Source organism: Rhineura floridana, chromosome 1, assembly GCF_030035675.1.
Source record: "Rhineura floridana isolate rRhiFlo1 chromosome 1, rRhiFlo1.hap2, whole genome shotgun sequence".
In the NCBI taxonomy this organism is placed as follows: domain Eukaryota; kingdom Metazoa; phylum Chordata; class Lepidosauria; order Squamata; family Rhineuridae; genus Rhineura; species Rhineura floridana.
Window position 1 is genome coordinate 160,420,199 of NC_084480.1, and position 70,990 is coordinate 160,491,188.

Here is a 70,990-nt window from a genome sequence, read left to right on the forward strand (position 1 = left end):
ACCCAAGTTCAGCAAGAGAGAAATCTGTGCAGGCAAGAAGGTATCTGTGGTGGTTGTGGCTGCACACCGCGTATGCATGCGCCTCAGAGCCCTATTGAACAAGCTGGATGCATCTTTTGATAGTGTCATGACCCTAGAGTCCAACAGTGATAAAGACAGAGTCAGAGGCCACAGAGTCTCCAGCTATGGAGATGGACTAGCCTTGAGCCTGCTGCTGGAGAATGTGACACCACTGAATCTGAGGCTGACAGAGAGGAGCTCACAAAACAACTTTCCATAGCACCAGGGCCTGTAGACCCAGAGCCAGGACCCTCACAGTCACAGTTCCCCCAAGGCTGAGGAACAAAATGCCTCTCACAGTACCTTGATGGTCCAGCAGTGCATGGAGTGGACCAGACAGAAGGCCATGGAACATCAGACAAGGGCTCATCTTCATACCAGCAGGCTGGCCCTTTAAGGATCTAAATTCTCCACAAGGGGGTAGACCTGGGAGAGGTGGTCTCAGAGCAGCTGCTTTAAAAAGCTCAGTTTGCTTTTGATCTTGGCTGGAGCAGTTGCTTCCTTGGAACTCTCAGACGTTCTACAACTCCTGACCTACCTTGCCTGGTAGACTCTGGCAACAGAAGAGAAGTGAATGGGGATATGCATCTGCATTCTAGATGACCAGGTGAGACAAATTATGAGCCCTGAAATGTGGTATCCCCTCAAAACCTGTGCCAAAGTTTTGTGCCCTGAATTTTGTGCTGCCACTGATGTCACCAATCAGAATTCCTGGTTAACACCCAAAAAGTGAACATTTCTGTATTCCCTCCAAAATTATGCCAAAATGTTGAGCCAGTTGTGTGCTGTTTTGCATCACAAACCCTGAGTTTAGTGCTTCCACCCTAAATGTGTATCTGACATATTGAGGGCAGTGTCATAGTGAACTCCCCAAAATCAAAGTATCAGTTAATTGGCCAAAAATAATTATCTCATAACTTGGTCAAATGATGCTCCTGTCACTAACTAGTCCATTGGGAGGAGCAGGGAAGCAAGAGGGAGCAGTTTCCCCCTCTGGATGATCCATAATCCCATCTTCTTTTTATAAAAGGTAGGGTCCAGTCTTTGTAGAATCTGAAATAAGAGGTCAACCTGTGTTCTGTTCCCCCCTCTGCCATTTATTTATTTAGGAAAGTAACCAGCTGGCTTTCACCTTTCATAGGTTTAGCCAATAAATAGTCAAAAGTCTGTGCTTCTTTGGTAAAAAAAAGAAAGAAGAGGTGCCGGTGCTCACATATTGATAAAAGAGCCAGCACAAAATGGCTACCTTGGGCAGCAAAAGAAGGTGCTAGTACTCTGTACCAGTAAGTGAAATTGAAATGGACTGCCTTCAGGTTGATATTCATGGTAAGCGGTATTCAGAGGGGTTTACCATTGCCTCCCTCTGAGACTAGTCCTCCCCAGCTGGCCAGGGCCTGCTCAGCTTGCCACAGCTGCACAAGCCAGCCCCTTCCTTGTCCGCAACTGCTAGCTGGGGGGCAACTGGGCTCCTTGGAACTATGCAACTATGCACAGGTGGCAGGGAACGTAACCCCAGAGCCACTCACTGTGGGGGTGATCTTTAGCTGGTCCTTGACACCCAGGAGACACAAGCAGGAATTCGAACTCGCAGACTCTGGACTCCCAGCCAGGCTCTCCTCCCCACTGCGCTATACCAGTAAGTACCATTACAAAAAAAAAATGTCACAGCAATGATTGACATTTAGGAAAGAACGCTAAAGCAGGAAATTCAGAAATCCAGGAATTTAAGTGCAGTTGTGACTGGGCAGTAGTGTTCTACCCAAAAAGAAAAGGTAGCTGCAGAAGCTCATGAACTTTTAAACTGTTTTTTACTTCATGCAAAAAGTTATTTTTTCTGGGTTTGTAAACATTAATAAAATTATCCTGCCAATGCCAGTGCAGATAAAGTTCATCGTTATTATAATATATATTAATATATATTATACCCATAATACAGCGTGGGGCTATGTCCAAGAAAGTGAGGGTTACACCAGCCCTGCAAAGTAGCCCAGTGTTATTATACCAATTTTGCTAAGAGGAGGGGAGAGACAGAGTAATGAATGATAACAACCATACAGTGTAGTCCAGTGTTGTTATCCAGTGTGGAACTGAATATTGATGGTATAATAACAATAATAGTAATCCAGTTGTAATACAGTTAATGAAGTTGTGGCCCAAAGGTCAATTATGGATTGTGAGTCTTTATTCCAGGAGTGTGGGCACAATTAGATTGTGTCAGTAACTAGATTGTCATCTTGATATAAAGAAATTTGTCAGTAGTAACAAATATTTTTGAACGCCTTTGGTAATGATCCCAATACGCCTGCTCAAACGTACTTATCAGGGGTTATTGATTTGCTAACATGACACTGATCAGCCTGTCTTTGCTTTGTTAACATGAAACTGATGAATGTTTGCTTTGCTAATGAAACTGACTTACCAAAACCAGTAAAAAAAGAACATAGCAGAAAACGAACACAGAACAGAAGCGCCTGCCAGTTCAATGGAATGCGCTTGAACCATCCCATCCCTAGTTCCAAGTTCAGTTTTAGGCATACCTATGTAAGATTCGTAATCAACTTGAAGGCACATAACAACTACAAAAATGTAGGACAGGCAAAGACCCCTAAGAGCCACTGCTAACCAGCATACAGGCAGTACTGAGTTAGGTGAACCAATGGCCTAACTTGGTATAAGGCAGCTTCCTGTGCTCCTCGGTCAATGATGCCCAGAACAAGCTTCTTCCCAAGCAGTGTGTTTTAATTTCATCTGCACTGTCTGTAATTCAGCCCCAAAGAACCCAAAGATGATTCCAGTCTTTCCAGGATCTTGAGCTGAATCTTGCTCTATACCTAAAAGACAGAGGAGGTGCAATTAGTTTGTCTGGCACCCGAGTCTTAGGTGGAGTGGGAGCAGGGCTGATTGCTTGCACATCTTGGATGCAATTCCTGTCGAGAAGTAGACAATACCCCAATTTAGTTAAGCCCCTGGGGAGGGAGGGAGATGGGGGAACAACCTGAGGCTCACCACTGCATTCTATGAGCTGTGCTCTGAGCCACTGTGGGTCTGATACAGGGCTGAGTCAGAGAAAAAGGCATCAGGCGAATTTGGCTTCCGGCGTTGTCGGTTCATCCAACCTGTAAAAAGACCCAAGAGAGATTTCTCCAAAGGACTGAGGCACACACTGCCAAGTATCTCACTCCTTCCTCTACTCACCCTGGCACCCTCAACTCAAACCTGCCTCCTCCAGCTGTTTTTCCTTCCCTCACCTTCCATTAATTGTTCCGCCTGTGGCAAGGTTGATAATACACCAGCCACCACTCACCCTTCATTCTCTGAGACCCCCTCTTGTCACTCCAGATGTTGCAATTGGTGATGGAGTTACGCAGGGTGTTGACAGCCGACCTACATGGGACAGAAATATAAAGATCACTTGCTGCTGAGATTAAAGGGCAGAAACATGACCCACCCATCCCACGTCTTCGTTCCCCTTTGGTAAATAGTACAGAAAACTAACTACACAGGCTGAACCTGTGCCCTTGACTTCTGAGATTACCACCTGAAATCTAGTTGAACCCTCAGACCTAGGTGACATCTCACCTTATATTTTCATACAAAAAGATGAAAGATGCCTATCTTGTAATGTGAAAACAGTCACATACTTTTTTTTAAAACTGATGGATGTGCCTAGAAGACAACTAATCCTTTCATTTCCAGACATCTATACCCACTGATCTAGAATACTGACATATCTTTATGCTAGAATTTGGATCTGCATGTACGAAAATGTAAAATGAGCAGCACCCTGGGGAGGTGGACATTTATGGTGTGGGAAATTCAAGCCCCATGGACTACATATTCCATCATCCTACAAAATGGAGCAACGTGTACAAAACCGAAGTTTACAGAAGTGGACGGGGGAGGGCTCAAGAGACTCTTTCCACTGCCTAGTTATCTTAGCTTTCCTACTTCAAGGCAGCTCACAGTGGTACAAAACAGCAGGGCAGGTTGGGCTTTCCTAGTAGGAGCTCCCAGGCAGATGTACTTACCAGATGTCATTCAGCTCTTCAGACATTAGCTTATTATCCACAGCTTCTGAATCATTATCTGGTATTCTGCCCTTCAGCTGGGCCAGGAACTAGGAAGAAGGGGAAGACACAAGTAAATAAACTGGGAAGGAGACAGCCAGCAGCCATTTGTGGCTGCCCAGTAGGGGTGCTATAGGGAGCAGGGTGAACACTGGCACAGATCCATGACTAGATGGCCACAGGTTGGTTGTACAAGACACAAGTGACTTCTTCTTTGCCTGTTATGTGCAGCACAGCTACAGGAGCCAGCCCCTGAAAGTGTTTCCCTGTTTGGTTCCCATTCATGGGTGTCAGATATCTCCTCCTTCAGGCAGGGCTGGGAGAAAACCCTGCCAGAGACCCTTAGAATGCTCAGAACCCCAGGTGGCCTCTTACCCTCAGAGACTGCCTAGTAGGACCCTTGCCACTAGGGTTTGGGGAACCTTCTTTATCACAAGACCCCTTTTCTATTTTTATTTCCAAGGTGTAGGGCTTGTATCTAATTTCCTATAGTGTAGTGGTTCCATTCATCTGCCCACGCTGTTCTGCAATGTTTCCTTACTAACTTGCCCCAGGGGTGCTCCCCAGAATTAAAGGGAATGGTTGTAGTTCAGTGGCAGAGCATCTGCTTTACATGCAGAAGGTCCCAGGTGCAACCCCCAGCATCTTAAGGTAGGGCTGGGAGAGAACCCTGCCAGAGATCCTGGAGAGGTGCTGCCAGTCAGTGTAGACAATACTGAACTAGCTGGACCAGTGGTCTGACTCGGTATAAAGCAGCTTCCTACGTTCCTCCTAAATTCTCTTTCCTCTCTGGCTCTAATTGCAGTCAGTCCCATTTTTCCTCCAATGTCTTGTCCTTTTTCCTCTTCCAGCGTCTGTTCCCATACATTTCCTGGGATCTCTTCCCCACTCCTGCATCTTGTCTTTCATTAAGCCACTCTGCCATCCAGCAGCCACATCCCTGGCTCACCTGTGTTTTCATTTGAGTGAGCTGGGAGAGGAATATTGTGGGAGGTAGCTGGAGCCAAAGCTCCTGTGACCCTCCCCTGATAATGTGTTTGCCCCAAACTTGGTTATGAAAGCTCCCTTTGTCCTTATTCACCCTCTGTAGGGGGAAGGGCCTACAGCTGTTTGGCTTTCCTGAAACACCTGCATGTTTAGACTGATGGACAGGATGAGTGATGCAGAGGAGAGTGGAAGGCTAAAGACTCAAGTAAGATTTCCACTGAATTCCAGACAAGCTTGCCCATAGCAGCGAGAAAACACAACATGCTCACAACAACATAAATCCATTACTCTCCTAGTTATCTTAATCTTAATTTGCTTTTGCCTTCTGAGACAGCTGAAATCATGCCTCTGGCACACTCCTGTAGCAGAATTATGTGCAGTGACTGCAGGATAATGATTTCAGGGTTCTTGGTATTCCTGCGTTTCCAAGACAAACACAGATGTATAGCTTTACCCATCTAAGAATATAAGAAAAGTCCAAAGTCCATCTACTTCAGCACCCTGTTTCTCTACAGCTATTTCCGCCCCGCCCCACGTAACTGGTATTCAGATATCTGACTGAGTTAGTCAGTTTAGCCATCATGGCTAAAACACGTGGACAGATCTCTGTTACTCCATGGATTTGCCTAATCCCAAGGGCACATGGCAGGGTAACATCAATTACCCATCATATTTTTTCCTCACCCTACTTCCCCTGTATATTCGTCCCACCTCTCTATGCAGTGCCCCTCCTTGCCACAATAGTGCCCTGGAGGGCCACCTTGGGTTGGAGCTCTGCTTGCATCTGATGAAAGAGAAGAACCTCCAGGCTACCTCTATTCCCCTAGCCAACTTCTCTTTCTTTGTGGTCTATTGTTTCCAAGGGTTACGGTGGATATACAGCTGCTTTTGGGGGTCTGGGGAGTCAACAGGCAGAGTGGTAATTTTATCCCGTTCAGCCCGACAACCACTCTGGGGGTTAGTGGTGGCAACAGACACATTTATTCCCATTTATAGTTGAAGGAGCTGGGGTGTTGTTTCTATAAATAAATCAGAACTTGCACAATGAACAACAATGGCTCCTTGAAAAAGCCCCACAAATGTATGTCTTTCGACACTGGAATTCTGACTCAAAGAACTAAGCCAAGAAGAGACACTCACCTTGGTGCACTTCATTTGATTCACCTGCATTTTTTTAATGCTGACCAGGTTCCTCGTGATATCAACCTCCTGGTCCTCTAGGATAAGAGTCCAAACACATCTGAGTCAGGATTCCTCCCTTTGCTACATTTAAACCTCTCCATTTCTCACCTTCAGGCCAGGTATAATGCAACAGGCATCAGGCTGGCACATATGCCCTTCTTGTGCCAACCAGGCCTCACAAACAGCCCCAACCTTCACAGCAGAGACCCTAAGCCTAGAGTGGAGGCCTTAAGATTTCTGGGGCCTGAGGCAGAAAGGGTCCCCTGTCTGCTCTCTACTAGATGTAATGTGATAGTGTGCTTAGCCTAGGGGTCACCTATGTAGCACCCATGGGCAGCAATGTGACTGCCAGTGCCTCCTATTGCTGTCTAAACACCTAAAATCTAAACATAATATTTGTCTCATTCGGTCCTTCCTGACTGCCTTTTTTTAAAAAAAAACTTGTACACGAATAGATCTTAAGGATGTCCCCCTTTTAAATTTTAAGAAATAGCTGTCATAAAATGTGAAGCACACAAGTGGTTAAGATAATGTTTCAAAAAGGGAATGCTTTGGCTGATGGAGCTGCAACGGCAGCAGCGCAGTTCAAACCAGTCTCTTCAACACCTTGTTTTTAATGCCTGATTTTGCTCTGTGGCCAGCGGCTGACATACATGATTTGGCTAAAATTATAGCATTTGGCCCCATACACAGAAAGAAAGAAAAATGTTTTGAATAGAGCAAGGTGTACAAAGGGAGAAGATGGCTCTGGGCTGATCTCACCTGCCGGCTGGCTGCTCCAGAATCACTTCTCTCCTACTTTGCAAGAATAAGCAATGGACTGTCCCATGTAGGGAAAGATGGTATGGCAAAAGAAATAGCTAGATAATGGTTGTTTGCACCTAAATTCACTTCTGTGGCTAAACAATGTTGTAGGGCTTGTGGAATTTGTCAAGGGAAAGCCACCAAAACTAAGCAGTCATCATAACCCCGTAGTAAATGTCACCTCACGGTCACCATGACTGTTGAACAGAATACAAATTTATGTGGTCATGTGACTTAACTGAGCTCATGGATTTAATTTGGATTTTGAATTGAAGTCACAAAATTTTAAATTTGAGTAGTAATCTGCAGAAGATGAGATAATGGTAAGGGAATCTAGTAGGACTCCTTATGTCTAACATCTGTCATATTTTATGCCTCTATGTTAAAATGTATTGTTATTGCCAAACCTAATTATGGAATATTAATTGTGTGTTTGTAGGTTTCTCCTCAGGAAAACTACCACCTTGTTGTGGTGTTGCCTTGGAGGGAAACTGAAGAATGCATTAAGATTATGTAAACAGTCTTTCAATTATATTTTTTTTGAGCTCAAGTGAATTTTTATTTATTTATTTATTATTTAATTTATATCCCGCCCTTCCTCCCAGCAGGAGCCCAGGACGGCAATATGAGGGTATCAGTTGGGTTTGTTTATATACCCTGAAAGGGGGTTTTGTGATGGCAGTCAAAGTAAAAACAAGCTGTGTTCTGTTTGCCATTGCAAATTTTCTCCTTTGATTTTATTATTTTCTGCTGTGGTTATTGCTTTTGGATGCTTGGAACGTTTAAGTGGATGGGCTGGATGAAGTTAAAGGGGAATTTATGCTCATTTCTTGCTTATAAGGGAAAATTTTTGCAAAGGATTTGGAACTTTGAATTTTTATTTGGACTATCCCATAAATGTGAATGCAAATGTGACTATGGGTGAATGTATAAGATCTCAATAAATGTTGCTTTATCTCTCCTGTGAAATCACCATCAGAACCAGGGGAGGGATTGTTGCAAGAATGTGAACTGTTTCATCAGAATCTGTGTTGCAGTATTTTGTAACCCAGCTTCACGGCAAAGTGTTTTTTTCTGCCTTTGCTTTGTATGTTTATACCATTGTTGCACCTTATCGAGACACAAGCCACTCACATCCTGGGAAAGAAGATAAGAGCCAATGGTCGCCCATCACACCTTGCAACTGCCAATCTTTCATTCAAATTAAGGGAGTCTGTTCAGCAGGCTACCAACACCTATCTGCTGAGTGATTATAACTCGCTTTGTTTGAACTGGAGATGGCTGCGGCAAAGACTGTACCAAATCCAAAAATTTCTAAGAAGATCACTCTGGTCTTATCCTCACCAATAAAGCAAAAGGGCCATAATAATGCCCATGAAAGTCCAGTGGTAAGCTAAGCGCTCACTGGCATCCAGAATTTCCCTGGGGGCACTCACAAAGCTTCCTAGGACCTGAGATTAATGATAAGGTCCCACGAGTTTAACAATCTGAGACCTCACCAGAAGCAGTGAAGGGTTGTGGGGTTGTGTTTTTTTTGAGGCCTAACAATTCCTTATGGTCTTCATTGTGTGAAGCAAAAGGTAGCCTGATGAAAAGAAGTGCCGTACTTGCAGGAAATTAGACTTTGAAAATTTATCTTGAAACTGCACTATATGTGGTCATTCTCTGAACGTCTAAGAGTAAGGTCTATATTGTTTGGTCTGGGTGAGGGTTAGTGACCTGATGATCTGCTTGGGTGAGAGTGTGTCACCCGAGAATCCAACTAAGCATCTGGGTATTGCTTTTGGGAACATGGGTGTGTCCACTGATAGATTTCATATTATAATTGCATATCATTGGTTCATTAGGCTGTAAAATAATATATGGGTTGTTGTTATTTGTAATTACAATGCCAATCACTTGCTGTAATGAAGCTGTTTCTATAAGTCTTACATACAATTAGAAAAGCCACTTTTACACTATGTCATTCATGTTTAATAATTACAATGTACAAGGTCCAAAGGCAGACTCAGAGGAAGGCAATGGTAAACCACCTCTAAATACCTCTTACCATGAAAACCCTATAAACAGAGTATCCAAAATGCAACACGAGATAGTGCTGGAAGATGAGACCCCCAGGTCAGAAGGCACTCACCGAGCTACTGGGGAAGAACAAAGGACAAGTACGAGTAGCGCTGTGACTAATGACTCAACTGGGTGAAAGCCGAAAGGAAGCCCAGAGGCTGATGCTCAGAGATGTGAAAGGAGAGTCCGGGGTTGTACGACATACACAATAGGAACATGGAATGTGAGAAGCATGAACCAGGGAAAGTTAGAAATTGTCAAGCAAGAAATGGAATGTATCAACATTACAATACCTGGCGTGAGTGAATTAAAATGGACGGGAATGGGACATTTTCAATCAGGCAACTACAAAATATTTTATGCAGGAAATGAGAAATCAAGAAGAAACGGGGTTGCTTTAATAGTGAGAAGTGATGTAGCAAAAGCAATTAGGAGCTATTACGCAAGGTCTGAGCGAGTGATATCAATGAGATTAAACGGGAAATCTATTAACATAACCATCATCCAAGTCTACGCTCCAACGTCAAACGCAGAGGAAGAAGAATAAAGGAAGCCACAGACGTGAACTTACAAGATCTGAACAGGGTGGTTTATAACAGATGCTATTGGAGGTCGCTGATTCATAGGGTCACCATTAGTCGTAATCGACTGAAGGCATATAACAACAACAACAACAAGGTCCAAAGAAGGGATATGTCTATCATCAAATTAAATTGTGTGGGATTTAGCTATATAACAAGATCCAGGAATATGGGAAATATATGGGTTTGCAAGTTAGGATCTTGGTGATCCCTGAGGGAAGGCCTCAAAGGAGGGAAGTGAGGTAGGAAAAATTCGGCCTTCCCTCAGGGATCATTTGAAATTGCTTTGTTATGTATAATCAATATGCTTATGAAGCCAAATGTCTTTCTTTGCATATATTAAGCTGCAGCAGCAAAACACTAGAAGATATGGGGAAATAGTCACTGTGCTAGCTAGCTCCTGAAAAGGAGAAGTTGCACTTAGAGACAGAAGGTACTCATCGCATACACTGGAGACCCCATCTCAGCTCATGTATATGCTAATCTTGCTGATGCTTTGCCATGCCTATATAACTGTGTATAACTATGCCTCAGGCAGAGAGACTTTAGACTCTCTCTCCTGATGTACATCAGTGTTTCTTATAATAAACTTGTCAAATTGATTGCTTCTCCTAAATTTTATGGTGAAGAGAGTTTCCTTCCACACAAGTAAGAACAGAACCACTGCAATGCGGTGCCCCCAATACCCAACAGACAGTTGCCCCACAAGGATAACATAGTCAATGGTATCAAAAGCCGCTGAAAGATCAAGGAGGATCAACAGAGTCCCACTCCCTCATGTCTCTCCCGAAAGGTCACCGTGTAGGGCGACCGAGGCAGTTTTCATACCACACCTAGGCCTGAATCCGGACTGAAATGGATCTGGAAACTTTGTCTCCTCCAGAAGTACCTGGATCTGCTTGGCAAACACCCTCTCAAGAATCTTGCCCAGAAAGGAGACATTTGCCACTGTTCTAAAATTATTAGGACCTTCTGGGCCCAGGAAAGCTTCTTCAGGAGTTGTCCTACTATCGTCTCCTTCAGGCAGCCCAGGACCACTCTTTGTTGAAGAGAAACATTATTTTTCTGGCCCGTCCAGCTACCTCCTTCCTGCCAGATTTTATCAGCCGCGAAGGGCAAGCGTCCAAGACACAAGTGGTTACATGAACCCGAGCAAGTACCTTGTCCATGTCCTCAGCCTGCATCAACTGAAACTCATCCAATGACATTGGACAAGAAAGCACTGCAGATCATCAGCATCAACAATGGAGTCAAAATTCCAGCAGATGGAAGTCATTTTGTCCTCAAAATGCTTAGCAAATTTGTCACAGAGGGCTTGAGATGGCTCTTTGGCCTCCCCAGGATCAGTATGTAAAAAGCCCTTAACCACTCTGAACAGCTCTGCTGGACGGCAAGCTAAGGACACAATGGAGATGGAGAAGTTTTCTTTGCCGCCTTACCTGCCACTGAGTAACTCCATTACATTCACTTGGAGATTTTCTCCACCTGCCCTCAAGACATCTCTCTTCTTGCTTCATTGATCTTTGCTCCAGAGCAGCCTTTCTCAACCAGTGTGCCTCCAGATGTTGTTGGACCACAACTCCCATCAGCCTCAGCCAGCATTGCCAATGGTCAGGAAAGATGGGAATTGTAGTCCAACAACATCTGGAGCCACACCGATTGAGAAACACTGCTCCAGAGTATATCATGGAGCTTTCTGAGCTCCGCAGGTTGGGACAGCACACTCAGGTGCAATTGTGTCAATTGCCCGGGTCATCTCGGTATTCCACAGATCAATCAGGGCTTCAATAGAAAAGCTGTCCATGGATCCATCAGTCTCTGGGGTGGACCATCTTAATAGGTCCTCCACCCCTGGAGAGAGAAAAGGCCACTAAGACTAAAGCTCACCAGCAGGTGATCTGACCATGGCCCAGGGGCTGTTTTTATGTCCCCCACCTTCAGATCACCCTCTCCCTGCCTGAGTGAGAAAACCAAATCATCAGGTTAGTTACAAAATCAAACTGAAGGAGAGTGAATAATATAGATCACCACTGAGAATGAGATAAGATTAAGCAATAGTGTTAAATTAAAGGACATCTTTCTAATTAACAAGAGCAGCTCAGCTACAGAACAAGCTGCTTTGGGAGGCTATACAATCTCCTTCCTCCAAGATTTTAAATAAAAGGTTGCAAAAGGTCCAGAAAAGCATTTTAAGTATATAAAATATTTAGTTGTAGGAGGCAGAGTTTGGCTGGGTGACAGCAATTGTACGAATGCATGTAGACCATGAATTTGCGTTTTTTAATTCTGTTACCCTAGTCAAGTGGAGTGGTGAACACCTTTTCCCGCTTCTTCCCTAAGTGTATAAAAAAGGTGATCAAAAAGTTATGCACAGGCCCAAAGGAGTTAACATTTTCCACCTACCAGTTTGTGGGAAGATATGGGAGGGCCTACTACAAAGGAGGATCCAGGATGGCTGGAGAGCTACAGTCACACGGGATTTACAGGAGGTAAGGTAGGTGACCCCCTCTAGGATGAACACCTTAACGTGGTGAGGGGGTTTGAGAGTATCAAAGAAGCTGACAGCAATGCCATCAGGAGTCTAGACCAAGAGGCTAGACTTCTAGCAGGGGCACCCAAGGCGGAATGGTCAAAGCTGAGACACCAGACTAAGATGCATCCAGACTCAGAGGAAAGCAATGGTAAGCCACCTCTGAATATCTCTTACCGTGAAAACCCTATGAACAGAGTATCCAAAATGCAACACAAGATAGTGATGGAAGATGAGACCCCCAGGTCAGATGGCACTCATTGAGTTACTGGAGAACAACAACGAACAAATACAAGTAGTGCTGTGACTAATGACGCAACTGGGTCAAAGCCTCAAAGTCAATATCTGAACAGGGTGGTTTATAACAGACGCTATTGGAGGTCGCCGATTAATAGGGTCGCCATAAGTCATAATCGACTTGAAGGCACATAACACACACACAGAAGGTAGGTGAAGGAATAATATGGCCAGAAAGGGATCCAATGCATGTTGGAGAGGGGTATGATCCAGGTACTGCAAAGGACACAAGGAGAAGTAAATGGAGCAGTTACATACTCAATTTCTGGTGGATCCGTCGCAGCTCGCCCTGCACTGCTTCCAGCTCCTCCCAAAGAAATTTCTTGCTGTAAGGTGGGGGGAGGGAGGAGAGAGAAAAGCAAGCAAGGAACAACTTCAAAATACAGAACTGTATTTCAAGTAGCACCAGCTTCTAGGTAGGACAGGAATTCTTTTCGCAGTGGACTGTCACTGCCCTTTAGCCCTTGGTCTGTTTAAAGTATCCAGCTGTTGTTGGACTATAATTCCCATCAGCCACAACCACCATCAGCAAGGAGGATGGGAGTTGTAGTCCAACAACATCTCTAGAGCATCCCATCTTGGTTACTTCTGGTTTAAGATCATCTGCCAAGCTCTTCCACTCCAACCTAACACCTAACCCAGTTAACCATAAGAGCAGCAGACAGATTTGTCACTGAGCCTATGGAGACCCAGCTCAGCCAGGAATGCCCTGAGATTCCTTGAGTAAGTCTTCCTACCAGTATCTATGGGATACTGCATTATGGACTGTAAATCATAACCCTGCACTCCACCTAACAGCCCCTTTCTTCTGCCCTCCCCACCTGTCTTTTTCACCCACCTCTCGAGGACCTCTTGTGACAGGTTGTCCATGGAGTTTGCCTTCTCAATCATGGAACCTTGGAGTCCTTGCACCTCTTGGGCCATGACTTTCCACACCTCCTGGATCCTTCTCTGCATTAGGCCATCAAATGTTTCCCCACGGGGTGAGCAGGCAGTAAACTGTATCTCCTCTGGACAGGAAGAGACACAGATGAGTTGTTTGAGCATGTCTCAAAAAGACAACCAAAGGACTTGCAACACAAATGACCTGCAGCAATTTAAGAAGAGGATGAGTTCCTTGGAAGAAGGGCGGGGTATAAATATTAAAATCAATCAATCAATCAATGAGTATTCTGCACATCCTTGATTGCACTGTGAAAGTGTGCAGTTTAGCAGGTGCAGAATTTAGTGTGCTAAGATTCTTGGGCTTTCATTCCTTTAAATTAATAGGTTTCTTGTCCTTATGGCTGTGGAGATAAGCTTGAAAATGTTTTGGCTATGCTAGGAGAGTGAAGTAGGATGGACTTCAGGATGCTACACAGATTGTCTCTCCCACTACAGCTACTAGAAGTGGAACAATGTACCTACAATAAAAGAATTTGGCCTTTCTTGGTGCAGAATTCCAGGTATTAACAGAGTCTACACACCCAGATTTTGGGGTGGGGTTCATTTACAAGTTTAACATCAATTGGTCGTGTGCAGATGTGAAGAACATCTGATTCATTAGCATACAGGTGTATAGAAAAAATCATGCTCTGTGACTAAGGTGGGCATTATGTAAAGCTACTTTCCTACATCTGTTTAAATTTTAGGCATGGCAGACTTCGGATCCTAAACTAAAACACACTATGAATTTTTCTTTGAGTCACACTGAAGTGAATGGAAATTGCTCTCCAGTCTATTTTAACGGTGCTCTGAAGAATTCTGGATGCCTTCAGAGCTATTAGGGCTAGAAACGTTAAGACTCCAGGCTCCATGTAGATTTCTGAACACATAGAATCCTAAATGATTATCATCTCAGAGCGCTATTGTTCTGCCCAAGCATAAGTAAATGGTGTCTCCTGCTAAGCATCCTGCTATGCTGGCTATTGGGCAGACCTCATTCTACACTGCAATATGCAGCACTAGGGTGGTATTCAACTTAATAGTTCTGTGTGTGCAGGGATTACTGCTAGCACAACATGAAAGAATCGAAAGGGAGGCAGAGTCGCACACTATGTTAAAAATATATATCCCTGCACAGAAACACAGGAGGATGAGCTTGGTAGCTCCACCAAGAGTATCTGGATTAAAATAAATGGGACAAGGAATAAAAGGAACATGGCGGCTGGAGTCTACTACCGACGACCCAATCAAGAAGACGAGGATGAAACATTTGAAAAGAAAATTGGCAGTGTTTCAAGGACGCATGATGCAGTAGTAATGGGGGACTTCAATTACCCCAATATCTGGGAGACAAATTCTGCCAAATACTGACCCTCCAAGAAATTTCTGAAATGATGGAGATAACTTTCTCCTACAGAAAATGGAGGAAGCAACTAGAGGATCAGCTATCCTTGACTTGATTCTAACCAATAGAGATAACTAGATGGATGAAGTGGCAGTTACAGGAACTCTGGGGGAAAGTGAACACGCTATACTAGAGTTGTTGATTTTAAAAGAAGCAAATGCTGAGAGTAGCTGTACATGTATCCTGGACTTCAGGAAAGCTGGTTTTAATAAATTCAGAACAATGACAAATAAGATTCCATGGCAAGCAACCCTAATGAGAAAAGGATGGGTGAGAGTTTCTAAAAAAGGACATTCTAAAGGCACAATTGCAAATTCTGTCAAGGAAAAAAGGTGGAAGACAGCAAAGAAGCCAAAGTGGCTTCACAAAAAGCTTAGATATGGCCAGAAAACAAAAAAGGATACATAGAGGAAGTGGAAGGAAGGCCAGGCCACAAGGCTAAAGCTGAGAATGAGCTGAGAATAGCAAGACATGCCAAAAGCACAAAAAGCTTTACTCCATAGTAAAAGACACAGAAAAGAAATGGTGGTAGAGCTACTTAATGAGGATGGCAAAATTATAACAGATGACAAAGAAAAGGCAGAAGTGCTCAATTCCTACTTTGGGTCAGTCTTCTCCCAAAAGAAGGCCTATGACCCTCTTGGGAAACGTGAAGTTGAAGGGGCAAAATTGCAGCTTGAAATTGATAGACAAATGGTCAAGGAATACCTAATTACTTTGAACGAGTTCAAATCTGCAGTGCCCAATGAAATGCATCCTAGAATATTGAAGGAAATGGCTGAAGAACTCTTGGAACCACTCTCTATTATATTTGCGAAATCGTGGAGGATGGGAGAAGTGCCGGATGACTGGAGGAGAGCTAATGTTGTCCCTATCTTCAAAAACGGCAAAAAGGAAGAACCTGGGAACTACAGACCAGTCAGCATGACATCGATCCCTGGGAAAATTCTGGAGAAGACTATAAAGTGGTCAGTCTGCAAGTACCTTAAAAACAATGCAGTGATTACTAAAAGCCATCATGGATTTGTCAATAATAAATCCTGCCAGACCAATCCTATATCATTTTTTATCGGGTAGCCTTCCTGGTAGACTGTGGGAATGCTGTGGACATAATATATCTTGACTTCAGCAAAGCTTTTGACAAAGTGCCCCATGATATTCTGATTAGCAAGCTAGCTAAACGTGGAATCACAGTTAACTACAGAATCAAAAAGTGCTTATCAATGGTTCCTTCTCAAACTGGGGGGGGGAGGTAATGAGTGGGGTACTGCAGGGCTCGGTCCTGGGCCCAGTACTCTTCAACATTTTTAGTAGTGACTTGGATGAAGAGGTACAGGGAACGCTTATCAAATTTGCAGATGATACAAAATTGGGACGGATAGCTAATACCCTTGAGGACAGAAACAAAATTCAAAGGGATCTTGATAGGCTCAAGCATTGGGCTGAAAACAACAGAATGAAATTTAACAGTGGTAAGTGCAAAGTTCCATGCAGCAAAAAGAAACCAAATGAACCGTTATAAGATGTGAGAAACTTGGCTCAGCAATACTTCATATGAGAAGAATCTTAGAATTGTTGTTGATCACAGCTGAATATGAGCCAACAGTGCAATGTGGCTGCAAAAAGGCAAATGTTATTTTAATCTGTTTTAACAGAAGTATAGTTTGCAAATCATGTGAAGTGCTGATTCCCCGTTATTCAGCACTGCTTGGGCTTCATCTTGAATACTATGTCCAGTCCTGGACATCACAGTTTAAGCAAGATGCAGACAAAGTGGAACAGATTCAGAGGAGGGCAACAAGGAGGCATGTAAGAGGCAGCTGGACAGCCATTTGTCAGGTATACTTTAATTTGGATTCCTACATTGTGCAGGGGATTGGACTCAATGGTCTAATAGTCCCCTTCCAACTCCACTACTCTATAATTCTATGAAATCCTTGCACTGACTAGGGATGGGATTTGTTGGCCACCTTGAAAGCATTCCATTGACCTAACAGGTTGGTATTGATTCCAGTTTGTTCTTTATATGCTATCTACTGCTTTCGCTGATCTGACTTTTTTACTCCCAAAAATATTGATATTAATATTGATACTTTTTAAGGAAAGATCAATATTTGAAAGGAAATATAGATAAATGAAAGGAAATATTGATAAAATTATCATTCTTTATATCAATAGCTTAGAGGTGATTTTCCCCCCTAAAAAATCCATTTTCAAAAATAGCCAAGGAAAACTGCTACATAAAAATCTGATCTGTGATGATAGACAATAAGTGAATTAAAGGAAAATTCAGAATTCTAGCACATCCCTAGCGCTAACAAAATGATCACTGTAGTGCTACAACCCAATGCATTTTAAAGCCAAGTGCCAGCTAAACTGGTGCTTAGTCATCTTCGCACTCCTCACCTTCCAACTCCTTGATCCTACTCTGCTGCTGGTTGCTCTCCTGCTCCAACAAAGTGATGGAGTGGCTCAATGTCTGAAAAGCCTGGCAAAAAACACGGCACAGACAGGGTTAATACACACAGCTGCCGTCTTCTTGTTGGGGAAAGGAGCAGCGGCTGCAGGTTGGAAGGAAGGCCTGGATAATGAATGAATGAATGAGTCTTTATTTTTACCCTGCCCTTTTTCCAAAACTGGAACTCAGGGCGGCTTACAAATAAAAACTACACATAGGTAAAAAAACATACAAAAATATACAATTAAAATAGAATTAAACTATTCACGACATTAAAACCATGAAACATAAGATACTAAGACAATTTAAAACATGAAGAATAGGACCATAGAACAATATGGATAACTCACACAAACGAACAGGCTGCCCTGGCCCTAACACTGAACACAGCAAGGCAGCTGGCCTCTGACAGCTGATTTTGAGTTGTCATGAAAGGGCAGCAATTGTTAGTCCAAGAGGTCTTCTGTATCTTTAAAAGGTGTGCAGGGGGAAGGGAGAATTCCACCTTGTGGTTTTTCCCATTACAGGGTTGCAAGAACTTCTGCACTTGGCTGACTTTCTCTTCTCCTAAAGATATAGGATCAGTCAGGCCCTGAACCTGGCAACCCTAGTTCTAACACACTGTGACTTGGGCAGGGGGCACCATTTGCTGCTCTACCTCAGGAAGCAAAATGTCTTGTGCGGGCCCTGCATCAATCCCCACCACTTAGTTTCCAGCTGTTAGCCAGTCTATCATGTGCTCCAAATGGATGGGCCAGTCAGGTATGAATGCATCTCAGAGGTAGGCCTGACAACTAGGCAGCATTAAGAAGGGCCAACCCTTCTAGCAGGCAAACTGAAGCAATTGCCTCACTGCTGCTGCTTTTCCACAGCTGCTAGAAATTCTTTCCTAAAATTGCAAAATTTTACCTAAATTTAAAAGAATTTCTAGCTGCTACAGAAAAGGAGCAGTAGTGCAGGCACTCTCCTGAACCACCTCACCCAGAATGCCTTGCTCTGATCACAAAGTAAGTGTGAAAGGAGGGAGGAACTGCTGCCTAAACTGGTGCCATGTCTTCTGCTGGCCCTAGCACTGAGGGATCGCACAGGGGGCAACTTTATCATAGAGATAGAAAATGTACAAAAATCAAGGCTAGAAGCTAAAGTGTTGAAGGCTATCTAGCATATTTAAAAAGTGACTTAAGTGGGAATGTGAGAGAAGTTTATGAAATTATGCATGTTATAAAGAAGCAGAGAGAATTTCCGCCCCTAATATTAGAACTTTGGCTCACCCAATGAAACTAAGTGGCAGCAGATTCAGACTAAACAAAAATAATTCATTTTATGAAGTATGACAACTTATGGAGGTTGCTGCCATGGATTGTGATCACAGCAACTGACTTCCAAGAGCTTCCAAGTCAGATGTTGCAACTATTAAAACAAGATTGATATGAGTATGAGAGGAGAGAATTGGGGACTACAGTAAAAATGTACGTAACATTTATAAAATTAATTTTATTTTAAATTGCTATCCCTTCTTTCCACCACATTGGGTCTTCAAAGGAGCAAACAAGTAAACTAAAAACAATACAGTTTATAAACTGAAGCATGTGAAACAACAGAGGTACAGGTCAGTATCATGCACCATAAAAAGCCCAGGATGCTTTAGCCTGGCATCTAAAGGACAGCAGGACAGCATGTCTGAGGAGTGAATTTCATAATTGGGGCATCATGACAGAGAAGGCCCTGTCCTCAGTAACCACCTGTTTAACTTTCTCCAAGGATGTCAGATGATGATCTCAGCAGATGGTCAGGCAGGTTTATACAGGAGAACATACTTTAAATATCTTGGCCCCAGATCATTTAGGGCCTTAAAGGTTAAAACCTTGAATTGCGCCTGGTAACAAACTGGGAGCCAGTGAATATCTTTCATATAAGTGAAATAGGTTCACTGTATTGAGCTCCAGTTACTAACCTGATTGCCATATTCTGGACCAGCAGAAGTTTCAAATGCTTTTCAAAGGCAGCCCCACATTTAACATACTGCAGTAATCAAACCTAAACACTGAGACATGGAAAATAGTGGCAAGATCGTCTGACTCCAGCAGGGAACACAGTAGGTACATCAGTCAAAGCTGGTGAAAGGTGTCCCATGTTATGTGCATCCATAATAACACAATGAAGCAGTGAACCTAATCTTTATGTGGGAATGCAGCCAACCTGGGGTGCTCTATCTCCATGGTCACCTAAATCACCTACCCACAGTGTCTCTGTCTTGCCTGGACTGAGCTTCATGTTATCAGCCCTCATCCAACCCTTTACTGACTCTAAGCACTTACTCAGCCTATGTACAACCACACTGGGATCAGATAAAAAGCAGAAACAGAGTTGGTTGTCATCTCCATATTGATGATACCTTGCTTTAAATCCCTAGGCAACCCCACAGCGGGTTCATGGAGAAATTAAATAGTAGGGGACACAATAGAGCCCCGTGTAATTCCCAGTACTACTTGCTGTAATTTGCTCACCAGACAGAAGTGGAACCATTAGAACGTGACACCTGCAACTCCCATTCCAAAAGCCACACCATGAGAGGTCTAGGGGAATCAACAGGATTGTACTCTTTCTGTCTTTCTCCTGACAAAGATTATCAACCAGGGTCCCCCGGGTTGACCAAGCATTTTCAAACCCAAAACCAAATGAGAAACCACATCATTATCATCGGTCTAGATTATGTGTCAATCAGAAATATCTAGAGTTGACCTGCCAAAGTTTAAGCACTTTGCCCAAGAAGGAAAGATTAATGGCTGAAGGATATTTGGACATATTGCTTGGGTCCAGGAAGGATTTCTTCAGGAGCAGTTTCACAGAAAATCCCTTCAAAGTGATTGAGATTTCCATTCCTCTCAGTGAGACATTCACCACTTCCTAGACCCAACCATTTACTCCCCCTCAGCTAGTGACAAGGCCAAGACACACCTCTTCAATCAGTTGCAGGCTCCCCAGGCACTCTGCCAGCATCCTCAAGCAAAACAGAAGAGCCCTTCTGGCTCAGACCAAAGGTTTATGTGTTCAAAGGACAGTGTGCTTATGGGAAGGAGGAGGTCCTCTTAAAAGGCCAGGTGACAAGGGAGAATAAATGTTACCTGTCCCTAGACCTCTACTGAGCATATATTTTAGTTTAGGATGTGTTTTAACTACTCTTCTTTTGGAGAGTAGTTTTCTTATGGTTGCTAGGCCATGCTACTGTTCCCCTCTTACACACATCCTCTCATTGGGGAAAAGTTGTGAGTGCTGATTGTGGGACAATCTGAGGTTTGATTGTAGGACAAATAACTTGTGTGAGTTTTTCTTGCTATTGTTAATGATTTCCCTCCTGCAAAAAAAAGGTAAATTAAAAATTCACAAATGAAGAAAAGCAAAGCAAAAGAACACTGTATGAATATTTCAATGAGGATGCCACACAAAAATTCACCCACCAGCCCACACAGATCAGCCTATGCAATCTAGACCACAGTGCCTTAGAAGCAGAGAGTAAGTGGATCCAGAAAATTCCTGCAGAGTAAAAATAGCTCCAGATAACTCTAGTAAGCGAGCCAGTCACAGATAGTAGTGGAAAGCAAAGCCCCCCTAATGCCACTTAGCCGGTCACAAATTCCTTCCTAAAGTCAAATATGGTGATCAGCCATACACTAAGCATGAGCCAAAAGCCACTGGTTGCTTCCTCCCTTCCAAGGAAACTCTATTGGGCAAAATATAATACCCAACAGTCTTGTTTTGTGGTCCTCACTGGCACCCAAAGGGAGCAGAAGGAGAAAAGCAAAGTCTTGATCCTATGTCTGTCTATTCAGAGATGTTTAAAAGAAACAGTCACCACGTTCCTGAACATCGTGGAGCCATAGCAGAGGAATATTGACTACAAAATCCATCACAAACATATCCAACTCTGTCTTGACTCCCAAGGATTTTTTTGCACCTATAGGTGATCTGGACACAAAGGTCCAAAGTTTAATTCCCCATGTCTCCAGACAGGATTGGGAATGTCCCATTTCTGAAATGGGGTAATGGTTTGACTAAGAAAACTGTTTTATGCTCTGTTCCTACTAAGCCAGAACTTCATAGGGCTAATGGTTAAATGCTAAGAGCTCACTCAGATGTGGTTGGATTACAAACAGGTACCATTCTCAGCCCTACCCTCACCCCATACTTGCCTTAGTTTGGGCATGGAGCTCAGCTTTGATGAGCTCCAGTTCATTTTTCAGGGTGACTGGGGATTCTTGGATCATCACTGCAAGAGAAATATAGCAGCTGTGCATAAGAAACACCAGGTTTTTCTGTTTCACTGAAGTGCCACAAGGGAGACAGGGCCAGGAACTGGTCTGAGGAGTGATTCCCAATAACCAAATATTCAGTATCTACTGCCTTCCAAACAGGAGACTTTCTGTAGATGGGGTCTACGGCATTGCTGGCTTTCAGTTGTGACCTAGTGGAATCAACATGGGCTTCACTTTCCCCCCATATGATCTTGGTCCTTCCCCATATTTCTGAGACTTCAGAAACTGCACAGTGTTAGGATTTTGGATGATGTGGAGCTGGCCTGTCACGAAGATATGCTGATATTACATTCCAGCCCTGTGTGCAGTATATAGTGGTGGAAGATACGGATTGTGCTGGCCTGTCACATCTACTGCTTATGTTTGCATATGGGTTAATACACACAGAGGCCAACATGCTTAAGTCCTGGGTACCTTGATTCTGTAAAGTACTACCTGTGAGGACAGTGCCTATGTGCATTGGGCTCTACGTGGACAACGTTTGGTGAGATGTGAGAAGCCACAGAACGGTAGCAAGCAGGATTTGGGAGAAAGGTAGGAGGGGCACTTCATTGATCTTTGCATGGCTCCTGCCTTGCCCTTCCTCACAAAGTAGGATAAATTCTGCAAAATGAGGGTATGCAAACATCTCACTTCCATAATTACACTGTTCTTGGAACAGAATTTTGACTTTCTGAATTTATTTTAAAGTGCACACTTACTCCCATAAAATGATGCCTTCCGTAAAGTTCAGCTTCCTAATGAAACTTGTGATTCTGCTGGATTGAAAAGTGTTTATGGGTGCAGAGTGTGCCTGTGAATATGGGCATAAATACATCAGTAGATAATGCTTAATTCTGAAAATTAGAGGTGCTGAAGTTCACCCCCTATGCTCTGGAGTCCCATGCCAACACGAGAGAAGCATTTTACTCTACCACTGTTGCATTGTTGCAAAGAAGCACTCTTCACACATTCCAGGGCCAAAGCCTGACACAGAAAACAAGTGCCATGGCCATGTTTACTTCTGGCAGTGGTACAAATTCCTGTGACTTGGCAGGAACCAAAGGAAGAAATCAGACACATGCCAGGAAGTAAAGAGCTCCACTGGGTCTGCAGTCAGCAAAGGAGAATGGGTGGAGTCAGGGAACAGACGATATAATATTTGGACTTGTGTAGGACAAGGGTATCAAAGGAGCAAAGAGAGTAGGTGGGCAGGGGGATGGAAAAAGGGAAGTGCTCATAGAAAAGTGGAAGCAAGAGGGTAAAGTATTTTAAAAGGGAGCAGAAGAGAAAGCATCATAAACCTTACTGAGAAGGAAGAGTAGGAAAAGAACAGTAGAGGTGAGGTTCACCAGCATCAAATGATAACTGGAGAGAAAAGAATAGAGCTAAGAGGGAGCATACCTAAGGTAAATGAAGGTCCCAATCCAGTTCCAGTGAAGAGAACCACTGATAGAAACGTCAAATAAGCAATCAGAAAGATGTGACTGGAATTGGGAAAGAAATCAGAAAATCCTGGAAAGTGCAGAAAAGACAGAAGAGGTACTGTACTGAAAATGAGCTCCTTAACTCCAGCACTCTAAATCCCTGTTCAGAACAGAGGAGAGGCAGAGAGGAAAGAGAGAGATAAAAAAACAGAAAGCTTGATTCTTATTGTAGCTGGAGCCAGAAAGTGTTGATCCAGCCCTGTTGGTTCCCCTGCTTCCTTCCTCATCACTTCCAGGGTGCAGGGGGAGGGGAACACTTGGCTTTGCCACATTTACCCCAACCACCAGCCAACTATGTTTCTGCAAGGTCATAAAGGAAAGAACATTACTTACTAGGTGGCTTCATATTAGCTATCTCAAGCTGGACCTGATCCTGTTGCACAGAAAGGAGCAAAGAATTCCCATCAGTCTCATTCCAATAGGCTAGCTCTCTCACAAAGGCTCGTAAGAACTCCACCCAAACTGATGCTGTTGTGTGGGGTGGGAATCAGACTGCCTGGTACCCAATGTGAGCAGAGAATTCTCTCTGATGCTCTACCAGCAAAGTAGTAGAAAGATCTCCGTCTCTCAAGTGTAAATTCCAGAAGCCCCGTGGGGGTTCAGACAAACCATTTCCATGATACATGCATTGTGTGAAGGTGACAGCACAGCCTTGCTCACTGGCCTGGCCCCCAACCACCAATCCTGACATATGAGCATTCAGTATGACATCGGAAAAGAGGGGTACACAACAATTCACACATAGGCTCTCAGTGCAATTGGGAACCTGCAGCGTACAGTAGAGCGGTACAGTTATCCCTCCATACATACACCATTTGGGTGGAGGGGGGAATAGGACTACATTCACTAAACCCAGCCCCCAACATTCATGTGCCATCCAGCTCTGCCCGTCTGACGTCCGCACACTCAGCAAGGATCAGAAAGGAGAGCCTATATGAATAGGCTCTCCACCCAACTGATAACCCTGAGCATTCTGGATTCCCTATAGGTGGAGAGCATATGTGAGTATGGCTGTTCATGCATCAGCTCTTCACCTAATCAGGGATGCTGAGTGTTCTGGGCTCCCAGGGCATGGAATCCTATGCCTTATGGTTGTACATTTCTAACATTTTGCTGAATGCATATATGTCAGAGGCAGAGCTAGAGGTTGCAGTCTTGTCTCCCCCTTCCACTTAGATGGATAATGACTGGACAGCCCATGGGTGGAGACCCTGTGCATATATAGCTGTATGCACTTAGGCTCCCTTTTGAGATGTTGGTCTGGATATGTGGATCTCAGGAGACTGGCCCAGGAGATGCATGGACATTACAGTTGACATGCACTTGTCCAGTGGCGCTCCCCACTGTATGTTGAACGTACAGCTTATTTGAAAATCTCTACAGACAACCCACACACACATTCAGACAATGCATGGGGGTGTGTGACCCAAGACTGCACCATCTGCCCCCCCCCAATGCCAACATGCCTATTGGCTATGCCCTCACCCCAGTGACCACATATTCAACATTAGTAATGTTGGAAGTGTGGCTTAGTGGGTGCAATGCTGTCTCCCCCTCACACATTCAATGAACATTTGTGTGTGGGGATCATCGAAACAGGACTGTCTGTCCACCCCACTACACTTCAATGCCAGGGCTGCGGCAAGAAAACAGATGCTGGCAATTCAATTCATCTTGGATTCAGGAGTAAAAGGCAAGCTGGACACTCAGAGGCTGGGCTTCAGTTCTGGGCCACTTATGGGCTCCGCGGTCTCTGTGTTCAAACAGCCAGTGTCCAAGAAGCCAGGATTCCATTCCCAACCTTCCTTTAGCAAAACACAAGCCCTATCCCCCCTAGTCATCCTCTTGTAGCCCATCCAAGACACTTACTGCTGACATAGTGCTGCCTGCCCGAGACAGGTACCAGTTTGGAGAGATGTCTCGACACTTCTCATCCTTGGCAATCATCATCAGGGTTGGCCCCTAGGAGAGAAGAAGGCCAGATTTACAACTCTATCGTTTGAGTTTTAGAATTCATCTCCCCTGTAGTTCTTTAAATTGACTTTAAGAACGTCTTGCCCAACTCATAAGAATTAGTTACATGGTAATACACATTTCCCCACTGTGCTCTTGCTGTAGCTATTCACAGGTTGGGTCTGAAGGAAAGAAGGCAGGCAAGCAGGGAAAGAATCTCAGGTGCAAGATCTGAACAGGGTTGTTTATAACAGATGCTATTGGAGGTCGCTGATTCATAGGGTCACCATGAGTCATAACTGACTTGAAGGTACATAACAACAATTAGCGGTGGTAATGGCAAACTTCTCCTTCAAATGGCCCTGCCTCCTTTCTAAAGCAACTGGATTGGAGGTGTAATATTGTCCCACTAGATGGTGCTGTAAGGTAGCTGTTGTTATGTGCCTTCAAGCTGATTACTGCTCATGGCGACCCTATGAATCAGTGACCTCCAAGAGCATCTGTCATGAACCACCCTGTTCAGATCTTGTAAGTTCAGGTCTGTGGCTTCCTTTATGGAATCAATCCATCTCTTGTTTGGCCTTCCTCTTTTTCTACTTCCTTCTGTTTTTCCAAGCATTATTATCTTTTATAATGAATCATGTCTTCTCATTATGTGTCCAAAGTATGATAACCTCAGTTTCATCATTTTAGCTTCTAGTGACAGTTCTGGTTTAATTTGTTCTAACACCCAATTATTGGTCTTTTTTGCAGTCCATGGTATCCGCAAAGCTCTCCTCCAACACCACATTTCAAATGAGTTGATTTTTCTCTTATCTGCTTTTTTCACTGTCCAACTTTCACATCCATACATAGAGATCGGAAATACCATGGTCTGAAAGATCCTGACTTTAGTGTTCAGTTATAAAAAAAAGTGGTTAAGGTGTTGGACTACGACCTGGGAGACCAGGGTTCGAATCCCCACAAAGCCATGAAGCTCACTGGGTGACCTTGGGCCAGTCACTGCCTCTCAGCCTCATGAAAACCCTGTTAATAGGGTCGCCATAAGTCGGAATCGACTTGAAGGCAGTACAGTCCCAGCCTTCTTCTGATTTCTTGACTATTGTCTCCATTTTGGTTAATGACTGTGCCGAGGTATTGATAATCCTTGACAAGTTCAATGCCTTCATTGTCAACGTTAAAGTTACATGAATCTTCTGTTGTCATTGCTATAGGCAGTAAAGCAGTACAGTAAGGCAGTAGCTCCCTATATTCACATTTACTTTTTCAAAAGTTAGCCTTGGCCAACACTATGAGGAAGTCTGTAGCCAGAAACATTCTGGAGGTGGTGCAGGGAAGTGCCTAGGCCCAGTGCTGTTGCACTCTTTGGCCACAATATTGGAAGGTGGGAGCACTTTTGTTTCTTAGTGTGCAACTGAGTACACAGCCTTTCCCAACATGGTGCCCTCCAGTTGTTTTGGACTACAACTCCCATCAGCCCCAGCCAGCAGAACAAAACAAAACAAAACCCTGCAGTAGCGTATGGTCTGCATGGTTTTCTTGATATCTGCACACAGGACGGGATAATTAGAATCATTTTAAAAGCTGTAAATGCAGAGAAAGGAATATTCCACTGGGCTATTCCAGAGATTCCTCTAGGGAGGCCCTCCCCATTTTTTGGCTACCACCCTGACTGGAAGAGGACAGCTACTTGAAACTAGGTGTGAATGGGCAGCTTCAGCAATATGTAGAGCTCTCAGTCCTTAATAAAGGTCGACCATAACTGAAGGGTCAGGAGCAAACCCTTTGCTCTGTCTTGGAGCTGGGGAAAGGGAAGCGGCGGACACAGGCCTTGCCAAAGACCCTGAGTGGGTGGCAGCTAGTGAACCGTGGAAGGGACGGCAACTCAGTGATACAGTATATACTTTGAATGCAGAAGATCCCAAGTTGAAAGCATCTCCCTGTATGGCTGGGAATATCCCATCTGAAATCCTGGCGAGCTGCTGCCAGTCAGTGTAGACAATACTGAGTGAGACAGACCAGTGGTCTGACTCAGTTGAACGCAGCTTCCTACGTTCCTATAAAAGAATATGAATGCAGGACATGGGTAGGAGAGGGGAATACTGTAATACTCTGCTTAGCATCAGTTGGGTCTCTGTTGCACCAGTGTGTTCATGTTTGGGGCTATTTCACATGATTACATTTATCACATGAGAATTACAGTTATCTTGTGACTGTGTGCAAGACCAAGCCATGGCTTCAGGCAGCATCATAAAGGTGAGGGAGGAGAGGGAATAGATGAAAGCAGGAATTGGTGTCTGGCTGGTGCAGCAAGATATTTTTAATGTTGACCCTGTAGGACAGTGGCCACTATTGGGGCTTTACTTCCCTGTCACATAAATATGGGACCTATCAACAGAACAAAGCAAACCTTCCACATTCATTCATTTGTCAGATTTGTGGTTTATCCCCCTTCCACCAAGAAGCTCAGATTGTTTGGTTGGCGGACCATGTATTATTTTGTTTTATCCTCATAAAAGCCAGGAACAGGGAGGCAAAACAGAGAGTTAGGCTAACCCAAGGCTATTCACAGACAATGACTGGCTGAGTAGGGATATGATTTGCACCTGCATCTCTGGGGTCCAATGCTAACAACACTCGTAAGAAACTTGTGACTCACTGTCTCTTGTCACTAAGCCAACTCTCATTGCACAAGGCCACAGAATGGATGCACAGCAGAGGAGAGATCAGGTGAGGTACGTCCCCACCCCCGTTGTCCAGCCTGAGCTGAGCTCCTCGCTGGGCCACGCTGTCTCCTTTCTCAAGCTTTTTGAAAGCAGGCCTCCCTTTCGAAACTGACTCAGCCTGCCAAATCTCCCAAACCGGTAGATGCCTCTTCAGCAGGCAAGGAGCACACAAATATCCTCCCCCCCCAGAGATCTATCGGTGGGGGACACTGTCATTTAGAAGAGAACTCGGACTTGCTGCTTAAACCAGTAGGAGGCAGGGAAGGAAGGAAGGAGAAGCTTCCCTGACTGGCCGTTCTTTACATCAGCACCTTCGCTGGTCGGCCAAGCAGTTATGAGGGATGCAATGCTAACCCTTTGGGAGGAAAGCATCCCTGTCTCTGAACACTGGGCAGCGCCTTGTCCCTCCCTGAAATTTCGCGTCCTGCCCCGGAGTCTGCCTCCACAGGTCACCTGCTAGGTAAATCTTTCCTCCCTCCCCGCCCCCTTTCACCTTTGCGGCCAACATCGTCCCCTCCAGCGAGTCCATCAGCCAGCGCCCCCCTTGCCCACGTGACTCTCGGGCCACATTGCTTGCCGCACCGGGCTCAGAAACCGGCCCTCGTACGGCCAATGTGCAACAAAGGGGCGTGGCCTTGTGCGGCCCTGCCTCCCTTCATGACGCTTCCTTTCAGTCCCCTATTGAGCCGGAGAGGCGGGGCTTGGTTACTGTACTGTGAAGGAGCTGTTTGCGGAGGCGCAGCTGAAAGGAGCAGGAAGAGGTGGGTCTGGTGGGGGGTCTGGCAGGGCGGGGGGGTCTAGTGCCTCTCTCTGGGTGGGCGCATGCAACGGGACGGGGAATGCAGGAGCATTTAAGCCCCCTTCTCTGATCTTACCCCCATTCTTTTTTAGGGGTGGGATGATGGGCGAGAGCCTGAAAGGTTATTCAAACAGTCCCGCAGGGATCTTTCCCCCCTTCTGACGTTCGAAATGCGTGTCCTTGTGGTGGCACCGTCGTGCGAGGGCTTGATCTGCGCGTCTGCCGTTCTATATTTTACACTCGCTTGGGGTAAGCCCCACTGAAATAAGTGGGACTTGCCCCCGTTTAAACAAACATTGGGTTTCGTAGCGAATATATGGCTACTGGGGTCATTACAAAAAACCCTCCCAACCCTACAGGTACAAATGTGCAGGTATAGGATCGGTTGGCAACCTCCCACATACCACCCACGCCACCTACATAGTGCTCCTGGCACACAGAGAAGTGCCAGCCCTTTGTGCTTGGACTTTATTGCCCCGTCCCCAGCCCTGGGCGGAAAATACAGCGCCTGGGGTGCACGCAGTCAGGAAATGAGGGCCAGAAGGGTACTGCCTGCCAGCCCAGGACTTCTGGGTTCAATTGCAGCTGTCTTCTTTTGACCCTGCGGCTGTCATCCTGTTGTTCACCGCCACCTGAGAGTAAGTAAGATCTCTTGAACACAGTGGGACTGACTTAAGAACATAAGAAGAGCGCTGCTGGATCCGGCCAAAGGCTCATCCACCTGTTCACTGTTCTCAGAGTCCAGCACTGTGTTCTCACAGTGGCCAACCAGATGCCCGTGGAAAGCCCACAGGCAGGGCCTGAATGCAACAGCACTCCCCCTCTCCCCACTTGTGATCTCAGAAGCCTCTTGACGGGAGACGTAAACTTCTGAGTAGACACCCTTCTGCTTTGAGCTGGGAATGGAGCAGCCTTGGCTGACACCTAATTATTTTTTGTTGTTGTTACAGAAAAGTATTGTGGAATCCTAGGATGTTGCAAAATAGTATTTCTGGCCCTATCCTGATCTCCCTTGGGGGGAAAAAAGAGTGAGGGAAATTACTGGATGATGAAGGCCACATGGTGGGGGAGGCTTTCACAGGCTGTGTGGCCTACACAGTTACTGTGAGTCACATCAAACTCAGTGGGCCTTGCTCAGTACTTAGCATTTGTGTTGTGCTTTTGACAGAGCCATCCCTATTATGAGGCAGAGTGAGGCGGCTGCCTAAGGAAGCAGGGGAGCATCAGTGAAGTGGTGGAAGACAGAGTTGTGTGTGCCACATTGGCAGTGCCTGTGCTTCTTAAGCTAGACACTGTCTTTACACCAAGACACAGCTGCTGCTGGTCTAGTTAGCTTCTGTATGTGCAATGGGGAGTGGGGTACTACCTTGAACATCATTATTAGTTATTTAATTTATATACTGCTTGCTTCTAAGTGGTTTACAAGTATAAAACCAGGTATAAAATATGGCCACAAGTAATTAGAATACACAATAAAACTATTTTATCAAAATAAGCATTCATAATTAAAATGTACATTAAACAAGACCATTAAAACTTGTAATAGTTAAAAGACCAGTTAAACCAGGAAGTTCAGTCAGGAGATCAGGGGAATGCTTTTCTAAACAGCTGTATCTTCAAGAGTGGGTGGAATGCCAATACCAATGGGCCCTCTCCTATTTCAGCAGGTTGAGCATGCCACGATACTGGTGCCACCAGTGAAAAAGCCTGCCTCATTGTTAACACAGGCTGGTAATAGGCCATAGCAGAACTAACCCGTTTTCATTTCTTGATCTTAATAACCTTACTGGGTATTTCAGGTATCCTGTTCCAGAGTTGTTTAGGGCTTGATATGTAGGTAGCAGGATCTTAAAACTTGTTCAGTGGTTAACAGGCAACCAGTGCAGATTCCTTCATACTGGCATGATATGCATTCAATAAAGAGCATCACTCACCACCCAGAAAATGGCATTCTGCACCTGCTGCAGCATCCAGCCCAGCTATAAGGGAAGCTCCACATAGAGCACATTACAACAGACTAAATGTGAGGTCACCAGCGCATGTATCACAGTGGCCAAATTATGGTTGGAAAGGGCACAGTTGGCACATCAGCCAAAGTGGTGTTAGGCAATCTCCATCACAGAGGCCACCTGAGCATCCATGGACAAAGAAGATTCCAAGAGCAGCCCTAAACTGTGTACCTGTTCCATCAGTGGGAGTGCAGCCCCATCTAGAACAGGGTTGCTCCCCAGTTTTCAGACCTGGAAACCACTCTCCCTTGGTGTTTCTGTCTTAGGATGATTCAGCTTCAGTCTGTTGGCCCTATCATCTACCCCAGCACTGCATCCCAGCACTGGTTCAGCTTGTGCACAGCCTCTCCTGACTTATATTTAATATCAGATTAGAGCTGGCTGTCAATGGTGTACTGACGACACTGCCCCAAACCTCCTGATGACTGCTCTCAGCAGCTTCATATAGATGTTAAATAGCACAGGGGACAAAATATCACCTTGTGGCACCTTGTAGCTAAGCTGCCAGGATGTAAGCACAAAGTCCCCCAATGCTGTTTTCTGAGAGAGGTCATGCAGGTAGGAGCGGAACCACCATCAAACAGTGAGTGCTTCTTGCTCACCACCCATGGAGGTAGTCAAGGAGGACAACATGGTCAATGATATCTAAAGCCACTGACCTAGGCTCAGCAAAGTGCCTCAGGCCAGCTCCGCTTTTAAGTGTTCAAAGTACTTCACATCTGCTATCTTGTGAAGTAGGCCAGTCTTATTATCTCCATTCTATGGGAGAGGGAGGGGGCTGAAGCTGAGAAAGGGGGGCTTGCCTAAGATCATCTAGTGAGATCATGGCAGAGATGAAATTCAAGCCAGTCCACCTAGTCACTGTGGTACAGCTGCTTTCAGTAAACACAGATAAGATCGTCCTGCACGTGATGCCCGCCTTGGGCCTGCCAGCCTTCTTCTCCCACCTCCTCTTATCTCCTCCTGCCAGCTGCTGATTTGAATGGTGTGGGGAAGGCAGTAGAGGTTATCCAGTACTTCTACCGTTTTTTTTAATGTTTATAATTTTTAATATTGTTGACATGATGTGTGAAATGATTTTTATGTTCAATGGTATTACAATATATGATTCACAGCTTAGTAAAATATACAAAACAGGAACATTTATTCTTGGAACCAACATAAATAAAATAAACTAGGAGAAAAATTGTTGCAGTAATTAACTAAATTAGATAATAAAATAACTATGTTACTAACACATATTAAAATAACTTGCAAACTATTGCTGATTTCTGGGCTAGCCGTGATATATAACCCCTGCACTTAAGTATCTGTAGTGGTCTCTGCTCATCCTCTCTTGCTTGAATCATGAGAGTAGTATTTTTCTTAACTCTCTTTGTATTATGATTTGATGGGGTATTTCCTCTGCTATAATTATATCCCATGTTTTGACATCCCATGGTAGAAAGACTTTTCTTACATTGCATAACAAATTTAAACTAATTATGGCTTTTCCTATTGGTGAGCAAATGAGTATGGAGAAGAGTTTCCTGCTGTTTTGAGGGTGAGTCCAGTGGAAAGGAGGAAAAAGATGAAAGATACCATGTTAATATTAGCAGCAGCTGTCAAAATGCATAAGGCTGCCCCTGTTTGAATTGATCTGTTCCCTACATCCTTCCTTGTTTCCATTCATGGCAATGGTCTTAAGAGCATAAGAGCCTGTTGGATCAGGCCAGTGGCCCATCTAGTCCAGTATCCTGTTATCACAGTGGCCACCCAGGTGCCTATGGAAAGCCCTCAAGCAGGACCTGAGTGCAAGAGAACTCCTTACTTCTGTAGTTTCCAGCAAGTGGTATTCAGAAGCATACTGACAGTGTTACGTTGGGCAGAATGAGTCTCGTCTAAAATTCCATTCTAGACATTTCTTGGACTTACATGTCCTGAGTTCTTTGAGCATTATAGCCCTGTTAATTTCTGGCACTGTGTGACCATCCCTCTGTGATCAGCCTAACGTCAGCCAAGTTCCCAGGATGACTTTTGTGACCCATATGTCCTCTTTTTCCTCTGTTGCACCCAGCATGCAGTGGACACTTACAACTGTATAATGGAAGCAATTCTTTAGTATGTCCCTCCACTTTTCATTTCTTCTTTCTCTCTGCCCACTACTAGGTCTCTTACCGCAGAGATGTCAACAGAAGGGGAGCCAAGCAGCCTTATCAAAATCATCCATCTTTTTCTACTCTCCACAGCCTGGGGGATGCAGATATGGGTGACCTTTATTGCAGGTGTGTTTGTTTGGCAAGGGGAGGAGGAGACAAAGCTTGCTTAGATTTTTAGCCTGCCCTACCCTAAAGGCCAGCTTATTTTTTGAGATGTGATAGAGCAGGGAGAAGAACCAACCTTGTATGATGTATGCTGTCTGAGTCCTTCTCATATCCCTTTGTCTACTGCAGCCTTTCCCAACCTGGTGCTTTCCAGACGTTTTGGACTACAACTCCCATCTGGCTGGAGTTGGAGCTATATCTCAAAATATCTGGAGGGCACCAGGTTGGTTAACACTATTCTAACACATTCATTCCCCCTCCTGTTGCGCCAATGCATTTCACTGCTAGAAGTCCTGACTGCCAATCTTCTGACTGCCAATCTTCCACAGTGTTGTACATAGAACTCAGGAGTCCTGGCTCCTAGCTCCTGACCAAATACAAGAAATCCTCCTTATGTTCCATGGTCTGAAGAGAAATAGAACTCAGTCCATTCATTGTAACCCAGACTCTACTCTCTCTATACAGGGTTTGTTCTCTTTCGAGGTGTGAACCGACACACCTTTGGCCTGGTACAAAGCAAGCTGTTTCCCTTCTATTTCTACACCCTGCTTAGCTGCACTTTCTTGAACCTTGCCATCTTTGCTACATACCACCCTCGGGAACTACTCAGTGCCAGGGAAACCATCGAGGTAGGTACCAACTGATAATCTAAAATCTTGCAGCTTTTTATTTGGGACCAGCATGTGGACCGGAAGTGCTCCTTTATGTAGTTACTTGAGCATGTCACAATTAAAATGTTCAAATCACCGGTGCATCGTCAGTTGAAAGAATTGAGCCCCCAGCCCACTAGCCAGTCTGATGTTGGGAACCTTCCTTCCTCACCTCTTCTCTGTGCATTAGGTTGGCCACTTCAGTGTTAAATTGGCATCTCTGAAGACCTCCAGTTTACTTTACTCCATATTTCACACTGAACTTCCCTCTCCCAGCAAGTCTCTCCTGTCCCAAAATCCTTTGCAGGCTTTCCCCCTATGCTCTTCCTGCCTCCCCGCATCCATTGCAGCCTTGGACAATCACACTGCATTCTAAAGTTACTTATAGCACCCCATATTTACCTTTTATTTAACCCTGCTGCTATGCAAAGCTCTTCTCCTTTTTAATAATTTATAATTAAATTTTGTAACATCAGTTACAATAAAAACATAGCCATCACCTCATATGAGGAAGATGGAGAACAAAATATAACATTCCTGCAAGGGGCATTACTACCAGCATTTTATCCTTTCTGTCAACTACTTTAGCTGTTGTCCTTCAGGTCTGTGATGTCATGTAACGGATATCATTAAAAGCCTTAATAAATCAGAACATTGAGAACACCCATTCAGATGAAGAAGCAGATGATTCCTTTTGCACTGTTCAATAAAAGGATTCCAACTTGCCATAAAATTATCTTGTTGTTGCCTTTTTTCTTTACTTTTTGGTAGTGTGTTGGTTTTGCCATAATAGCAAGTTTCCAGACTTTTCCTGTTCACTCACTTGCTGTCAGTATGATCTGTAAACGCCACTTTCCAGCATATAATAGCCTCACTGCTGGTGATATCATATATGGAAAATTTCTTCTTGTTCCCTCCTCACTGAAAGGAGAAAAAATATTACATCTAAAGTTAGGGTGGGTATCCTTTTTCACCCCAAGGGTCAGATGTTCTTTTGGACAATCTTCTGGGGGCCATATTCCAGTGCTGTGCAAGGCCAGGGGAGAAAGTGGGTGGAGCAATGGATGTGACTCTAGTCTTTGTACAGTAAGCTACATTTCAGTCACACAAGTCAGAGGGTTCTATGCATGCACACACAGCTCTCTCTATCCTCCAGTCAGGCAAGCAAAAGGTACAGTCACAGTTCAAGGACACATTCCAGTCAGGCAAAAGATCTTGAGGTGGGTGTAGGAGCAGTATTTGTGGTGAGGGGCATGTCCTGGGGAGAATCCAATGGCCAGATAGTTCTGGAGGACAGGATTTGGCCCCAAGCCTGAAGTTCCACACCCTTGATCTAAAGAAGTCTCCTAACCAACAATCTTCAGTATGTACTTCTTAATTTTTCCTCGCTATTTTCTTTTGCAAGTTGAATCAACTGTTATAGCATGAAGGGCTCCAGGCACAGTGGCATTCGTGGAAGGTGGTAAGAGATAATCAAATATGGCCAAATTGTATAGGGCCACATCCACACCAAATGTTTATTCCACTATTATTCCATTTTAAACAGTCCTGGCTTCCTCCAGAGAATCCTGGGAAGTGTTGTTTGTGAAAGGTGTTCAGAGTTGTTAGGAGACTCCTATTCCCCTCATAGAGTTGCAGTTCTCAGGGTTCCCTGGGAAGAGGGATTGATTGTGAAACCACTCTGACAACTGTAGTTCTGTGAGGGGAAGAGGGGTCTCCAAACTCTCAACACTCTTCAGAAACTTTACTTCCTAGGATTCTTTGGGGGAAGCCATGACTGTTTAAAGTGGAATAATAGTGGAATAAATGTATGGTGTAAATGTGGCCTAGATTCTTCCATATCTTCTTTCTGAGGATAGATGACAAGACTTGAAACAGCTGCCCCATGAATCATTGGCCAAGAACAGTATTTCTCAACCTTTATGAAATGTTGGCTGCAGTCCTTAGCCTCTGGAAGGCTACTGGGACAAAAAATAGTAGTTTTCCACCTTGTTTGTTGAGGGTACTAACAACACAGCAGGTCTAGCCTAAATCTACTGCAATGTTTCTTAAACCTGAGCACATCAAGAAGAACCTGAGTTGTCCAGCTCTGGAAAAACCTGCTCAGAGTGGTCACAGAATTTCTTTATTAGCAGCTAGTCAAGCACTGAAGTGCAGGCTGCCTTGTTTGGGAACAGTTGGTGGGACTAATTGATCCACCAGAAAGGATTCACAGCCCATAGGGGTTAAAAAAAGATGGTACATTACTTCTTTCTAATTCCTCCTTATAGATCTTGCCTAGAAAATCCTCATCAAGTTTCAATACCTAGTAGTTTGGTTTTCTCTTTTAAGGTTCATTTTGGGAATATAGCATGTTTTGTCAGCTTAGTGTACAGCATATTGACACTGATTTTAATTGACAATTCCCTTGATGGAGGTAGCTAACCTTTTTTTTTTTGCCTGAGGGCCTCATTTGCCCATAGCTAACCTCCCAGGGGTTGCATGCCAGCAGTAGGTGTGGCCACCCCAACAATCACACACACAGACACACACATACAAGACATACATAGCCCCCTCCCCCAGTTGATTCAGATCAGCTGAGGAGAGGATTATGCCCCCCTCTCTGCTCGTCAAGTGATCAGTCTGATGACCAGGGAGGGGGCAATTTGCATCCCCATCAGAGCACTGGGCTGGACTTTAATTTTTTTTCCTTTTTGGCATTACAACCAAAATTGGGGGGGGGGTTGTGGGGCCAGAAAAATTTGTTCCAGGGAGGGGGCTGCTGAAGCCATCCCTGTCTCTTAACTGTTTGGTCCCAGCATACTGGAGAGTCCTTGCTTCCCACAACATTCCATCACTATCTCGCAAGTCAGCTGAGGGATTAGTGTGCCAAGCAAAGATGCCAAGGACACACAGGGAAAAATTATTGTGGTTAACAAGTGTGCAATCCCATTGCCAGGGCAAATTCTGCAAAACAGTGTAAAGATATTGTGTCTGAGCTAGCTTTAAGCTGAGCAGTGAGATGCTAGTACTTAAATTGTATTGTCTGTTTCGGTATATTGCTATACATACTGTGTTTGCTTTTACTGTGTTGTTCCCCACATAAGTCCTTTTGGAATTGGGATGGGATTAGTTGGCTGGTGCCAGTTTGAAAGCAATCCATTGACCTAAGAGGCTGGTATTGATTCGAGTTCATTCTTTGTCTGCTAGCTGCTGCTTTTACCAATCCATTTTTTCCTCCCTTTGGAAAAATATTGATATTAATATTAATATTTTGAAAGGAAATATCTATAAATGGAAGGAAATATCTCCATACTAATATTTTAGATGTAGATTTTTTTAAAAAAAATCCATTTCTGAAAATAGCCATGGAAAATCACTACATGAAAATCCATATCTGCAGCAATAGCGAATAAGCAGATTGATGGAAAATTCAGTACCAAATCTGAATTGGGTGGAATTCTAGCACATCCCTATCCAATCTCAAAATATTAAGTGAACCAGATTCACCTCCCACAAGTGAGAGCATAACCTCCAGATAGCCCAAACAGGAAAGTTGTGCAATTTTACATTTGAATTCTAGAAATTGCCCTGATACCTTGTATCTCCTTTGTAGATTGTGCTGTTTTTCATTTGCCTCATCTTGGCTGCTGTGAATGCTTCCTGGCTGTCCCAAGTCACCACCAAGACAATGTTCAAGATGCAGGAGATAGAAAGGGAACATGGGCTTGGGGAGGAAGTGGGATTATCAGCTGAGCGGGAGGCTTACAAGCTTCTGAAGGAGAAGGATGCCAAATATCGGAGCCTGCGTCAGAAGTTCTTCAAGTTCCATGGCCTGTCCTCTGTCTGCAATCTGGCTTGTGTCATCTCTACTGGTGTGAATTTGGCATGCATAGCGCTGCACCTGAATAGCCTGTAAACTACAGGAGGTACTCTATGCCTCTGTTCCCATTCTCTTCAGTGTTTGCTACAGGATTTATTTTCTAAGACATAAACTTTCTTTTGAAGCATTGATTGCAGCCTGGATTCTGAGCTATGCTACTTGACCACATGGAGGAGGAGTTTGGCAGTGGCCAGAAATCAATTCCTTGAAGTGAATGGTTGTGAGGAAACTCCCCAGCAAGGGATGGTGCGTTGAGAGGTAGATGAAAACCTCTTTAGTCATATTCCTCAGTGCCCAGCCATCTTGTTTTGGATACTTTTGCATAAATAATTTCTATCTCTACATCTTAGGTTCAATTTGCCTAGGAACCATTTTAAACAATACAGAATTATAGGAATACCCCTAAATAGAAACAACTAAAATGTCAGCTCATACTTGCTCCAACCACTGCGCTCCTTTATAAACTGAAAACGTTCAGCTCTGCTTCTGATAAACCTTTGTCAGGCCTCCAAAATGGGTCCAGAGACCCAGAATAGATTCCAGGAACATCTCCATACAAGCTGTTCATGCACATACTTGACACATGCAGGACACTCTCTAAAGCAGAGCTAGTCTGTTATCTCTCCCACTCCCCACAGGCCAAGTTTGACCTGTCATAATGACATCAGGTGACCCTTTTGTGCCCACACAATTTGAAATCAAACTATACGAGCAAATGCACAGCTCACAAGGTGCCAACGACATTACAAATCACTCAGCAAAATCCAGCAATCAGCTGATAGTTGGGTTTTGCATAGTGCGTTGCAAAGGGCATCTCAAGATCCAACAATCAGCTGATCAGTGGGTCTTGCAAAGCTCTTTGCAGGCACTGCCAGTCAATTAATCAGCAGTGCTTGCAAATCCATTTGGCTGCCCCTTACCTAACATCCTGTATGACAGCAGGTGTAGGGCAGGTGTTTGTGGCTTGGTTGAAATGAGCCAAATGAGGTCTGGCTGGTCAGATTAAGTTCTCAGGCCAGAGGTTCATTCCAAGCACTGGATTGGACCTTTCTTTTCCAAACTAGAATATAATCTGATTTGTTGAAAGACCTCTGCTGAAGCAAGACACAAGAACAATCCTTTCAGGTTACTGATTCAGACCAAGAGTTCAGTTTTAAAAAATCGGAGGTAATGGTGGTACAGTTACTGCAACCAGCTCATGAGCCAATTAAAAAATCAAGGGGTGGGAGAAGAATTTTATACATTTTTTATTTGCCTGGATTTTTGCGTTTTCAAGAATGGGAGTTTGTTGCTTTAAAGCTACAATCTACTCTAGCAGATAAGGAGATCTGGTACAGAAAGGATCAGTTTAGGATTTTAGGGTGTGGGGGTGACTGAGCAAGTGACAGTGGCTCATTATCAGAGAATACCTCAGTCCTCTGCCCAGATGACTCATGCAAACAAGCTAACAAACCTTATCCCATCATGACAATAACTTGAGCTTGCAACTGGTGTAGCTAAAGTACAGCTTTCCCATTCTCATCACAACCTGTCAAGGAACAGTGCCACGCCCCAATCTCTTAGCGTGCCTGCTCAAGAACACAGGGACAGTCCTATCATTAGGCAGCGGTAGCCCCATCACATTTAGAGACACTCTGGACTTGTTTGTGGCCATCTCTTGTGCTGGCCAATCGACTCTGGACAGCGTAGCCAATCACAATAATTTCTATGATCCCACCCATTTCTCCAGGGGTTAAAAAGGTTTTTAAATATTAAATTCCCATAAGAGTGGCATCTGGTAGACAAGTGGACCCCTTTGAACGTCCATTTTTATTTTATTTCCTACTGTGGCTAGTAGTTTAATCCATTGGTCAATCAGAATTCCCTCAGGAAAGAACTGAAAGTCCCATAGGGTTGGGGCAGGATTATAAACAATCTCCCTAACCAATCAGACACATGCAAATCTTCTTGTTCTCTGAGTTTGCTGTACTGTTCCCTCACTTTTGCAAGCAGGAAGTTCCCTATTTGTGGCCAACCTTTGAAAGCAGCAGTATATCTCTGTAAGTTTGTTGGTCTGGGTTTGTTACTGATATATTAATTTATTTAAGGACAGGAGTGGTGGAAATAATAATTTGGTAGCATGGGAGGAGAAGAGGAGGAAAAATCTCCAGACCGCTCCTGGCTCTGGCTTCTCAGTTTGGGGGAGGGAAAATTTGGTCTTTGTGTGTGTGCACAGCAAAGAGAGGAAGAGGAGGGGAAAGGTGTGTGTTTGTATATGTGTGCAGAGTGCAGATGAAGGAGGATTGTGGGGAAGCCAGCCTTATGATCTGTGAATATTACTACCATTTCTTTTTTTAAAAAAAATTATTTTTATTTCCATTTTGCATTAACATGTATTTAGTTACAAAATAATACAAAAAAACCTATTAACTACCTTTCCCTCCCTTTCCCCAACCCATCACCCCCCTTCCCTCCCTTTCCCCTAATGACTATTAACTTTCAAGATTTTATTTTGTAGTTTGAGAAACTTTCCATTATTAAGCTATCCACAACGATCTGAAAGGGTAGGGCACTGGTCCCAAACTAGTGTCCGATGTAGCAGCCAAGATAAAAGGCCACCAATCTGCTTCAAAAGAGTCTTTTCTTTTTCCCCTCCGCCATTCTTATTTTCTGTGTTAACTTCTCTAATAGAGCGATTTCTCATAGTTTCTTTTGCCAGGTTTGCAGTGTTAAACCGTCCAGTGATTTCCAATATTTGGCAATCGTCAATTTGGCTGCTGCCAGCATAAATCCTATAAGTCTTTCATATTGTAGATTTGTGTTGTCCCATAAAAATGTTCAATAAAGCTAATTCAGGCCTGAAGTAACATTGTTGTTTTGTCAATTTCTGTATTTCTTCCCACACCTGCCAAAAACTCTTGAGTTTATCACATTGATAAGGTAAATACCCCCTAACATGTTATAACCTCCAAATGTTTTGTCACGAAAATATCACCGCTATCTTGGCACGCATGCATTTGCTGTCTTGCTGTGTCCATGACCTTATAAGGTAATGTTCTTTTGTAACAGTTTATAACTGAAATTATGGGATGCCGAGACACGGCCTGCACAAAGTGTATAAATACTTTCTGTTTCTGTATTTTTGGCGCGCTGTTGGCTGAGCTTGACTCCCTAGCGCCTTGCTGCAGCAATAAACCCTTTGTTGTACCTTTCTCTGGTCTGAATGTGTCATCGTCAAGTTCCCTTAACATTTGGCGACCCAGATGGGACTCTGACGAGACACTAATAGGCTGCGGTATTCCGCCCTCCTGAAGTGGACGGACTGGTGTGGAGAGGAAGACCGAGCGTTACCAAAGGGAGCGCGCCGACCGGTAATTTTCACCGATCGCCTTGCGGCACAGGCGGTCTGTCTCTCTGCCGGAACCCTCCACCGGGAAAGGAGTGAGACAACAAACGGTTCCTGTGAAAGACCGGCCGGCAGCGGAATAGGGACCACCCCACCACGTCAGAAAGGCAAGTATAGTGAGTCCCTTAGACAGTTCTGGCCAGTCCTTAAGGACTGAAGGGGGGACAAGGCCAGTCCTTCACCTGGAGCCGTAGGAAACGGGTTGGTGGGTTTCCTGTTGGCATGATTGTTGTGTGAAAGGTGTGGAACGGTTGAAAGCAAAATACCCAGTGACGAAAACCCAGAGTAAAGGTACCTCTGGACCTGGCTAAGCACTAGTGTTTCCTGCTCCTAGTGCCTCTGGCTCCAGGCCAAGTATCACCGAGGGTTAGTAAGCGCTAAAGGTACTCTGCCGGTAAAGCGGAATCCACACGGCCTGTAGAAATTCCTTCTGTGTATCCTCCCCGTAGAGACCCCTTACTCTACAGTGCCTGAAATCCCTCTTTTGTTTGTCTTACTATCCTACTGAGTGAAAAGGACAGGCAGGATGGGGAAAGGACAAAGCACACCCCTAAATATGGCCGTAACCCATTTTAATAAATATTTTGATCAGTCCAAATGTAACCTGACAACTATGAAACAGAAGTGCCAAGAAAAATGGCCCAGTATGGCCCCAAGCTTCATCTGGTGGCCAGAAGAAGGAACCTTTTATGACCCTGCTGTCAGCCGTTTGTTTAACTATGTGATAGTGGACTCTAATCCTGGAGTGGATCTTGTTGACGCTGACTACGCTTTGGGCTGGCTAGAAATTAGTAAACACCCCCCAAAGGACATTAAAGCCATGCAGAAGTTAGGAGATCGACCTGCCCGTTTGATGCTAAATTATAGTGCCTCTGAGGCTAAGGAAAGGACTAAAAGAACTTTGAGGAAACTAACGCCTGTTTTAAAGGAATCAAGTCAGCTAGAATCAGAACCACCTCCTTATGTGGCCACAACAGTCCTTAGGCCACAACCCCCACCTCTGCCCCAAGATCAAGACCAGGAGCCAGATACAACTCAACCATCGCCTCCTGTCCCGGCCCAACGATTATATCCACAGTTGTCAGGGGCCTCTGGGAATGCCGAACCTTCGGCACCCCCAATAGAGGGAAACCAACTTACCCCTATACAAAATCGCCTTCGTCCACGGCAGGTCAGGGAACCTGCCTCAGAAAAGGTCTTCACTGCACCAGTTTGAGTTACGGCTGGCATTGTGCCCCGAACAGACGATAACGGCCAGGTACAAGGCTTGGTGGTGGAGACTCGTTCTTATGTGCCTTTTTCAACATCAGACCTATTAAATTGGAAGAATCATGGCCCATCGTATGAACAGGACACCCGTAAATTTATAGATATGCTTGAGGGCATAGTTCAGGCCCAGAATCCTACTTGGGCCGACATTCAACAGTTGATGGCGTACCTCCTTACCAGTGAACAAAGGACAGTTCAGAGTAATATGGAAGAAGTAGTGCGCCAAGCAGCAGTAGCTGCGAATCAGGCAGATCCTACTATCTGGATCAGAGAAAGGGCACCGGTCACAAACCCTAATTGGGCTTTGAATGCCGTTGAAGGACAAAACTCTCAGACAATGTACCAGACATTGTTCCTAGATGCAGTCAAAAAGGGAAAGAAGAAGTTGATGAATATGCAAAAAATACATGATGTGGTCCAGAAGAAGGACGAGGCCCCAGGAGAATTTTTAGAGCGTCTACAAGAAGCATATCGAAAACACAGTCCCCTAGACCCTGAAGAGGAAGGGAATAGGTCTATTATTGTGATGAGTTTTGTGGCACAGTCAGCTCCTGACATCGAAAAGAAGCTACAGAAGACTGAGGGATTTGAGGGGATGCCCTTGTCACAATTGAAGGCAATAGCAGATCGTGTATATAACAACCGTGATGCAGAAGAGGTTAAAGACAAGGAGAGGAGGATGAAGGAAAAAGCATGTTTGTTGGCAGCGGCCCTACAGGGGCCATTGGGACCAGCGGTTCCAGATTGGAGACGTGGCAGAGGAAGAGGAAGAGGAAGAGAAGTGATGGGAAGGAGTTCGTTAGATCGGAACCAGTGTGCCTACTGTAAAGGTTATAATCACTGGAAGAATGAATGTCCAGAGAGAGAAAAGAAGTTCAAAAGACAGATAGAAGGAGAAGCAACTATGAAAGGAGCTAGAGGATTGTTACAGGGAGGACTATATCGTGGAAGACCATCGGAAATCGGAGGCAGGATTCCTTACCCCCAAGAGACAGAACCAGAAGAATCGTATCCCGCATGGCCATAGGGCTGCCTACGGGCGAGCCCCCCTGAGCCCGTAATGGAAATCATTGTGGGGGGAACTACTGTTACAGGTCTAGTAGACACAGGGGCACAACGGTCTGTTTTAAATATTCCAATTGGAACAGCTAGTAAGAATAACACCAGTATAATTGGAGCGTCAGGAAAAGCCACACTTGCAGTGAACTTAAAGAGCCAACCTGTTGCAATTGGATCTCAAGTTATTTACCATGAATTTTTGTACATACCTGAGTGCCCAATCCCCTTAATTGGTAGAGATCTTCTTTGTAAGATGCAAGCAACCTTGGAGTTTGCTCCAAATGGGCAAGTAAAGATGCAATCCCTACACTGCAGGGCTCCTATCTTGTTGTGCCCAGTACAAGAGGCTTGGAGGTGTCAAAAAGCAGTAAAAGCCCTCTCTGTAAAGGAGAAGGGGATAGGTGAGTGGAAACTAATTAATTTAGTACCTGGAGTATGGGCAGAAAATAACCCAATTAGTCTGGCAGTACAGGCGGTACCAGTCCGGATAATCCTGAAACCTCAAGCCAGGCCAGTACAAGTTAGGCAATACCCGATCCCGATAGAAGCAAAAGAACCTATTCAGAACCATTTAGCCCGTCTTTTGAAATTAGGCGTCTTGATCGAAACCGCCTCCGCCTGGAATACTCCCTTGTTACCTGTGAAAAAAACCTGGGACAGAGTGTGACTATAGACCAGTACAGGACTTGCGGGCAGTCAATGAATCTGTACTCCCAATGACACCGATTGTACCAAACCCTTATACTCTATTGGGAAGAATTCCTGGTAACAGTTCAGTTTATACTGTAGTGGATCTGAAGGATGCCTTCTTCAGTATCCCCCTTGACAAAGATTCTATATCTTTGTTTGCCTTTACTTGGGAGGATGTTCGGACAGGAATCACCTCTCAGCTTTCTTGGACGCGGTTGCCTCAAGGGTTCTGTCATTCTCCCTCTATTTTTAGTCAACAATTGAATAAAGATCTGGAACATTGGCAAGAAACCAATGGACCCCCTCCTTCTGTATGTGGATGATATCTTGCTCCCATGTCCCGACTTGAATAGTTGTAAGGAACATACCCTACCACTACTGAAGGAATTAGAACAATTAGGTTATAGAGCAAGCCAGAAGAAAGCTCAAATATGTCAAGAGGAAGTGGAATATTTGGGCTTTATAATAAGAAAGGATCAGAGACTTTTAAGCCCAGCGCGCACCAAGGCCATTACGACATTGCCCTTGCCCCGCATGAAAAAGGAATTACGAACAATGCTGGGAATGGCGGGTTACTGCAGAATTTGGATCTTGAATTTTGCCTCAATAACTAAACCCCTGTATGCTATATTGCAAGGAAATTTACCGGAAAATGTTCCACTTGCATGGGAACCCATTCAGTTGAAAGCTATAGAAACCCTGAAAGCAGCTCTCAAAAGCCCACCAGCTTTAGGAATACCAGACACAACCAGACCCTTCAAACTGTTTGTAGATGACCGAAAGGGAGTGGCAGTGGGAATGCTAACCCAAATTTTAGGCTCATGGGACCGACCAATTGCATATTTGAGTAAAAAGTTAGACACAGTTAGTCAAGGATGGCCAAGTTGTCTAAGAAGTATAGCCGCCACTTCTTTACTTCTAACTGAAGCATTGAAACTTACCTTTGGACAGACCATTTATGTCACCGCGTCCCATTCAATCAAGAACCTGCTAGAAAAACAGGGTCCCAGATGGATGACAAGTTCCAGGCTTGTTAAATATACTGCTCAGCTCTGTGAAAATCCTAATGTAACTATTCAAGACCGATCTACTTTGAACCCTGCTACCTTAATGCCTGTACCAGAGCAGGAACTTGTGCATGATTGTGAGGAGGTAATGACCAAGGTATATTCCAGTCGCCCAGACTTGAAAGATGAACCACTGAAAAAAGGCCGAATTTTATTCTGTGATGGGAGCAGCTACATAAAGGAAGGCTGCAAGGTAGCAGGAAATGCTGTGGTGGAGCAAGGACGGATGGTGAGAAATGGGAAATTGCCTGCTGGAACTTCAGCCCATAAAGCTGAAATTATAGCCTTCACCCAGGCCTTACTAGAAGCAACTGGACAAGAAGTCACTATTTATACTGACAGCAAGAATGCTTTCTTGACTCTACAAGTGCATGGAGCCCTGTATAAAGAAAGAGGATTCCTAACCTCTGAAGGAAGACCAGTAGCTTATGCTAGTGAAATAAGGGCCCTCTTGGATGCGGTGTGGAAACCGTTAAAGGTGGCAGTGGTTCACTGCAAGGCACACACCAAAAAAGGGGGGCCTGTGCCAGAAGGAAATGCCATAGCAGATCAAGAAGCAAAGAAGGCCGCTAATTCTGGCCCTCCAGTGACTCGAAGTTTTGCCCACCTGTACATGCAGAGATACCTGTTGGAATGAGCAAACCATATTATTCCCCTGAGGAGGAAAAAGAAGCTCAAGACTACGAGTTCAGGGACATAGATGGATGGAAAATCTTGGAGGATGACCGAGTCTGGATACCTCAAAGCTTAGCTTATGAAGTTCTGTCTAAAATCCATAACCAATGTCACCTGGGAAAAATAAATCTGGAAAGATTAGCTAGAAAAACTCTTTATATTGACCATTTATACAAATGGTGTAAATTAATAACAAAAGAATGTCTTACCTGTGCACAAGCAAATCCCCGTCGAGGACCAGGACTAACACTCGGGACTGTCCTTAAGGGTACACGACCGTTTCAAGTCATACAGATAGACTTCACCCACACACCCCTAGCATATGGATTCAAAGTGTTGCTGGTGGCAGTTTGTACTTACACCGGATGGATAGAAGCTAGACCGGCAACAGGGGAGACAGCAGCAATAGTTGCTAAATTTTTATTAGAAGAAGTTGTGCCTAGATATGGACTGCCTTTACAAATAAATTCTGATAATGGTCCGGGATTTGCAAACGCTCTAGTAGAACATGTTTCTAATGCCCTAGGCTTAACATGGAAATTACATTGTGCTTGGAGACCGCAGAGTAGTGGAATGGTGGAACGAGCAAATCAGACTTTGAAATTACATTTGACAAAATTGTGCATAGAGACTAAGGAAAAATGGGTCCGGCTACTGCCTCTAGCCCTGTTGCATCAAAGATGTACACCTCGAAGTTCTGGTTATACTCCATATGAATTGATGTATGGCAGACCACCACCTTTACCAACAGGAGTAGAAATCTTAGGAGAGCAGGGACAAGTAACTTTTCAGAGGCAACTACAAGCCTTAAATCGAGTTATAAGAGAATTGCAGCAATATACTGATTCCAGCCCATTGCAAATCACCACTAGCATGCATAATTATAATCCAGGGGATAAAGTCTGGGTAAAAACGTGGGAAGACAAATTGCTACAACCTAAATGGAAAGGTCCGTTTGCAGTAATTATGGTCACCCCTACAGCCCTGAAAGTTGAAGGACAGATCCCATGGATCCATTGGACCAGAGTAAAGCCAGCTGCCAGTCCAGAATGGGAAATTGTTGCCATGTTACCAGAGACACTACGGATGAAGATCCGGAAAAGGGCCAATGTGGGCCGAAAGGACGCGACAGGAGAAGCCTCCTTGGGACCGGCAACCAAGTGAGCAAAACTCAAGAGGGTGTTGCATCCCCTACCGACCAGGAGAGAGTAGTGGGACACCACCCGAAGATACAGATTTGCCCAGCTTCAATTAAAATGCCCTGTTGCAAGTTATCTTATTTAATTATGTTGTTCCAGTTTGGAGTTATACTAATACTGTTATTGTTCCCCCCCCCCATTGCAAAATCGGTTAGCCCTAGATTACCTGTTATCTAAAGAAGGAGGAGTTTGTAAGTTATTAAATTTGACAGAATGTTGTTTAAAAATTGATGAAAATGGGGGGATTGAAAGGAATGATCATTACTATTGCTGTACTGATACTGTTATGTTTGCTATTACCATGCACTATGCCTATAATAATCAATGGATTGAGAAGTATAATTTCAGGTGCAGTAGAGACTCAGGTTGCCCGACAGATGGTGTTAACAAGCCAACCGATATCAACCAGTACCCCATGAAGAAGAGAATAATTTGTAAAACAGTGTTATTGTTATGTAATACTTTAATCATTATAATAAGAAGTTAAAGTATTAAAGGGGGGAATGATAAGGTAAATACCCCCTAACATGTTATAACCTCCAAATGTTTTGTCACGAAAATATCACCACCATCTTGGCACGCATGCATTTGCTGTCTTGCTATGTCCATGACCTTATAAGGTAATGTTCTTTTGTAACAGTTTATAACTGAAATTATGGGATGCCGAGACACGGCCTGCACAAAGTGTATAAATACTTTCTGTTTCTGTATTTTTGGCACGCTGTTGGCTGAGCTTGACTCCCTAGCGCCTTGCTGCAGCAATAAACCCTTTGTTGTACCTTTCTCTGGTCTGAATGTGTCATCGTCAAGTTCCCTTAACAACATTCCATTACTAGCATTTCTAACCTGTAGTTTTGATGCTCCAGGTATCATGCTACTTACTTTGTAAATCTAAATATCAATAAAAGTTTTCCTTTGGCTGCCTGAACATGCTTATTAGCATTATTTGACTTTTCCTTTTTTTGACTGCTGCTTCTTTCAGAATTTGAATCTGAAAATTTTATGTGGATTTATGTGGATTGACTCCCATTAAGAGGAGCAATTAAGTATAAGAGCAAGTAATTATTATTATTTATTATAATGAAAACAAAAAGCTTAGCAGTACATTGAAGAGATGCTAATTTTCTTTCTGGGCCTAGGACTGAGCCTTTTGTGATTTGGGGGTGGGGCAGAGCAGGAGAGGCCTTGTGACAACAGTCTTGTGCCTTAAAAACTAGCAAATTTATTATGGCATGCATAAATCCAGTCATTCCTGACTTGCAGTTGCACGTATACCTGGTTCAGTAGAGTTTTATTATTTATTTATTTATTATTTGATTTATATCCCGCCCTTCCTCCCAGCAGGAGCCCAGGGCCCAGAGTTGTGAAAATAACAATATCGGAAAAGTACAGACAGTTTCATGGTGATTATCATGTTAATTTACAATGACTATTTAAAAAAGAACAACAGCTGATGACACAGCTGTCCTGGTACTGTATTGGTAATCCTATTAATGGGGCATATGTGAGATTGATGCAGACCCAGTTTCACTTTGGATGGAGAGGTAGAACAGTCTCTTGACCTATGTGGCTAGGAGGGTGTGGTTAATGAAAAGGGAAAGGGATTTTGAATTAAGCACATCTATGCTTTTATAAAACTCAAGAAGCTTAAAGATACTTTTGTGTGAATGTCTTGAGAGCCTGCCCAGTGGAGTACTGGAGTAACTTTGGAACTTGCTGCTACAGTATTTGGAACTGAGCATATGGCCCGAAAGGCTTCTTTTTTCTAACATTTTGGCTTTTTGTTCTTCCCCTTCCCTCACATCTTTGAACAGGCATTTACAGTTTGCAGGATGGCACGATTAAACCTTGTCATCCTGCAGGATAGTTTGCTGCGCAATGGAGCAGTCCCTGCCAGGGCCAATGGCTGCATCCAGACATTGCCTCTGGCAGGGACTACTCTCTCATGCAGCAATGAAGAAACAGGCTCTTGCTCTGCAGCGCTGTTTGAAGCTATCTCCCCTGCCCCTTTTAAAGATGGCTCTAGCAATCATTAAAGGTGTTGGGGGGGAAACTGCATCAAACGCTTGCTTGGATTGCTCTTTCTTTGCATCAGCCAATGTGGGGGTGGGGATCCTGATTAGTACTGAGTTCAAATGTGTGAAAGAGTTTCCTGCAGGGAGCTCTCTGGCACACCCACACTAAGCAGGATGGCTTTTGCCTTGGTGTTACTAAAGCGAGGGTGGGGGGCGGGGAGATCCTGCTTAGTGCCGAGTTTGGGTGTGTGAGTGAGCTCCCTGCCTCTCTGGCACTCCTGGAGAGGGTTTTAACCCCTGCTCAACTGGTGAGCAGGGACTGAATCTTACTGCCTTAGCTGCATAATCTTGCACAAACCCTGTCCTCCTGCCCATCAGCTGACGTCCCTAGAAATGGCCTCATTGGCAGGACCCCTGCCAATTGGACCCCTTGGCAGGCCTTGATCGGCCTGGAGTCTGGAGGTTCCCCACCCTTGGTTTAGATTAACCACCATTTGAGCTGCTGATTCTTTCTGGAGGGTGCAGCACCTCCTGATGGCCACACAGCCCCAAATGGTGTCTTTCTTCAAACAAAAGTTGATCCAGAGCCCTTCAAGTTCCTCATTCTGCAATCACACCCACCCAACCATTATAATCTAACAAGTCAACAGAGATAATGACAAATGCAAAATTCGAACAAAACTGCCACACAATACTTGGACCCAGTGCGGGAGATTCAGATCACATCATCGTAATCTTTCACGTTTTTGATGTGAATTTCTTCTGCATGGAAGAGAACAGAGACTGACTTGTGCCAGCTTTATTTATTTATTTTCCAGATTTATATTCCACCCTTCACCTGAAGGTCTCGGCAGAAATACATAAAATTAAATATTTGATGTACTCAGACCCAGGCTTGGTGCTGGGTTCAATGTGACCCCTTTGGGCCTACCCTCACTATGAGCAGATCGTTGGGCTCCCTTCAGCAATAGCTGTCGGCCTCCACCATTTGGGGCCAGGAAAAACACAGCAGCTCACAGTCTCTTCCCACCCCCACATTTCCTTCTGTGGCCTCTGCTTTCAGATGAGAGGCAGGGAGCTGAACTGGGCAGCCATCATCTTCTGTTTCCCAAGATGCAATTCCTGCCATTGATGTGGGACAGTGCATTTTGAAAAAAAGAAGGTATCAGCTCTCCCACCCCAAAGAAGTGCCATAAGTGGAAGTGGGGAGCAGCAGCCTGAAGGGAATGGGGCCCAATTATTGCCAGGGGGACCCATCAGTGGTACTATGCCAAAGGACCACTTGAGCCTTGTTCCAGGCATGGACCTAGTGAGGGAGTGGGATTGTTACTGTCCATATGGAATCAGTAAAGGAGGACTTTAGGGGATGTTGCAGATCCTGCTGTGGGTGGAAGTAAATATTTCCAAGCCTGCAGTTTGTTTTGGGGAGGGAGGTCTTCCTCAGAGAAAGAGCCACATTTGCATTGTGCCACGGCTGGGATTTCACGACCGCATGACTTAAGAAGTCTGTTTCAGGCATTCACATTACAGTTAAGGGGCAGGCCCTCTTCAGACCCCAGTTGCAGGTAGATTGTGGAAACTGAGCCCCATCAGTTCATTGTGCTTCCAGGGTACGGATGCTACTTTCTCTATCCCTCGAGCACAGATTGGACATCTCCGAATGGATGGTGGCCTGCTGTAGTGGAAAGAAAATGCTGAAAAGGGGTACAAGAGGACATGAAAGCAGAACCAGAGTAAGAACATGAAGGGAAAACTTGCTTCTGTCACAGGCTAAGCAAGATGCAGCTGCTCAGCCCCAATCTCTTAGCCCAAGGGATCTCAATGGGCCCTGCTGCCTAATCGGCCGAGGTCAGAATGTGGGCAGGAAATGCCACCTGAATAATGCTGGTACCATAGGGACACACCACATTATTTGTCTTCCTGATACCAGGAAGTTATTTGTACAGATTGAATGTGATTAGTACGGTGAGAGTAAGCTGTTTGCAAGCCTTTTGGAGCTGTTAAGTGGAATATGAAAATTCCAAATAAATAAATAAATAAATAAAGGTGAGATACTTTCCTTCAGGTTATGAGTTCTTGATGGACACCCCAGCAGCAAATGGATGCTGCTGGCTACCTGATTTTTTTCATCCTCACTATTGTCTATGTACCATCTCTGGTCTTGTGGGAGGAAACAATGGCTCAGAAACGGGGCTGGTCTGGGCCAAAGATGAGTTTGCTTGCAGAGAGATCCTTTGCTTGTTCTCCTCAGCTGTTCTAAAAGGATTGTGCCTTCCCAGGTGATCCAGTCCAATATCGAAGGTGTGCAACCAAGGCGCTCTGGCTGCTTCACCAAGGGAGCCTTTTGCAATGCTGGCTCCTTGTCTGCCACCAGAAGTGTGGGATGATGCTATTCAGTGTGTCCAGCTAGTCTCCCAAGAGGGGAAGGGTCCAAGGGGTGCATGGTGAGTGATTCTGTTAACAAAACATATGCCAGGTGGTGACTTCTCCCTGCAAGGTTTTCCTTAGATGAAACAACTCCTGATGCCATCAGCACATTTGCATTCATCAGCTGTAAAAATCTCTTGACCGTGAGGGCCTAATAGAGAAGGCCCCTAAGCATCAGATTGAATAGTTCTAGGTCCTGATGGTGAAGACCTTTGTCATCCAAGTGGGTCCATGGGTTGAGGGCAGGAGAGGATGTGCTAAGAAGGGAAAAGAGAGGATGGGTTCTTTTTAGCAGAGGATAAAATGCTTATACTGTCTGAATTAACAGCCATATAAGTACAAGTCAAAACTCAAGACTATTTGCCTCCTTGTCATCCTCAGTTTTTTCTTTCTATACTGCCTGAAAAGACAGACGTGTGAGAATCTGGCCCTTTGGAGTCTTTCTTGCCCCATTATTCCCCATGGGCTCCTTGTCAAGCACAAGATCAGACACTCTGTCTTTTTCCTCTGTTTCAATTGCTTTGGCGAATTTCTTGTTAATCTCAGTTTTCCAGGCACTGACTGCCCTTTCCTTACACAACTGCCCCCCTCTGCTAATCCCTGATGACTGTGAATATATTTATTTATTACTATATTTCTATCCCACCTTTCCTCCAAGGAGTTCAAAGTGACGTACATGGTACATGGTTCTCCTCCCATGAGATTAGGCTGGGAGATTGTGACTGGCCCAAGGTCACCCAGAAAACTTCATGGCTCAGTGGGGATTTGAACTCTGGCATCCCAGGTCCAAGTCCAACATAACCACTATCCCATACAGGCTGTACGCCACCATCCACTGGAAAAATCCCAGTATTCCTCAGTTTGAAGATGACTTCAAGTGTCATTCCGAAAATCTTTTTGGACTCTGAATAATTGGCCCGATTTCCCATAATATCCTGAGAGAGACCAAAGACCGGAAGAGAAAAGACAGTTCCCGTGGATAACAGCAGGGCTGCTCCAATCCCAAACTCTAGGCTCAGGGATTTCAACTGGAATTTACAATTCTGTTCCAAATGCCTACACAGTCTGCCTCTTGAGCCAGATGCATAGGCCTTCCTTCCACAGAACATTCTCAAAATGCCATCCCCAGGCCTCCTGCCCACCTCCCCACTGGAGTTCTCATGCAGCAGCATCACACTCGCCACGATCACCTGGACAGCAAGTTCTTTCAAAATATGCCAGGGTTTCATTACCCCTCAGGGAAGTCTGAGTGCATTTCAAGACGAAGTTGCTCAAAGTAGCAATAGTCATACTGGGAATTCAAGGGAGAGGTTCTCTGCAGCTGAGATAGCAGAACCAAGAAAGCGATGAGAGTAACTGGGTACTTGAGGATCCTGGGGGCAAACATCACAAGTGGACATTGCCTTGGGCTTAGTATTTGCCATGATGATTAGAGCATTCTTTTTGATCTTCCAGCTTCTACTCTTTTCTAAGTCCTATTACAGGGGTGGCAAACATGGGCCTCCAAGCCTCTCAACGTGCCTCTATCTCCAGGCCACACCAACCGTAAGTCCTGCTCCACACCTGCCTTGAGTGCCTTTGCCTGGCTGGAATGTGTCTGAACAGTGGTAACACTTCTTGCTTGCCTGGATGGATGATGGAAAGGGGTATGCGTGTAGAAATCAGTGACTTTTGCGTGGCTGGAATAAATCCCAGTGTAGAAAGTCAGGAGTCACATGTATTGCTTGACCCACTTCTGCCTCTGATCCCAGCCACCACTGGCATGCAGCAGCCCCCAGATTATTGCCTACAAGGGACTGCAGCCCTCTAGCTAAAAACCATCCCACACCCTTGTCCTATCTGGTGCCTCCTGGCCTGCTTTCTCCAGAAATGTCTTCTCTTTCATAGTCAATATGACCTTGTTGGACCCCACACATTTTTGGAGGATAAGATTACTGATGGCTAATAGTCATGTGACCTTGTATTGCCATCAGTAAGCCTCTAAATAATACTGATTGGGGGGGAGGCTCACAAGCAGGAGAGGGCTATTATGCTCCTATCCTCTTCTGTTTCCCTGCCTTCCACCTGAGACAACTGGTTGGTTCAGGATGCTGGACTAGATGTACTTTTGGTCTGATTCAGCAGACTGGCTCTTTTGCTATTCTTACGGCTGTGGAATATGTGAGTACTAGCTGCCCCCCATTCTATACCCCAAGCTGCCATCCTAGCCTACTTCTCCCCCAAATGAGACACTTGCTCACCAGCAGCCTCAGCTGGCCTGGCTTCCTCTAAGGGGACCACTTTATTGCTTTTCCTTGATATGAAGCCCTGTAGCCTAGAACAGATTCAGGGGAGAAGATGAGGCAGAGGCCTATAACCAGAAATAACGTGGTGGGGGTCTGGAGAAGACAGGGAATCACTGTAGAACCGCCAGAACAGAATTGTGAGTGGTCTAATATATTTCAAGCTTTGCAACTGCAGACACGACCCTACAATTTCATGTATTATCTCTGCAGTTAATTGTATTGTAGGACACAGTTGGGAAGGGAGCAGGAAGGAGGCAGCCAAGATGATCAATGCTTCGGAGACAAAGTGGATAGAGGGGGAGTTTCTTTCATTTGATACTAGAAGGGAGTCATTCAGTATCATTGATGGGGAAGATTCAGCACTGACTATGGAAAGGGCTGCTGCATGTAACAATTGATTAATGGCATTCACAGGCCCAATACGTGACAAGGACTACTAGTTTGGAGTGTTGGAAAGGATTACAGAAATTCATGGAGGCTATTATAAATTAAAGCTATACAGAACCTCCAGGTTCAGAAGCAGCCTGCCACTGAACTCCACCTTCTTGAGGGCAAGCAACATGAGTAGGCTATTGCTTATGGATTCCTTGGAGACATCTGGTTGGCCACTAGCAGGCCTTTGCTCTAATCCAGCAAAAGGCCTCTTTTTATGTTTTTGTTATGCAGACACAGACACCAATTTGTTCTCCATAGGGACATCACCTGTGGTCCACCTTGTGTGTGACCTTGTGTGCACATGTGCCCCTTTAATTGCTATGACACACTATATAGAGGGATTCCAACATTTCCCCCCAAAAGAAAAGGGAAGCATTTACAGCATGTAATGGCATCCTCAGCATAATCTTTTAAGGATAACCCTGCCCTTCATGGAGAGGGAGGAGGCCACCCTTGGAAGTCTCCTGGAAGCTTCAAGGTGTAAGAGAAGATGAGTGGGAGAATGTTGGGCAGCCGATGAGTGTGATGGTGTGATGAATAGGCAAGTTGGAGAGTGTCTGTTGAAACTGACAATTGGAGAGATGGAGGAGAGAGAATGAGACAGGGAGGAAGAATCGAAACACAGAGTTTGAAGGAGTTAAGCTCTTCAGGAGAGGTGTCAGCTAGTTTAAGTTAGGACATAAGAACACTTATGTCAATATTCAATATGAAGGAACAAACTGCTGTAGGTATTATTTTGTAAAAATAAATATATGTTTAATACTGTTTAGCTAGCTATGTCCTGGTCTGGTTGTATCATCAAGGTAGTATGTCTCACTCCACGTTTTGTGGAGATGTACTGAAATAAGACTATAGAGCCAGAGTCCTCCTGGTCCCTGTCGCTCAGAAGGCGGTGGAGGCAGTTGTTGTGCAGACCATGAATCTGAGTCTGGACTCAGCAAAGCAGTGTGGCAACTGGCTTAGCGACCTCCAAGGGGCCAGTGCCATGTGGGCCCTTACCCCAGGATATAAATAGAAACAAGCAATCCTACTTCCATTTTTAACATGATGAATCTTGTCTATGGAAAGATGCACTCTTTCTAAATAAAACAAAACCCTGTCTATTCTATCTTACCTCAATACCCACTTAAGCTACCTGGACCCTTTCTCCCCAATCCAACCCCTATGCCTAACACTAACACTCCATATTTATCTAAACCAAAAATAAAAAATATGAATAAACAAGATACAAAAATATGAACAAAATTTAAGCATACAAATAAACAAAATGTAAACTACAAAATAAAGTAAAATATAAAGAAACAAAGAAAAACATAAATCTACCTCTCCTCTCCAACATACACACATAGACAATCTCTCTTGCTCTGGTATTGCTGGGATGGTGTCAGGAAGGCTAAAGGCTGAGAACGAGCTGAGACTAGCGAGGGATGCTAAAAGCAACAAAAAAGCTTTCTTCAGGTATGTCCATATTAAAAGACAGAGAAAAGAAATGGTGGCACAGCTACTCAATGAGGATGGCAAAATGATGACAGATGACAAAGAAACGGCAGAAGTGCTCAATTCCTACTTTGGCTCGGTCTTCTCCCGAAAAAGGGCCTATAACCCTCCCGGGAAACATGAATTAGAAGGGGCAGGATTGGAGCTTGAGATTGATAGACAAATGGTCAAGGAATACCTAATCACTTTGAATGAGTTCAAATCTCCAGGGCCCGATAAACTGCATCCTAGAGTATCGAAGGAACTGGCTGAAGAACTCTCAGAACCGCTGTCTATTATCTTTGCGAAATCATGGAGGACTGGTGAAGTGCCGGATGACTGGAGGAGAGCTAATGTTGTCCCTATCTTCAAAAAGGGCAAGAAGGAGGAACGAGAGAACTACAGACCAGTCAGCTTTACGTCAATCTCTGGAAAATTAAGGAGCAGTCAGTCTGTAAGCACCTTGAAAGCAATGCAGTGATTACTAGAAGCCAACATGGATTTATGAAGAACAAATCCTGCCAAACTAATCTCATCTCATTTTTTGATTGGGTAATCTTGTAGACTGTGGGAATGCTGTGGACATAATATATCTCGACTTCAGCAAAGCTTTTGACAAAGTGCCCCATGATATTATGATTAGCAAGCTAGCTAAATGTGGGCTGGATGAAACAACTATCAGATGGATCCACAGTTGGCTCCAGAATCGTACTCAAAGAGTGCTTATCAATGGTTCCTTCTCAAACTGGTTGGAAGTAACAAGTGGGGTACCACAGGGCTCAGTCCTGGGCCCAGTGCTCTTTAACATTTTTATGAATGACTTGGATGAGGAGGTACAGAGCATGCTTATCAAATTTGCAGATGATACAAAGTTGGGGGGCATAGCTAATACCATGGAAGACAGAAAGAAAATTCAAAGGGACTGTGATAGGCTGGAGCATTGGGCTGAGAACAACAGAATGCAATTCAACAGGGATAAATGCAAAGTTCTACACTTAGGAAAAAGAAAACAAATGCACAGTTATAACATGGGGGATACTTGGCTCAGCAGTACGACATGTGAGAAGGATCTTGGAATTGTTGTTGATCACAAGCTGAATATGAGCCAACGGTGTAATGTGGCTGCAAAAAAGGCAAATGCTATATTAGGCTGCATTAACAAAACTATAGTTTCCAAATCGCGTGAAGTACTAGTTCTCCTCTATTCAGCACTGGTTAGGCCTCATCTTGAATACCGCGTCCAGTTCTGTTCTCCGCACTTCAAGAAGGATGCAGACAAACTGGAATGGGTTCAGAGGAGGGCAACAAGGATGATCAGGGGACTGGAAACAAAGCCCTATGAGGAGAAATTGAAAGAACTGGGCATGTTTAGCCTGGAGAAGAGAAGCCTGAGGGGAGATATGATAGCACTCTTCAAGTACATGAAAGGTTGTCACACAGAGGAGGGCCAGGATCTCTTCTCGATCGTCCCAGAGTGCAGGACACGCAATAATGGGCTCAAGTTGCAGGAAGCCAGATTTCGACTGGACATCAGGAAAAACTTCCTAACTGTTGAGCCATATGACAATGGAACCAATTACCTAGAGAGGTAGTGGGCTCTCTGACACTAGAGGCATTCAAGAGGCAGCTAGACAGTCATCTGTCAGGAATAGTTTGATGCGCAGGGGGTTGGACACAATGGCCTTATAGGCCCCTTCCAACTCTACTATTCTATTTCTATGATTAGATAATAGTTTTGAATGTTTATTCCCTGCCTCATAATACCGTTGTTGAACATATAATAGAGAAGTAGCAATTTTATTGATTTCCAGAGCTTCAAGCTCTTTACGTTTGATCTCTAACACATGCGCGTTGCTGCCATCAAGAAAGATGGAAGCAGAGGCTTCAGCCCCTTAGGTAAACCTCAGCCGCCATCTTGATTGATGGTAAATCTGCACGCACCACAAAAAACAATGGAAAGGTAGATGAAGCGAGGGGATAGCGGGGGGATGGCGGGCGGTGCAGAATCTCCTGTTTTGCAGTCCGCGGATACTTAAGTTCTGCTGGTCGTGGAGGGGCCCAGGGCAGGCTGGTACCCAAGGGCCCTGGAATGCCTGGGGCCAGCCCTGTTTCTAACATATGCAAGATCCTTCTAGAGCCCCTTTGTTTATAATGTTGTTCCAAGCTTGATATATCTTTTAATAATTGATACCTAATGGGATCTACAATTTATTTCTTCTTTACTTGGTCTGCTATACATAGTCCTCTAATTGTTCCTTTCATAGAATTCCAAACTGTAGTAACTGACCCTGCTGGTCACCAGCCCAGGCCAAGGCGCTTGTGTTTAGAGCCTGGAGTGGCTGCATACATTCCCTGCTCACCTGACAGCCCGCAGTAGACGATTCTGCACCTCCTGGTTGTGCAGTTCCTCCATTCTCCTCATCTCTTCCTGTCGCCACCTCAACTCTTCCGCATGGCGCATGTCTTCCTCCGCTTCTCTGAAAGGGAAGCTCCCACTAATTGGAGAGCGATGCAGCCGTGCTTATACTTCCTCTGGCAGCGCAAGACCTGCTGTCTATGGAGGACGGCTCCAACAGGAGTCCATAGCTTGCAGACCATGATTCACAAGGCAGGGAGTGTGGCACAGAGCTCCAGAACACCAGTGAGTGCTCTCAGCCTTGCCCCTACCCAGACCCTAATGATCACCAGCCCAGGCCAGGGCGCTTGTGTTTAGAGACTGGAGTGGTGGCATACATTCCCTGCTCACCTGACTGCCCGCAGTAGACGATTCTGCACCTCCTGGTTGTGCAGTTCCTCCATTCTCCTCATCTCTTCCTGTCGCCTCCTCAACTCTTCCGCATGGCGCCTGTCTTCCTCCGCTTCTCTGAAAGGGAAGCTCCTACTCATTGGAGAGCGATGCAGCCGTGCTTATACTTCCTCTGGCAGCGCAAGACCTGCTGTCTATGGAGGACGGCTCCAACAGGAGTCCATAGCTTGCAGGCCAAGATTCACAAGGCAGGGAGTGTGGCACAGAGCTCCAGAACACCAGTGAGTGCTCTCAGCCTTGCCCCTACCCAGACCCTCATGATCACCAGCCCAGGCCAGGGTGCTTGTGTTTAGAGCCAGGAGTGGCTGCATTCATTCCCTGCTCACTCAAGTTCCAGCCGGTGTTCCCTCTGCACCTCCTCGTTGTGCAGCTGCTGCAGTTTCCTCAGGTCTTCCTTTACTTTCGTAATCTCTTCCTGTTTCTTCTTCTTATCTTCTTCACGGTGCCTGTCTTCCTCCGCTTCTCTGAAAGGGAGAGTTACCAGAAGATGTACTCGTGCTTATGCCCAATGCGCAAGACCTGCTCTCTATGGAGGACGGCTCCAACAGGAGTCCATAGCTTGCAGGCCAAGATTCACAAGGCAGGGAGTGTGGCACAGAGCTCCAGAACACCAGTGAGTGCTCTCAGCCTTGCCCCTACCCAGACCCTAATGATCACCAGCCCAGGCCAGGGCGCTTGTGTTTAGAGCCTGGAGTGGTTGCATACATTCCCTGCTCACCTGACTGCCCGCAGTAGACAATTCTGCACCTCCTGGTTGTGCAGTTCCTCCATTCTCCTCATCTCTTCCTGTCGCCACCTCAACTCTTCCGCATGGCGCCTGTCTTCCTCCGCTTCTCTGAAAGGGAAACTCCCACTAATTGGAGAGCGATGCAGCCGTGCTTATACTTCCTCTGGCAGCGCAAGACCTGCTCTCTATGGAGGACGGCTCCAACAGGAGTCCATAGCTTGCAGATAGGGTTGCCAGGTCGGAGCCATTCAAAAACCTGAGAAAATGGGGCGGGCCCTAGTGATGTCATGGGGCGGGCCCTAGTGACATCACGGGGCAGGCCCTAGTGATGTCATGGGGCAGGCCCTAATGATGTCATTAAGCATGATACATTGTATCAACCACAGTTGCTTGGAGCATGCCATTTAAAAAAAATTCTCTGGAGACTGAAATAGAAATCTTACCTAAAATAGGGTGTTCCTAGGTCCATCTGAAGTGACAAGGTCATTCTTTCTCACAAGCTTAGGGTGATGCAAAATGGAAATGGACTGCCTTCAAGTTGATCCCAGATAGGGTCTCCATGGTAAGCAGTATTCAGACAGAGGTGGTTTACTATTGCCTTCCTCTGAGTCTGAGAGGCAGTGACTGGCCCAAGGTCACCCAGTGAGCTTCATGGCTGTGTGGGGATTCGAACCCTGGTCTCACAGGTCACAGTTCAACACCTTTAGGGAACATTTAATCTAGCTTACTTGCTTCTGGCAAGAAGGGTTTACGTGCCCTCAGGCCAGGCCATTATTGGAAGAAAGAAGCTCAGTGTTGCAGAGATGTTAGACGGGAGCACAGATGGATGCCCCTGAAGGCAGGAACTGTAAACATGCTTATTAAGGAACTAAGCCCCATAGAACTCAATAGGACTTACTTCTGAGTAGATATGGTTGCAGCCATGTTAAGGACAAGGGAGGGCATTCTAGACAAAACAGACAAATAATTGGGTGTCAGAACAAATTAAACCAGAACTGTCACTAGAAGCTAAAATGATGAAACTGAGGTTATCATACTTTGGACACATCATGAGAAGACATGATTCACTAGAGAAGACAATAATGCTGGGAAAAACAGAAGGGAGTAGAAAAAGAGGAAGGCCAAACAAGAGATGGATTGATTCCATAAAGGAAGCCACAGACCTGAACTTACAAGATCTGTTAATAAATCTCGTTTTAAAAAAAAGGTAGTGATTTCTCACTTCACTGAAAAAGGTAACATGCAGGAAATAAGTTTTATTTACTTATTTATAGTTATGAAAAGAGCAATGACACACTTACCAGATGATGCTGGTGTAGACTTTCTGGAACTAGGTACTACTTAACCCAAACTGAATGATGAATTTCCTCCTGATTTACTAGAGTAAAGTAAATAGATACTCACTTTTCTCAACCACCTCTTATTTTTATTTACATCAGTGCCACCAAAGAAGATAATTTTCATTGACTGATTATAGATGTTTCTACCTTACATCAACCACATGAACATTTTGAAAATGGAAATTATACAGGACTATCCAATTTTCTAGTAGTTCAGCATTTAGTGTGGCCAATTTTCATATGTACAACAGTTCTAAATGAATAATGCTGACAAAAACAAATTGCTTACCTGTATCTGTATTTTAAAGTGGTCAGCTGTGCAGGCAGACATATTGGTTCTGCATTTGCATGGAGTATTCTTTGGAATCTTCTACAGCAGGGATGGATAACCAGATGTTGTTAGACTACAACTCCCATAATGTATTGGGCATTCTGGGTGGGGCTGATGGGAGTTGGGAGCACAACAACATCAGAAGGGAACATAGTTCTCCCTTCCTGGAACATTGGGGACAAGCAACAGATACATGGAATGGTTCTATCATATTACAAGTCTGACCAGACCTAGGAACATTCATAGTGGGAAAAGAAAAATGAATGAATGTGTACTACGTATCAGTGATATCAGGTTCATTGGCAGGGTAGAGAACTGCTGGGGAAGGGGCCCCTGCTCCCTTTCCTCCAAGGGGTCCTGAAGTTCCAGGTCTGGACAGAGCACCTCAGCCCTCCAACAGATCCTATTTGAGATAGTTGGCTCTAATATAATGCTCATAAGGTATGAGGATAGGTGTGATGATGTTTAGTAAAAATGGTATGACTACTGGAATTGTTAGGTATTTTTATAGCACCCAAAGCTTGGTTCTGAAGGGCAACTGACATGGTATCTTTAATCTATCTCTCCAAAACAGAGACAACTACTTAGTGAGGGTCCTCAGAAACCATATGTGGGAGTGCACAGAAACCATGAAGAACATAAATATTTTATGAGTGTCTGTTAGTGGTGATAGTTGCCTTTAAACAGTTTTTTAAAGCCCTGTGTCTATGGTCAACCACAAGTTCTCATTTTTAAGCCAAATAATTTATAGGGGTCATTAAAATGGTACTTTCTCACCACTCCTGGTTATTATTGTTATTAAGCTGCAATAATTAATACGATACCAAATTTCAGGAAGATAAATCTTGTATTTTAAAAAAATAAATGAAACAGCAAATAGCAGCTCATGAGAGTATCAGAGACTGCTGGGCCCCGTCTTGGCAGCGGTTGCTAGGAGACGGGGCCTACGTGGCCTGTCAGCCTCAGCAGGAGCCGTGGAGGGCAGGCCGGGCCAGCTCCTTCTTAGCCCTGGAGCCGGTTCCCCTGCTCCAAGAAGGACGGCCGGCGGCTTCACCCCTCCTGCTGTGGGCGCTGCAGAGACTGCTGAGCCCCATCGCGGCCGCTGCTGCCCAGCGGCACCCACAACAGGAGGGGTGAAGCCGCCGGCCGTCCTTTCAGGAGCAGGGGGGCTAAGAAGGAGCCGGCCCGGCCTGCCCTCCACGGCTCCTGCTGAGGCTGACAGGCCCCGTGGGCCCCGTCTCGGCAGCGGTTGCTAGGAGACGGGGCCTACGCAGCCTGTCAGCCTCAGCAGGAGTGGAGGGCAGGCCGGGTCGGCTCCTTCTTAGCCCCCCTGCTCCTGAAAGGACGGCCGGCGGCTTCACCCCTCCTGTTGTGGGCGCCGCTGGGCAGTGACAGCGGCAGCGATGGACCCCCCCAACCAGAGACTGCTGAACCCCAGGGGAACTGGCTCCGGGCCGAGGCTAAGAGGGAGCCGGCCCAGCCTGGCCTCCACTGCCACCGCTCGCCTCCACCCATCACCCTCACGCTTCACCTGTACTTCTGTGGGTGGTGGGAGCGGGCAGGGGCTGCTGCTGGCAGCTGGAGGGGTTCCTCACTAGGGTTGCCAGGTCTCCGGTTTTCTGCTGGAGTCTCCGGCAAAAGGGGGCCGTCTCCGGCCATAGTTGGTTTGAAGACGTGGATCTCCGGCTTTTTAGTGTCTGCCTAAGGCACGCATGCGTGATTCACACACGCATGCGTGATGGCGGCCGCTCCTCCCAACTAGAGGCAGTCTGTGCCTGAGACGGCTGTTGGGAGGGAGGAGCTGTTCGTTTTGAATTGGGAGGGAGGGAGGGAGGAGGTCGTCGTTTGAATGAGATGGCAGTTGGGAGGGAGAAGCTGGTCGTTTGAATGAGGCGGCTGTTGGGAGGGAGAAGCTGGTCGTTTTGAGGTGGGAGGGCTGTTGGGAGGGAGGAGCTCGTCGTTTGAATGAGGCGGCTGTTGGGAGTGGAGGCAGGAGTAGGTTAGAGGCAGGCAGGCTGGCTGGGGCAGGCACAGAGAGAGAGGGGGGGAGGGGTCTGTCTGTCTGGCACACAAAGTCTAGCAGGCTGCAGGAACAATATCTGCCCCAGTGAGCCACAAGCCGCACTCATGTTGCATTATGTAAAGGTGCTTCCCTGTGTGCCAGGAGGCAATTGCTGTACAAGGGACTTATCCTTGAAGAGGACAACCAGTGAAAACCCTTAGTCCTTCTTTAATTCCAAACACAACACTCAGGCACTTATTGCAAAAGGTAAGCACTGAACAGGCTGAAGCTGAACCCCGATAAGACCGAGGTATTACTAGTGGGGGACAAGGGAAGGTTGGGTGATTTTGACCTGATACTTAATGGGGTGAGTTTGCCCCTGAAGGACCAGGTCCGCAGTCTCGGGGTCATCTTGGACTCCCAGCTGTCTATGGAGGCTCAGGTTTCGGCAGTGAGCCGGGCAGCTTGGTACCAACTTCATCTAGTACAGAGGCTGCGACCCTATCTTCCCATACATCTGCTCCCATGAGTGATACATGCCCTGATCTCCTCTCAATTAGACTACTGTAATGCGCTCTACGTGGGGTTACCCTTGAAGACGGTCCGGAAACTTCAGCTGGTACAAAATGCGGCGGCACGCTTAATAAAGCAGACCCGCCGCCGCGATCATATCACCCCAGTGTTGACTGAATTACACTGGTTGCCAGTTGTATACTGGGCCCAATTCAAGGTGTTGGTTTTAACCTTTAAAACCCTATACGGTTCCGGCCCAGTTTATCTGAAGGAGCGCCTTCAGTATCACCAAATATGCTGCCAAACAAGATCAGCCTCACAGGACCTTCTCTCGGTCCCACCAACTAAGACAACTAGGTTGGTGCGGACCAGAGAGAGGGCTTTTTCGATCGTGGCCCCCACCCTCTGGAACTTACTTCCCTTTGACCTTCGGCATGCCCCCTCCCTGTTGACTTTTCGCCGAGCCTTGAAGACCTGGCTCTTCAGGCAGGCCTATGGGATCTCTGGGGTGGGTTAGGTTTTACACTGTATTAGTGTAAGATGGTCTTTAGATGAGATGTTATGACATTAATAATGTGATGATTATGTATATAAGGAGATTGTATTTTATATTGTATTTTATATTGTACGTCGCCCAGAGTGTCCGTTCAGTCGGACAGATGGGCGTCTGCTAAATAAAATTTTATTATTATTATTATTATTATTATTATTATTATTATTATTATTATTATTATTATTATTATTATTATTATATCTCCCTCTTATTTCTCAGTGGCTTCATTTCAGCTGTCAGTACTCACCACCTGACTTGGCTATTAGAAGGAATAACAGTAACTGCTATCCAGAGCTCTTAATAGGAAGGTTGAATTGTGATTCTCAGGGCTATCTCTTGAGACAGACAAGTCATGCATCTAAAATCCTCCTCCTCCTTTGCACTGCATGGAAGGAGGAAAAGATGGTTGGGAATTTGAGGCTTTGATAAGAAGCAACAACTAGGTAGCTAAAGACACTACAAATATTTACTTTCACAGGGGCCTGATGCCCTTAGAAACATTTTCTTAACAGAAGTCTCTCAAAAAATTACATACTCTCCTCCTCAGTTTGCTTTCTCAGAATGTTTTCCATCATCCCTCATGGCCAGGCTGCTTGGATGTGTTGTGTGTGTATTTTTTATATATCTTAAAGCCAGCAATGGCATACATACACATTGCTGCCAGGGAAAGAAAATGGCTTCAATGACACTTATTAAATGAGCCATTGAAGCAATTCCTTTTACTGGCAACAAGGCAAGGCATGCTGTGTCTGTTATACTTCCTGAAACTGTTTCCTGTTAAGGCCTATATTCAATAGAAGTTTTGGTAGAAAGGGGGTAGTTTTACTCTTCATTTTTCCTGCATATTGTTAAGTTTTTTAAATCAAAACACCAACTTTTAAAAAGAAAATACCAACTTGTAACTATCATAATTATAGTTATTAAAATATTGCATGTTTCACTGCCTGTTATTAGAATATGTATGGTTTTTGATGTAGGCTTTCATGGAACAATCCTATACATGTCTATACAGCCCTATAGAGATCAATAGGACTTATAGATAAATCTGTGAAAATTCAGACCTAAATATATTGAATATTTATATATGAAAGATGGGCTGAGGAGCCCCAGGGAGAGGGCTAAATAACCCTCAGAGAGGGGCTGAAGACCCTCAGGGAGAGGGCTGCATAACCTTAGGGGGGGGCAGAGAGAGCGATGGGCTGCATAACCTCAGAGAGAGGGGGGGCGGCTGTGGGCTGAACAATTCTCAGAGCTGATGTGCCTGTCCCTCCACCTTTATCTTGCTGTAGATAGCCGGGACGAGGTCCAGAACATCCAAGAAGCACGCACAGCAGGATCTTGGTAGGCATGCCTTTATGGAATCATATGGCTTCCTTTATGGAATCAATCCATGTCTTGTTTGGCCTTCCTCTTTTTCTACTCCCTGCTATTTTCCCAAGCATTATTATCTTTTATAAAAGATTATTCTTATGTTGGATAATCTTTTATAAGACTTTCATTTTGATGCAATTAAAAACCATTCAATTGCTTCAGCAGGCAAAAAAGTCATTAAGTGGTCTGCCAAGACCCTCAGTAATGTTTATTTATTTATTTATTTATTTTATTTAATTTATATTAATGTTCAAGTAGTGGTGGTGGTGAGTTTGCAAATCCCTGGTCTATCGCCTTGCTGTCTGGTTGTGAGCTTACAGGATGCATTTGACTGGCCAGGGTTGGATGCTGGGTTTGAAGAACATAAGGACAGCCCTGCTGGATCAGCCAAAGGCCCATTTAGTCCAGCGTCTTGTTTGCACAGTGACCACCTAGATGCCTGTGGGAAGCCCACAAGCAGGACCAGAGTGCAGCAGCGCTGTCCCCACTTGTGATTCCCAGCAAATGGTACACAGAGCCATATAGCTTGTCATACGAAGGGCCTTTACTCTGATCCAACAGGGCTCCTCCAGCAGCATTGTGGCATACTTGTGTGCAGGGCTGGATTACCCACTAGGCCCCTGCATTAGTGCCTATGAAACTCCTACAGGTCTACAAGAAAGTTTGGGTTCTACAAAATAAGTTAATTAATGCAAATTATTGTGTGATGTAGCAGTTTAATAGTGAATTAAATGTGTGGTGTGAATGTGGCATTGTGTGCACTCTGCTGTCCTGATTTTAAACAACAAACACTGTCCTTAATTTGCCTGTGAGGAACATGTTGAGGAATACTGCCTTATTTTTTTTTGTTAGTGTGCAGACAGGTGTTAAAATGTTCTATTTTGCAGCCTATTTTGCATTCTTAGCTATTAAACCTCCTGAGAGGGTTGTGTGGCTGCATCGTGATGCAAATTTGCACACAGAGACAAAAAAAAACACACCACACCTCAAGACACGGCTTTCATCACTGTATCTCCTTTGCCAGGTTGTAAATGTGCTTGGCTGTGCATCAGTTCTGTAATAACTACAGTCAGCTCACAACTCTCATCAGGCCTACAGATAATTTAGGGCGATGGGAGTTTGGGGTCCAGCAACATCTGGAGGAACACAGGTTCCCCCATACTCACCGTAGAGCCAATCTGAGCCCAAGGGCCGCATTCCTTTCTGGGCAGTCTTCTGAGGGCCATGTCCCAGTAGTGAACGTGGCCACTGGCCAGAGGCAATGAATTTTACCTTCTATGTTTTTGTTACGTGCCTTTGAGTCAATTACGACTTATGGCGACCCTATGAATCAGCGACCTCCAAGAGCATCTGTCATCATGAACCACCCTGTTCAGGTCTTGTAAGTTCAGGTCTGTGGCTTCCTTTATGGAATCAATCCATCTCTTGTTTGGCCTTCCTCTTTTTCTACTCCCTTCTGTTTTTCCCAGCATTACTGTCTTTTCTAGTGAATCATGCCTTCTCATTACGTGCCCAAAGTATGATAACCTCAGTTTCATCATTTTAGCTTCTAGTGATAGTTCTGGTTTAATTTGTTTAACATGGCTGCAACCATATCTACTCAGAAGTAAGTCCTATTGAGTTCTATGGGGCTTAGTTCCTTAATAAGCATGTTTACAGTTGCTGCCTTCAGGGGCATCCATCTGTGCTCCCATCTAACATCTCTGCAACACTAAGCTCCTTTCTTCCAATAATGGCCTGGTCTGAGGGCACGTAAACCTTTCTTGCCAGAAGCAAGTAAGCTAGATTAAATGTTCCCTAAAGGCGTTGAACTGTGACCTGGCAGACCAGGGTTTGAATCCCCACACAGCCATGAAGCTCACTGGGTGACCTTGGGCCAGTTGCTGCCTCTCAGACTCAGAGAAAGGCAATAGTAAACCACCTCTGTCTGAATACTGCTTACCATGAAGCCCCTATCTGGAATCAACTTGAAGGCAGTCCATTTCCATTTTGCATCACCCTAAGCTTGTGAGAAAGAATGACCCTGTCACTTCAGATGGACCTAGGAACACCCTATTTTAGGTAAGATTTCTATTTTAATCTCCAGAGAATTTTTTTTTGAATGGTATGCTCCAAGCAACTGTGGTTGATACAATGTATCATGTTTAATGATGTCACTAGGGCCCGCCCCGTGATGTCACTAGGGCCCGCCCCGTGACATCACTAGGGCCCGCCCCCGTTTTCTCAGGTTTTTGGATGGTTCCGACCTGGCAACCCTATCCCTCATTGCAGGGGCGGCGGCTGCTCAACTCCTCTCTCTGCAGTCCTGACTCCTGGACCCTGCCTGCCTGACTGATAAAGGGCGGGAAGGCAGCCAGCCACAGCCCAACGTATGCATGTGTCAAACACGCATACGTGGCTGAGGGGGCCATTGAAAAGCCGGAGATCCACCAGTTTAAATAAAGTCTAGCCGGAGGCCAGAGACGGCCCCCTTTTGCCGGAGACTCCGGCAGAAAACCGGAGACCGGGCAACCCTACTTGCAGACCATGATTCACAAGGCAGGGAGTGTGGCACAGAGCTCCAGAACACCAGTGAGTGCTCTCAGCCTTGCCCCTACCCAGACCCTAATGATCACCAGCCCAGCCCAGGGTGCTTGTGTTTAGAGCCAGGAGTGGCTGCATTCATTCCCTGCTCACTCAAGTTCCAGCCGGTGTTCCCTCTGCACCTCCTCGTTGTGCAGCTGCTGCAGTTTCCTCAGGTCTTCCTTTACTTTCGTAATCTCTTCCTGTTTCTTCTTCTTTTCTTCTCCACGGTGCCCGTCTTCCTCCGCTTCTCTGAAAGGGAGAGTTACCAGAAAATGTACTCATGCTTATGCCCAATGCGCAAGACCTGCTCTCTATGGAGGACGGCTCCAACAGGAGTCCATAGCTTGCAGGCCAAGATTCACAAGGCAGGGAGTGTGGCACAGAGCTCCAGAACACCAGTGAGTGCTCTCAGCCTTGCCCCTACCCAGACCCTAATGATCACCAGCCCAGGCCAGGGCGCTTGTGTTTAGAGCCTGGAGTGGCTGCATACAGTCCCTGCTCACCTGACAGCCCGCAGTAGACGATTCTGCACCTCCTGGTTGTGCAGTTCCTCCATTCTCCTCATCTCTTCCTGTCGCCACCTCAACTCTTCCGCATGGCGCCTGTCTTCCTCCGCTTCTCTGAAAGGGAAGCTCCTACTAATTGGGGAGCGATGCAGCCGTGCTTATACTTCCTCTGGCAGCGCAAGACCTGCTCTCTATGGAGGACGGCTCCAACAGGAGTCCATAGCTTGCAGATAGGGTTGCCAGGTCGGAGCCATTCAAAAACCTGAGAAAATGGGGGCGGGCCCTAGTGACGTCACGGGGCGGGCCCTAGTGATGTCATGGGGCGGGCCCTAGTGACGTTATTAAACATGATACATTGTATCAACCACAGTTGCTTGGAGCATACCATTCAAAAAAAAATTCTCTGGAGATTAAAATAGAAATCTTACCTAAAATAGGGTGTTCCTAGGTCCATCTGAAGTGACAAGGTCATTCTTTCTCACAATCTTAGGGTGATGCAAAATGGAAATGGACTGCCTTCAAGTTGATCCCAGATAGGGGCTTCATGGTAAGCAGTATTCAGACAGAGGTGGTTTACTATTGCCTTTCTCTGAGTCTGAGAGGCAGCAACTGGCCCAAGGTCACCCAGTGAGCTTCATGGCTGTGTGGGGATTCAAACCCTGGTCTGCCAGGTCACAGTTCAACGCCTTTAGGGAACATTTAATCTAGCTTACTTGCTTCTGGCAAGAAGGGTTTACGTGCCCTCAGGCCAGGCCATTATTGGAAGAAAGGAGCTTAGTGTTGCAGAGATGTTAGATGGGAGCACAGATGGATGCCCCTGAAGGCAGCAACTGTAAACATGCTTATTAAGGAACTAAGCCCCATAGAACTCAATAGGACTTACTTCTGAGTAGATATGGTTGCAGCCATGTTAAACAAATTAAACCAGAACTATCACTAGAAGCTAAAATGATGAAACTGAGGTTATCATACTTTCGGCACGTAATGAGAAGGCATGATTCACTAGAAAAGACAGTAATGCTGGGAAAAACAGAAGGGAGTAGAAAAAGAGGAAGGCCAAACAAGAGATGGATTGATTTCATAAAGGAAGCCACAGACCTGAACTTACAAGACTTGAACAGGGTGGTTCATGATGACAGATGCTCTTGGAGGTCGCTGATTCATAGGGTCGCCATAAGTCGTAATCGGCTCGAAGGCACGTAACAAAAACATAGAAGGTAAAATTCATTGCCTCTGGCCAGTGGCCACGTTCACTACTGGGACGTCACTAGGGCCCGCCCCCGTTTTCTCAGGTATTTGGATGGTTCCGACCTGGCAACCCTATCCCTCACTGCAGGGGCGGCGGCTGCTCAACTCCTCTCTCTGCAGTCCTGACTCCTAGACCCTGCCTGCCTGACTGATAAAGGGCGGGAAGGCAGCCAGCCACAGCCCAACGTATGCATGTGTCAAACACGCATGCGTGGCTGAGGGGGCCATTGAAAAGCCGGAGATCCACCAGTTTAAATAAAGTCTAGCCGGAGGCCGGAGACGGCCCCCTTTTGCCGGAGACTCCGGCAGAAAACCGGAGACCTGGCAACCCTACTTGCAGACCATGATTCACAAGGCAGGGAGTGTGGCACAGAGCTCCAGAACACCAGTGAGTGCTCTCAGCCTTGCCCCTACCCAGACCCTAATGATCACCAGCCCAGGCCAGGGCGCTTGTGTTTAGAGCCTGGAGTGGCTGCATACATTCCCTGCTCACCTGACTGCCCGCAGTAGACGATTCTGCACCTCCTGGTTGTGCAGTTCCTCCATTCTCCTCATCTCTTCCTGTCGCCACCTCAACTCTTCCGCATGGCGCCTGTCTTCCTCCGCTTCTCTGAAAGGGAAACTCCCACTAATTGGAGAGCGATGCAGCCGTGCTTATACTTCCTCTGGCAGCGCAAGACCTGCTGTCTATGGAGGACGGCTCCAACAGGAGTCCATAGCTTGCAGACCATGATTCACAAGGCAGGGAGTGTGGCACAGAGCTCCAGAACACCAGTGAGTGCTCTCAGCCTTGCCCCTACCCAGACCCTAATGATCACCAGCCCAGGCCAGGGCGCTTGTGTTTAGAGACTGGAGTGGTGGCATACATTCCCTGCTCACCTGACTGCCCGCAGTAGACGATTCTGCACCTCCTGGTTGTGCAGTTCCTCCATTCTCCTCATCTCTTCCTGTCGCCTCCTCAACTCTTCCGCATGGCGCCTGTCTTCCTCCGCTTCTCTGAAAGGGAAGCTCCTACTCATTGGAGAGCGATGCAGCCGTGCTTATACTTCCTCTGGCAGCGCAAGACCTGCTGTCTATGGAGGACGGCTCCAACAGGAGTCCATAGCTTGCAGGCCAAGATTCACAAGGCAGGGAGTGTGGCACAGAGCTCCAGAACACCAGTGAGTGCTCTCAGCCTTGCCCCTACCCAGACCCTCATGATCACCAGCCCAGCCCAGGGTTCTTGTGTTTAGAGCCAGGAGTGGCTGCATTCATTCCCTGCTCACTCAAGTTCCAGCCGGTGTTCCCTCTGCACCTCCTTGTTGTGCAGCTGCTGCAGTTTCCTCAGGTCTTCCTTTACTTTCGTAATCTCTTCCTGTTTCTTCTTCTTTTCTTCTCCACGGTGCCCGTCTTCCTCCGCTTCTCTGAAAGGGAGAGTTACCAGAAAATGTACTCATGCTTATGCCCAATGCGCAAGACCTGCTCTCTATGGAGGACGGCTCCAACAGGAGTCCATAGCTTGCAGGCCAAGATTCACAAGGCAGGGAGTGTGGCACAGAGCTCCAGAACACCAGTGAGTGCTCTCAGCCTTGCCCCTACCCAGACCCTAATGATCACCAGCCCAGGC

General features: G+C 45.3%; 3 protein-coding genes across 5 annotated transcripts in view; 1 reads left to right on the forward strand and 2 right to left on the reverse strand.

Annotated features, from left to right (window-relative positions):
• Positions 1-1,948: 1,948 nt before the first annotated feature.
• CCDC159 (coiled-coil domain containing 159) lies at positions 1,949-28,468 on the reverse strand. The gene is made up of 12 exons (XM_061582255.1): positions 28,311-28,468; positions 25,008-25,100; positions 23,472-23,511; positions 21,550-21,626; positions 17,308-17,389; positions 13,411-13,582; positions 12,831-12,898; positions 6,255-6,331; positions 4,089-4,177; positions 3,365-3,444; positions 3,067-3,176; positions 1,949-2,891 (listed from the first exon to the last, which is right to left on the reverse strand). Exons 1-11 carry the CDS (start codon positions 28,344-28,346, stop codon positions 3,076-3,078), a joined length of 915 nt encoding a protein of 304 aa, XP_061438239.1. The 5' UTR covers positions 28,347-28,468; the 3' UTR covers positions 1,949-2,891; positions 3,067-3,075.
• TMEM205 (transmembrane protein 205) lies at positions 28,460-40,286 on the forward strand. 3 transcript variants are annotated; one of them, XM_061582226.1, is made up of 4 exons: positions 28,460-28,578; positions 32,774-32,889; positions 33,394-33,557; positions 37,174-40,286. In XM_061582226.1, the coding sequence occupies exons 1-4, from the start codon at positions 28,475-28,477 to the stop codon at positions 37,474-37,476; spliced, it is 687 nt and encodes a 228-aa protein (XP_061438210.1). In that variant the 5' UTR covers positions 28,460-28,474; the 3' UTR covers positions 37,477-40,286. The 3 variants fall into 3 exon arrangements, with proteins under 3 accessions (XP_061438210.1, XP_061438218.1, XP_061438227.1); XM_061582234.1 differs by lacking the exon at positions 28,460-28,578 and adding an exon at positions 28,709-28,865; XM_061582243.1 differs by lacking the exon at positions 28,460-28,578 and adding an exon at positions 28,918-29,254.
• Positions 40,287-67,737: 27,451 nt separating this feature from the next.
• The window catches only part of LOC133375562 (golgin subfamily A member 6-like protein 26), a 3,405-nt gene continuing 152 nt past the window's right edge, over positions 67,738-70,990 (reverse strand). The window contains exons 2-6 of the mRNA XM_061607317.1: positions 70,650-70,787; positions 70,264-70,380; positions 69,878-69,994; positions 68,134-68,250; positions 67,738-67,879 (exon numbers count right to left, since the gene is read on the reverse strand). Of these exons, the coding sequence (XP_061463301.1) occupies positions 67,738-67,879; positions 68,134-68,250; positions 69,878-69,994; positions 70,264-70,380; positions 70,650-70,787 (631 nt within the window). The remainder of the gene's footprint in view (positions 67,880-68,133; positions 68,251-69,877; positions 69,995-70,263; positions 70,381-70,649; positions 70,788-70,990) is intronic.

Bases quoted from the DNA above. Each gene is read 5' to 3' on its own strand.
- CCDC159 (XM_061582255.1), bottom strand. From the start codon at position 28,346: ATGGACTCGCTGGAGGGGACGATGTTGGCCGCAAAG. The intron at 13,583-17,307 runs GTGAGGAGTGCG...CTTCCTGTCCAG, and splicing joins TAGGATCAAGGAGTTGGAAG to AGGAGATACAGTTTACTGCC. The intron at 6,332-12,830 runs GTATGTAACTGC...CTCTTATCCTAG, and splicing joins ACGGATCCACCAGAAATTGA to AGGACCAGGAGGTTGATATC.
- TMEM205 (XM_061582226.1), top strand. From the start codon at position 28,475: ATGACGCTTCCTTTCAGTCCCCTATTGAGCCGGAGAGGCGGGGCTTGG. The intron at 28,579-32,773 runs GTGGGTCTGGTG...GCCCACTACTAG, and splicing joins GCTGAAAGGAGCAGGAAGAG to GTCTCTTACCGCAGAGATGT. The intron at 32,890-33,393 runs GTGTGTTTGTTT...CTCTCTATACAG, and splicing joins ATGGGTGACCTTTATTGCAG to GGTTTGTTCTCTTTCGAGGT.